The sequence below is a fragment of the Beta vulgaris genome, chromosome 4 (assembly GCF_026745355.1).
Source record: "Beta vulgaris subsp. vulgaris cultivar EL10 chromosome 4, EL10.2, whole genome shotgun sequence".
Lineage (NCBI taxonomy): Eukaryota > Viridiplantae > Streptophyta > Magnoliopsida > Caryophyllales > Amaranthaceae > Beta > Beta vulgaris.
In genome coordinates this window covers 52,309,776-52,369,027 of record NC_079205.1, presented here as the reverse complement: position 1 = coordinate 52,369,027, position 59,252 = coordinate 52,309,776, and the positions used below count along the sequence as shown (strand labels likewise).

General features: G+C 35.4%; 7 protein-coding genes and 1 long non-coding RNA gene across 13 annotated transcripts; 4 read left to right on the top strand and 4 right to left on the bottom strand.

Moving 5' to 3' along the window:
* The first annotated feature begins 3,529 nt into the window (after positions 1-3,529).
* Positions 3,530-5,347, top strand: LOC125496421 (uncharacterized). Its single transcript, XR_008968879.1, has 3 exons — positions 3,530-3,575; positions 4,466-4,530; positions 5,189-5,347. It is a non-coding gene; the product is annotated as an uncharacterized LOC125496421 (long non-coding RNA).
* An 880-nt stretch (positions 5,348-6,227) lies between these two features.
* On the top strand, positions 6,228-8,619 carry LOC104890852 (NADPH-dependent aldehyde reductase 1, chloroplastic). Its single transcript, XM_010676464.4, has 4 exons — positions 6,228-6,654; positions 7,231-7,607; positions 7,997-8,355; positions 8,451-8,619. Exons 1-4 carry the CDS (start codon positions 6,343-6,345, stop codon positions 8,471-8,473), a joined length of 1,071 nt encoding a protein of 356 aa, XP_010674766.1. The 5' UTR covers positions 6,228-6,342; the 3' UTR covers positions 8,474-8,619.
* Positions 8,620-11,659: 3,040 nt separating this feature from the next.
* LOC104890854 (glucose and ribitol dehydrogenase) lies at positions 11,660-13,876 on the top strand. Its single transcript, XM_010676467.4, has 4 exons — positions 11,660-11,909; positions 12,331-12,707; positions 13,216-13,574; positions 13,658-13,876. Exons 1-4 carry the CDS (start codon positions 11,787-11,789, stop codon positions 13,678-13,680), a joined length of 882 nt encoding a protein of 293 aa, XP_010674769.1. The 5' UTR covers positions 11,660-11,786; the 3' UTR covers positions 13,681-13,876.
* A 92-nt stretch (positions 13,877-13,968) lies between these two features.
* On the bottom strand, positions 13,969-19,228 carry LOC104890853 (mevalonate kinase). Of its 2 annotated transcripts, none has more exons than XM_010676465.4 (5): positions 18,943-19,228; positions 17,229-17,472; positions 16,557-16,810; positions 14,626-15,039; positions 13,969-14,236 (listed from the first exon to the last, which is right to left on the bottom strand). In XM_010676465.4, exons 1-5 carry the CDS (start codon positions 19,082-19,084, stop codon positions 14,112-14,114), a joined length of 1,179 nt encoding a protein of 392 aa, XP_010674767.1. In that variant the 5' UTR covers positions 19,085-19,228; the 3' UTR covers positions 13,969-14,111. The 2 variants fall into 2 exon arrangements, with proteins under 2 accessions (XP_010674767.1, XP_010674768.1); XM_010676466.4 differs by lacking the exon at positions 18,943-19,228 and adding an exon at positions 17,916-18,208.
* A 5,216-nt stretch (positions 19,229-24,444) lies between these two features.
* Positions 24,445-30,182, bottom strand: LOC104890855 (amidase 1). 4 transcript variants are annotated; one of them, XM_010676468.4, is made up of 9 exons: positions 29,963-30,177; positions 28,480-28,632; positions 27,628-27,752; positions 27,419-27,544; positions 26,915-27,097; positions 26,563-26,710; positions 25,964-26,132; positions 25,594-25,728; positions 24,445-25,487 (listed from the first exon to the last, which is right to left on the bottom strand). In XM_010676468.4, exons 1-9 carry the CDS (start codon positions 30,064-30,066, stop codon positions 25,335-25,337), a joined length of 1,296 nt encoding a protein of 431 aa, XP_010674770.1. In that variant the 5' UTR covers positions 30,067-30,177; the 3' UTR covers positions 24,445-25,334. The 4 variants fall into 4 exon arrangements, with proteins under 4 accessions (XP_010674770.1, XP_048499265.1, XP_057250338.1 ...); XM_048643308.2 differs by having other exon boundaries at positions 28,480-28,690; positions 29,963-30,114; XM_057394355.1 differs by lacking the exon at positions 25,594-25,728 and having other exon boundaries at positions 29,963-30,182.
* Positions 30,183-33,011: 2,829 nt separating this feature from the next.
* On the bottom strand, positions 33,012-36,427 carry LOC104890857 (uncharacterized). Of its 2 annotated transcripts, XM_010676469.4 has the most exons (6): positions 35,846-36,427; positions 35,546-35,646; positions 34,167-34,246; positions 33,891-34,065; positions 33,644-33,705; positions 33,012-33,515 (listed from the first exon to the last, which is right to left on the bottom strand). In XM_010676469.4, exons 1-6 carry the CDS (start codon positions 35,997-35,999, stop codon positions 33,218-33,220), a joined length of 870 nt encoding a protein of 289 aa, XP_010674771.1. In that variant the 5' UTR covers positions 36,000-36,427; the 3' UTR covers positions 33,012-33,217. The 2 variants fall into 2 exon arrangements, with proteins under 2 accessions (XP_010674771.1, XP_048499262.1); XM_048643305.2 differs by lacking the exon at positions 35,546-35,646 and having other exon boundaries at positions 35,846-35,987.
* A 7,037-nt stretch (positions 36,428-43,464) lies between these two features.
* On the top strand, positions 43,465-48,537 carry LOC104890858 (probable RNA helicase SDE3). The gene is made up of 5 exons (XM_010676470.4): positions 43,465-43,700; positions 44,401-45,176; positions 45,283-45,453; positions 46,017-47,468; positions 47,785-48,537. Exons 2-5 carry the CDS (start codon positions 44,418-44,420, stop codon positions 48,340-48,342), a joined length of 2,940 nt encoding a protein of 979 aa, XP_010674772.1. The 5' UTR covers positions 43,465-43,700; positions 44,401-44,417; the 3' UTR covers positions 48,343-48,537.
* Positions 48,538-52,956: 4,419 nt separating this feature from the next.
* LOC104890859 (root phototropism protein 3) lies at positions 52,957-57,750 on the bottom strand. Its single transcript, XM_010676472.4, has 4 exons — positions 56,764-57,750; positions 56,599-56,671; positions 53,661-54,791; positions 52,957-53,543 (listed from the first exon to the last, which is right to left on the bottom strand). Exons 1-4 carry the CDS (start codon positions 56,928-56,930, stop codon positions 53,193-53,195), a joined length of 1,722 nt encoding a protein of 573 aa, XP_010674774.1. The 5' UTR covers positions 56,931-57,750; the 3' UTR covers positions 52,957-53,192.
* Between the last annotated feature and the right edge of the window lie 1,502 nt (positions 57,751-59,252).

Genomic DNA, 59,252 nt, shown 5'->3' with positions numbered 1-59,252 from the left:
ACCATGGGGAGCACCAGTCTTATTCGTGAAGAAGAAAGATGGGACAATGAGATTGTGCATCGACTATCGAGAGTTAAATAAAATCACCATCAAGAATAGATACCCACTCCCTCGCATCGATGACCTATTTGACCAACTCCGAGGTGCAACTACCTTTTCAAAGATTGATTTGAGATCCGGATACCATCAACTCCGTATTAAGCCCGAAGATATCTCAAAGACCGCATTCAGGACTCGATATGGTCATTATGAGTTTTCGGTGATGCCATTTGGGTTGACAAATGCCCCCGCTGTTTTCATGGACCTAATGAACCGTGTCTTCAAGCCCTACCTCGACAAGTTCGTTGTCGTGTTCATCGATGACATCTTGGTGTTTTCAAGGAGCCTGAGTGAGCACGAAGAACATTTGAGAAAAGTTTTGGAGGTGTTAAGAGAAAACCAGTTGTATGCGAAGTTGAAGAAGTGTGAATTCTGGTTGAAAGAAGTAGCCTTCTTGGGGCACATCATTTCTGAAAATGGAGTCTCTGTTGATCCTGAAAAGATAAAAGCTATAATGGAGTGGCCTCGACCTACCAACGTCCCCGAGGTTCGGAGTTTTATGGGCTTAGCAGGATATTATCGAAGATTCGTCCAAGACTTCTCTAAGATAGCTCTGCCCATCACTCGATTGGTGAAGAAGTCTGTCAAGTTTGAATGGAATGATAAATGTGAATCAGCCTTCCAAGAATTAAAGAAACGTCTCACCTCTGCCCCTGTTCTTACACTTCCTTCCGAAACCGACGGATTTTAGTGTACAGTGATGCCTCTAAGCATGGATTGGGATGCGTTCTGATGCAAAACGAGAAAGTCATAGCTTATGCTTCCCGACAGCTCAAGCCTCATGAGCAAAATTATCCTACTCATGATCTCGAATTAGCAGCAGTGGTGTTTGCTCTCAAAATATGGCGACACTACCTTTACGGTGTTCCGTGCAAGGTTTTTACCGACCACAAAAGCCTTAAATACATCTTCACTCAAAAAGAGTTGAACTTGAGACAACGAAGATGGTTAGAGCTCCTGAAAGATTATGATCTCGACATTCAGTATCACCCTGGAAAGGCTAACGTTGTAGCCGATGCCTTAAGCCGAAAAGCCTACTTAAACACAACCTTAACCCTTCCCAAAGCCATCTGCGATGACTTAGAGAAGATGAAAGTGGAAATCATTCAGAGGAATCGAGGCGCATACCTGAATGCATTGGAGCTACGACCGATATGGTTGGAAGAAATAAAAGAGGCTCAGAATGGAGATTCGGAGATGGAGAAATAAAGAGTGATGTGAAGAAAGGAAATCACCGGATTTGTGATCCAGGAAGACGGGACACTGAGATTTCAAGGAAGATTATGTGTTCCTAATAACGAGGTGTTAAAGAAGAAGATACTAGATGAAGCTCACAACAGTCCTTTTTCCATTCATCCTGGAGGAAATAAGTTATACAAAGATCTGAAACAGAATTTTTGGTGGAGTAATATGAAGCAGGAAGTTGCTGAATATGTGACAAGGTGTCTGATGCCAGAGGATCAAGATAGAGCACCAGAGACCCGCGGGATTATTGCAGCCTTTGGATGTTCCAACATGGAAATGGGATTCGATTTCTATGGATTTTATTGTTGGGTTACCACCATCATCCCGAGGTATGAATAGCATTTGGGTGATAGTGGACAGGTTGACTAAATCGGCACATTTCTTGGCGATCAGAAATAATTGGAGCCTAGACAAGCTAGCAGAGTTATATGTGAGCACGATAGTCAGATTACATGGTGTTCCAAGTTCTATTGTATCGATCGAGACTCGAGGTTTCAAGCAAAATTTTGGAAGGAGCTACAGAAAGCTTTTGGCACCAAACTCAATTTCAGTACCGCCTTTCACCCGGCAAAACCGAGGTCAAACCGAGCGAACAATTCAGACCCTCGAAGATATGCTAAGACATGTGTGTTGGATTTCCATGGAAGTTGGGAGAAATACTTGCCATTGGTGGAGTTTTCCTATAACAACAGCTATCAGGCTAGCATCAAGATGGCACCATATGAAGCACTTTATGGGAGAAGGTGTAGAACACCTCTTTGTTGGAGTGACATCGACGAAGCACGAATGATTGGGCCTGACTTGATACAAGAAACGACAGAAAAAGTACGACTTATTCAATCTAGGATTAAGACTGCGCAAAGTAGACAAAAGAGTTATGCGGATCATCGAAGGAGGCCACTAGAATTTATGGTAGGTGATCATGTCTTTCTGAAAGTTTCACCTAGCAAAGGTGTCATGAGATTTGGACAGTCTGGTAAGCTGAGCCCGAGATATATTGGTCCGTACGAAATCCTGGAGCGAGTCAACGAAGTGGCTTATGATTAGCTTTACCCACGACTTGGATCGAGTGCATGACGTCTTCCATATATCGATGTTGAGGAAGTATATTTCTGATCCAAGCCACGTAATTAGGCACGAGCCTTGCAATTGAGGAACGATCTGTCGTATGAAGAGAAACCGATTGAAATTCTCGATCGTAGAGAAAAGCAGCTCAGGAATAAGGCAATCCATATGGTCAAATCTTATGGGCTAACCATTCATCGTCTGAGGCCACGTGGGAAGTAGAATCAAATGAAAGCAAGATACCCCCATCTATTTGCTTAGATGATTTTCTGTAAACTTTTGTTTTGATATGTGAATGAAATGCATGTTTTTGAAATATGTGATTGAGCAAGTTTGATGTTTGAATCTTTATATCACATGAGCAAGTTTCGAGGACGAAACTTATTCTAAGGGGGTGAGGATGTAATATCCCGAAAATTCAAACTTGATTAACATTAATAATTAGCTTAAATAAATTATTTAAAATTTATTTATTTACTTAATCACTTCTCTAATATATTTGAAAATAAAATAAAATCAAGTATTCAATAATAAGCTAAGTTAGATTGGTAATACATTAAAAAGGAAGTAGGAAAAATCACTATTTTAGTATTAGTAAAGGAATTAGAAAATTTCCAAAAAAGGAAATTCACCATCCACACAATCCATCTTCTTCCTCAAGCTCCATGACCTTGCTCCCCAAGGCTTCTAGAACTCCTTCCCCCAAGTATACTTCACCATTAATCCACCATTATTTTAATTAGCTTTGTTCCTAAAATTACTATAAATAGTATGCTGATTTTACTATTCATCTCCATCCAAAAATCAGAAAACTTTCAACACTACCACCCAACCTCCTTATTTTCCGGCCACTCTCCGACCACCACCACCTGTCGGCCTCCCTCACTGCGCGCCAGACTCGCACCACCAGCCAGCCACCCCGCCAGCACCGCCACCTCCTTCTCCCTCCCCACGCTGCACCCCTCCTCTTCCTCTTCCTCTCCTTCTCGCTGCACTCTTCCCCTCCCCCATCTCGCTGCAGCCTCCTTGCTGCCGCGCCGCACCTGCCGCCAGCCGCGCCGCACCGCCGTCCTGCCGTCCGTCCCGCCTGCTGCACCGCCACCTGCTCGCGGAGCTCCGACCCCACTGCACTGCCCGTCTTCTCCTTGTTACTTCACTTAGTGAAGGTATATTACATACCTTTCCCTCCTTTTATAAATTTGAAAAAAAAAAACTTGAGTTATGTTAGTTGGGCTTAGTGATTAATTAACATAACCCATATAGTAAGTTGGACTAATTAACTAAACTACCTTGAATTATTATCTTGTTTTGTTTATGCATAAGTGTACTTCTAACCTCTCAAGTTAAAATATAGAAACTTAGTATGGTTAATAAATCAAGTTGATTGGACTTAGTTAATTAATTTAATATTATAAATTCCATTTTATGAAATAATTATACAACCTAATTATAGTATAATATAGATTATGACATAATCACTAATATTACACCTTTACTATATATAATGGGTATCTTTGGTTAATTAAGTTATAGTTTCATGTTCACATAGATATAACTTAAGTTTATGTAGTATAAAGTAATACTAATTAAGTACACTTGGATTTTTAAGTATAATATTAATAACCTTAATCTACAATTATAATCCCACTTTTAGCTTGATTAAATGAGTATCACTTTTAAGTTGTAAATTAAATAGTCACTTATACATGGGTATCAATAGTATGAAATATCTCTAGTACAAGTTAGAGTGGAATAACTAGTTACTATTAAAAGTTTAAGTAAAGTATGAAAGTTCTATAATTTATAAGTCATTAAACATGAATTTTCATGAATCTTAGAAGTAATGATTATTACTAATTAAATAGTTTTACATAAGTTAGTAATCAAGTTACTAAATTCAAGAAGTATAGTTTTAGTAATAAATGTTGTAATAAGGTTCCATAACTATTAAGTTCATAAACACTCTAGTAATTCATAGACACATGATGGAAATGGATCGTAGAGTTTAAATCTAGAATAAAATATTAATAAGTCGTCTTTATTAATCCTTGAATAGATTAGAAAGGAAAAGGGATATTACAAGCCTCACCCGGCTATCAAGTATAATAATCGCGACTCGAGGTAACGTCTACTGCTAACACCCGCACACCCTTCCAACTACGTTTTATGACGCTTTTACATAATGTTTTGATGATATGTGTTTATGGATTGCGGGATATGAAATGTTTTGCTAATGATATTTATGATGATGAATTGGTTTTCATGATGCTTAAGCATTTTACACATAAATATAAAAATAACGAAACATGATAAATGAAAGTGAAAGACGGTTCTTGGCAGTACTTTATGGGCACCGCAAGTGTCACCTTTGTTGTGACCGCCTTTCGGATATGGGCACCGCAAGTGTCACCTTTGTTGTGACCGCCTTTCGGATATGTATATGTTATGGGCACCGCAAGTGTCACCTTTGTTGTGACCGCCTTTCGGATTAATGTTATGGGCACCGCAAGTGTCACCTTTGTTGTGACCGCCTTTCGGATTAATGATTATGATGTTATGATGTTGTACTTGCCAAGTTACCATTAAAAATGATGTAAGATTATAAAGGATAATATCTCAAAATGGTTGGATTTCTATTATCAAGATATATGTTTATGAAATGATGTTTGCGATATTCTCTTCTCCCTGTTTTCAAATAAAATGAGTTGAAATGAATTTACGTTGTTAGAGTAGTATGTTACTGAGCCTCGGCTCATGACGTTTTGTTTTTCTGTTTTAGGTACCGATGGGGATGACGCCATGGCTTAGCAGTGAGGAAATGTTATTAGAATAACTCAAACAATTAAAGCTTTTGTAACTTAAGTACTTACTTCGTTTAATTAACATCAACTCTGTTTTACTTTAATATAACCTAGTACGTTTAAGTTCCATGTTATTATACGTTTATGCAAGTATGTTGCCTTGTATTTTCCTAATGGAAAGTACGGCAGTAACGCACCGACCAAAAGCTAGGACTTCCGCTGCTAATAATCAAGATTTATTAACCTAATAAAGATGCTTAGAGGTCGGGGCGTTACAATAACGACCTAAACTCTTCTAAATCAAGTTTAATGTAATCTCATTACCATGATCATCCATCCCTTAAATAGGTCATTCGTGGACCATAAAGAAGAGAGATAGTTCACTTCATTTTTAAACGATACAGCTAAAAGGAAGTAGTCCTTTGTATTATAAAGTGAACTTAACTTTCTTCTTTTATCAATTTATGACACTAACATATGTAATGTGCTATACATCGTAGTTATAACATTGTCGATCAAGAATAATTGAAAGATATATTTCTCTATATTAACTTTTTTTTTGGTTGTATAGTCAATTTATTTTCATTACTAATACGTTATCAATGAAATTTCTTGTATTATATTCAAAAAAATTCTATGATCATTATTCATTACTAGCTAGTATGATCAAAACTCAAAAGATATACGTACGTACATACTCGTATATACCGTGTATCCAACCATTATAATCCAGAAGCATGAGTAGCGGAAGCTAGCTAAGCGGTGAAGAGATGAGAAGGAAAAGATGTAAATATGATTACCTCAATTTCCCATAAAAAGCACATACCAAAGAAAAATGGGTAGAAACTAGAAAGAGCTGTCTAATTTTGTAAAACAAATCCTCGTTTCAACAGACGTGTCCTTAGGGACCGATTTACATGACACGTACCTTTTCTTTCCAATGACACGTAAATCTCATTTGTAAAACTTGATCTCCTTAATTTTCTCTTTTCATTATATTAGTTTCTTCTACCATGCATGTAGGAATGGTATATAAATAGAAACTGAAAGAAGATGGGAGTTTTATATATGTAATGTAATACAAAGCTCAAAAGAAGTATAAGTTTATTGTATTGTTGGGTGTTTTTTTTGTATGTTTTTACGTGGAGTGGTACAATCCAGGGCAGTAGCAGTAGGAACAAGCACAAATAATATAAGTGTTGTTGGTAGAGCTTTCTCAAGAAGCTACTCCTACACCTTGTACCGGAATAGAATCGTTGGTGGTGGAAGAAGAAGGCGGCAGCAACAACAACAACAACAAGAACAGCTACAGACGATAAGAATGGCGTCGGGCGGCGACAAATTTCCGGCACAGAGGCAGCAAGCTCAGCCTGGGAAAGAGCATGCCATGGATCCTATTCCTCAAGCTCTTCGCCAAGACTATAGACCCGCCAACAAGCTCCAGGTGTGTTGTTTTTGCTCTTATATATCATATCAAGTTTTGTTACAGATAAAGTAGGATACTACAGATATATATTTTTGATGGTCAAAGTAATTGAGCATTATGATAGGCTCATGCATGTTCTTCCTAGCTAGCTTATTTTTAGTTAAGTGAAATATATTTTTACTCTTTTCTATTATTATTTATTTTAGTTTAGTTTTTTTTATGTCGAAGAAAATAGGTCACAATGAGGCTCATAAAGGTCCATTTACGCGCCAGGGACGTAAAAGCCTATATGAGATCCCAACAACGTCATGTCATGCTCAATTATCTCTGAACCTAGCTATGTTAGGTTCTTTAAAACCAATAAAAAGGAACAGAGGGGCTATGTTTTTGGTATTAAAAAACTTATTTCTAGCTAGTAGCTACTCTAGCTAGCATTAGATTTATAATAAATCATCCAAGTATAATAACTCATTTAGGTATTATATTATATGACTATCTAACAAAGATAAGATGGTCGATATTGTTGTAAAATGGGATCATTGATCAGATTAGCAAACTATCAGAAGTCTGAAAATCTTTACCTTGTAATGGCAGGGGAAAGTGGCTCTAGTGACAGGAGGAGACTCAGGGATAGGAAGAGCAGTGTGCCAGTGTTTTGCACTGGAAGGTGCAACTGTAGCTTTTACATATGTAAAGGGTCAAGAAGACAAAGATGCTCATGACACCCTTCAAATGATCAAGAGTAACAAAAGCTCCGATGCCAAGGATCCTATCGCGATTCCGGCTGATCTGGGGTACGACGAGAACTGTAAGAGGGTCATCGATGAAGTGGCCAATGCTTTTGGACGTATAGATATCTTGGTCAATAACTGTGCTGAGCAGTATGAGTGTACTACTGTGGAGGAGATTGATGAGCCCAGGCTTGATAGGGTGTTTAGGACTAACATCTACTCTTACTTCTTCATGACAAGGTAAATGTTAACTAGCTCTTTTTTTGTTTTGTGGTACAATATTTTACATACATAGAACTACCCATTTCAATTTTGGTTATATAGATTATGAAATGTCACTGATTATTCTCGAAGACAATATATATCGAAAACCAAAAATAGATGTCCTTAGAATCGAACTCATCACTTGATGTTTAGTATACTCATGCTCCAACCACCTGTTCCACCATACTTATTTGCATTACTATCTCAGATAGGTTACTTATAGATATTTTGGATCATGGGTGGGCCGAGGCTTGGGTAGGCCACCCCCTAGATCCGCCTTTTGAAGTTTGAATTGTGGGTGGTGGTTCAAATTTGTTGTCAAAAAATTGTACATGTTTATGACTAGGGTTACTCTCATGTTTAAGGCATGCACTGAAGCATATGAGGGAAGGGGCTAGCATCATCAACACTACATCAGTGAATGCATACAAGGGAAATGCCAAGTTGCTCGATTACACCTCCACCAAAGGTGCAATAGTGGCATTCACCAGAGGACTAGCTTTGCAGCTTGTGCAGAAGGGCATCCGTGTCAACGGAGTCGCCCCAGGACCCATTTGGACTCCACTAATTCCAGCCTCCTTCAAGGAGGATGAAGTCAAAAGTTTCGGTGGTCAAGTGCCTATGAACAGGGCTGGGCAACCTAGCGAGGTTGCGCCTTCGTTTGTTTTCCTTGCTTGTAATGCTGACTCGTCTTACATAACTGGGCAGGTCCTTCATCCCAATGGTGAGAAATCAACTCTAGTGTTATCTATTCCTGCTTGTTTAGGTGTTGGTTTGGGCTATAATGTGTGTGCTTGTGTTTATGTTTGTGGTGTGCAGGTGGGACTATAGTGAATGCTTAGAAGGGTCTGTAAGATGGTGGATGGTGTTTTTTGCTGCTTCTGAGCTGTTTTTTGGTTTTTGGGTTTCTGTAATACAGAAGGTTTATATCGTAGCAGTACTTATGAAGATGGTGGAAAGTCAGGAATGTAGTGAGTCCTTTTTGTTAGTGTATCTACTAAACTAAGTGACATGAAAGTACATAATAATGATAATAATGATAATAATAATAATATGGTTTTCTGGTGGTTGATGTGAAAAAAATTCTGTTTTTGGTTATATGAGTGCTGGAAATCAACTGTGAATGAAGCAACAAAAGCCAAAAAGTGACGTTTGCTTACTGAACGAAGTTTTACCTGTTCCTGAAGATACATAATCTGGAATCATGAAGTTTCAAAAATGTCCTTGTTCTGGGAGGGATGATCATTCCTATTAATCCTTATATCACGAATTTATTACTCGGACACGTTTAATTACAAACTCTTGTACATATTACTCGGACCGTCAACAACTAGTAACTAGTTCCATCATATTCTGAGTTGAGGACTACTTGCTCTTTTTCTAGACCAAACTGGTGCGGACAAAGGTAAGAACTTCCTCAACGGCTCTACCCTTTGAACCATTTAAGGCAAACAACATAGATTCGCTATGCAAAGAAATGAAGAATAACTTGTTACTCTACTAGTTTGGAGTTTGGAGTTTGGAGTTTGGAGTTTCGACGTATTAGGCAACAGCTCTACCAAATCGTCATATTCTTTCTCCATATTCAAAAATTTGGTCTTGTTTGGTAATTGGCGGTTAGCTGTGACGTTTGGCTGTTTTATTTGGTTGGTTTGACTGGCTGTTTTATTTGTCTGGTTGTGTTGATTGTTTGACTATTTTTATTTTATAAATATGTTTGATAAAATTGATTTTGACCATTGGTTATTACACATAGTATAGACATTGATTATTTTCATTCAGCTTATACTATAAGAGTACTAGAATTTTTTGCACGCGATGCGTGCTTGAATTTTTTCGAAACAGAAACTTGATTTTCTTCGGCATAAGAGTCAAAATGTGAACATTAGACATACAAAGTATAATTGTTTTTATTAGTTGCAAAATTTGATTGATTTAGTTTATGTCACTTAAGTCTCTCACTATTCTTTTTGTTTTTTTTTTTTTACTTTTCAAAGTTAAATTCTATAAACAAAATAGAAATTTTATTGAAATTATTTATGATTTTTAATATTATAATTTTTTAGTTGATTTTTGAATTAAGTACAGTACTTCATAAATTGTAAAGAAAGTGGACACTTTGATTTGAAGTCAATTTTTTCATAGGTTGTAGTTTGTAAGTGAATTTTTAAGTTTTTATAAAATTTTCTCATTTTAGTGATTTGCACAACGTAAATTATGCAATTTTATGATTTTAGTTGACTTGTGAGTGATTGTTATAATTATATTTTCGGTAATTTTGTTTGAAGCCCCCTTTGATTTGTAAGTGAAATTGTAATTTAGAATGGGAAGGGGGGCAAAATAGGCATTTCAAAAGAGGACACCATTGCTCCCCCCTTCCCTTATATAATAGAGATATTTGTAATCTTATTGTTAAAAAGCCAACCATCAAGGAGGAAAAGCTATTCCAAGTAGCTTTTGGCTTTTGGCTGAAATGTCAACTTAAAAGCCACTAAAAAAGCCACAACCAAACGTAATTTTTGACTGTTTGATCAAATTAAAAAGCCAAAAACCATTTGCCAAACATTCTCATTAGCAGAATTTGCAGTTTTACATTTATAAAAAGTTCTCTTAAGAAATAACCTAACCAAATTCCAGAATTATTACTACTGCTCTTTGACCATTGAAAAACCAAATATAATTATATTTAGTATTAGTTCTGAATATATGAAGCATATCCTTTATTACTTGAACTCTTCGTTTAATCTGAAATACTCGTGTCGGATTTTTAATACTTCGAGATGAACATTGTAGAATTCTTTTCATAAAAACATGGAAAAATTGCGAAATAGTACCTTTTGAGTTTTATAGCACTGATTTTGTGAATCAGTACGTTTTATGTTTTATTTTGCCAACTAGTATCTTTAAGTACTTTAATATTTTAATTTCAATCCCTTTCCTCAAATTTCCGAGCAAATTGGTCAAAATTTCGACATTAATTTCGTTTCCCCCTCCAATTATTGTGTTTTTTGTCTTTCAAATGCGGGTGATTTAACTCTCCTCTTTTAACTCTTCTTTACTTCCCTTTCACCAACCTCATCTTCTTTACTTCCCTTTCACCAACCTTATCTTACTAATAGTAAATTCTCTCACATTCTCTCCCCACCCTTCTCTCCGCTAAGCACTAGTTTCTACTACGCTTAGTCATCATCCTTATAGAAAGGTACTCATTTCGGATTTTTTGTACCACAAAGTAGCGAATCTAGCAAAAGGAATAGAGACAATACCTCTAAAATTGGAGAAGAATTAATTTGGAGTCCAACCCCATAGTTGAATTGTCTTTGACCAGTGAGAATTTTGAGGAAAATGGAACATTGGTGGGGAAGGGAGGGATTTAAATGGGGGTTTGAGTAAGGGTGGGTAGGAAAGAAGATGTAAAAGAAAGAATCTGCAACACACGTGAAAGAATTGGAGCAAAAACAAAATCAATGCCGAAATTTGACCAATTTGGCCGAAAATTTGAGAAAAGGTACTGAAATTAAATCATTAAAGTACAAGAAGGTATTAGTTGACAAAATAAAACGTAAAAGGTACTTGTTCACAAAATTAGTGTTATTAATTGTACTATTTCACAATGAGTCGAATACTTAGACAACCCAAATCAGAAACTAAACCCGAATTCAAGTTACACAAGGTATGTCCGACTGGGAACCACTCAGGAACCTGGTTACTACTGTATGACATTTATTTATAAACAGGTCCCAGAAACTGACTAATGTATCAGTCACAGTACAACTGTACTACAGGACGACTGACACTAAAATCTTACAGATAACTAGGATTCACTATTTCCCCAGAAGCGGTGAAAGGAGATGAGAATGACTTACTAGGAGAGAACTCAAGTAGAACCTTCAGGTCATAATAAATTTGGTCTTCAGACTTCAGCAGATCAGACGTGTCTAATGGCAGTAATCTGCAGGACATACAGACTCCGTGCACACTGCCACGTCCATCCCCCAACCTGAATATGCTCTTTATATAAACAAACATTCAAGAGCTTCAAACTACTACCACAACTCCATAACAAGAGCTTTAAACTTTGTGCTTTTTTTCACCATATTAGTGTTCATCTTCTTGTTTTCCTGCTGCTTTGATCGTTGCTAAGAAGTCTGTACTATGGCCACTAATGGAAGAAATTTCCCGGCACAGAGACAAGAGACTCAGCCTGGGAAACAGCATGTGATGGATCCTATCCCCGAAACGGCTCGCTCTCAATACAAGCCAGCCAACAAACTGCAGGTATATAGCTGATTGTTCTTCTCAACTATCTCATCTATTGAGTTTGAAATATGAAAAAGGCTACTCCCATTAACTCGAAATTTAATCAAGAGTCCTCCTTTAGATGTTAGACTCTTGATTGAAGGAAGAAGATTCAGCTCATAAATTTCTATAGAACAAGATCTTGGTTTAATGTCTTCTAGACATGGTCCAGATATACACAGTTCCATTCTTAATAGAAAGATAGCTGAGCTCAGGAGTTAGAGATCCATTAACAAGTACATTCAAGGTGGATACCTTGTATTGCATGCAAATTTCTATTCATTAACTTATGCCATCTTAAAGTGCAAGCTACTAAGGGAATCTTTCGAGCACTTTCAGCTTGTTAGAAACGTTACATACACACGTATTTAGATTTTTGTCTGAATTGGTCTGATGGCAGGGGAAAGTGGCTCTGGTGACTGGAGGAGACTCAGGAATAGGGAGGGCCGTATGCCACCACTTTGCTCTGGAGGGTGCAACTGTAGCTTTTACATATGTCAAGGGTCACGAGGACAAGGATGCTGTGGATACCCTTCAGCTTATCAAAAGTGCCAAGGGGACTGGTGCAAAAGACCCCATAGCAGTTGCAGCAGATTTGGGTTATGATGAGCACTGTAAAAGGGTGGTCGACGAGGTGGTTAATGCCTTTGGGCGCATAGATATCCTGGTCAATAATTGTGCCGAGCAGTACGAACGCTCGACTATAGAAGAGGTCAGTGAGCAGAAGCTTGAGAGGGTATTCAGGACAAACATCTTCTCCCATTTCTTAGTCACAAGGTGAGCACTAAATCACATGACTAATTATTTCATACTTCATAGAAAAGTCCAGCTACTACAAGAAGTCTGCAACACCCACTGAGGACAATGTTGCAGTTCACTTCTGAGAAGTGAGAACATTAACAAATTCCTTATGTTTTCTTTTGGTAACTGGGGTCCGTTTAAGAAGATCAATTTGAGAGTTAATTGCTCTAGTTCACTGTTTTCTCCACTTCTGCTGTTAGAGGCAAGTGAAATGGAATGTTACAATTCCCAATTTCATAGTATGAATACCTCTGCTTTCCATTGACTTTACTGCAACTTATGGAAAATATGAAGTGCAGTCCTGAAGGATTATGAATAAGTTAAGTAGAAGAGATAAACATCTAATGACCCCAAAGAACGCCTGATTTTTTCATATATTTCCAAATTAATACCATTTCGAAAATTTTATTTATTATTTTATCCCACACCATTTTGGAAGTTTGTAAATTATGTCGGTGGTGATTTTCTGTCTGCATTTGTATAGGCATGCCCTGAAGCATATGCGAGAAGGGTCCAGCATCATCAATACTACATCAATCGTCGCATTTAAAGGCAGTCCTTCATTACTGGACTACACTTCTACCAAAGGTGCTATTGTGGCCTTCACCAGGGGCTTGGCCCTCCAGCTTGTACAGAAGGGCATCCGAGTCAATGCGGTAGCCCCAGGTCCTATCTGGACTCCCCTGATTCCAGCCTCATTTAAGGAAGATGAGGTTGAGAGCTTTGGGTCAGAGGTGCCCATGAAAAGGGCGGGGCAGCCTAGTGAGGTCGCGCCTTCCTATGTGTTCCTTGCTTGCAATGCAGATTCCTCCTATATTACCGGCCAAACCATCCATCCTAATGGTACAGTCTTCAATATTTCTTCAGAATTTGAATGTTATTTGGTTTGTTTTCTATAGTTCATATGTTTCATGTTTTATGTGCAGGTGGAGCTATTGTGAATGGCTAGAAATTTTCTAAATGATGTTTTTCTATTTCCCGGGACTGCAGCAAAGTGAGCATAAACCTTAAGATGGCATCCATGGTTAAGTAGTCTTCCCGAGTTTCTTTCTTGTAACTGTGTGTGTGTGTGTGTGTGTGTGTTAATGTACCTTCTGAAACTCTGTACCAACAGTACATAATGGTAATAAAAGCTTTATGTTTTATCTGGTGTAAAGAACACAAGGAATACATTTAAGACCTATCTCCCACATCCAGGTTCTCATACATGAAGGTTTAAAGAAACTTTTACCCAAGGTAGAAGAATAAGCATGCAGGCTACAATAATGATATTAATGTACATACATATTGTACACTCGGAAAGAATGACTTAAACTAGTACAATCAACATAATTCAACAACCAAGTTAAAGACTCAAAATAGTACACGGATATTCATCGCTCAAGTTTGGGTAGAATCGTTGAAGCATACCTCCAAGCCATTGCCACCAATTCCAGCTATGAAGCATTCGAAGCCGCAGGATTCTAACTCAGCAACTACTTTATCAACCACAATGTTTGACAAAACTGAGTACATGGTCAAGGAAAAAGGACATTTGAACTATGGTAAAAAGAACTAAGAATTTAGACATTTAGTTAACAATGCCAAAGTAAGAATTAAACTTAAATTAGGGTGGTACTCTCTCCGTCCTATAATCTCCTTCCCATTTGGTTTTCAATAGATTTCCATGCACATTTTTGAACATTAATAACTTCAATGATATACTTATTAGAGGAGATTGTTATTTTGGAAATAGAACATCAAAACACATTTGACATATCTCGCAAAACTATATACCAATTAAGTGAACGGAAAGTAGAAAGATAATTATGGATGGAGGAAGTACTAACTTAAGAAATACCAGATGGTGCAAGTATGTAGGCAAATCAAGAAATTATAATGTTTGAAAGGATACGGGTTGGTAACAGTGTCAATACACAGCCTCCACCACCAGCTCCTGTCAGTTTGGAACGTAACTTGTATTTAAGAGTTGTTCGGAGAACAGTCTCTATTGAAACATGGCTCACTCCCATACACTGAAGCAAGCCCTGGTTCATTTCCATCAGTTCTTCCAACTTCTCTTCTTTTTCAGTCACCGCAATCTCATTAGGAGCTGGTGTCTGTATGATAGTAGACAACTCCTTGCTGATAGAATCAACAGCATCAAAAACAGAAGCCATCGCATTAGGATGGTGCAGTGTCCTCTCGGAGACACCAGCAACTAATGCTTTTGTGTTTCTCCCAACCTTGGTATTTGTTATGAGCATTTTTAGTGGCATACTCGTCTTCATTCGTGTGAGTTCTCCTGACCTGAACTGTATCATATTTCCTGTGCAATAAAATCATATATCATAAGTGGTGCTTCAAGGAGTAAGTTAGAATTTCTGACACCATACCAAGGCCTCAGTAAATCTGTGGAAGTTGTTTATAGACATTGTAAAGCGTGCATGTTTTAAAGAATTTCTGCTTAATGTTCGACTTCTTTTGCCTCCAATATACAATGTTGACATATTATGTTAGTTTTTGTGAATCAAAAGATGACATGACAATGTATACCTAAATGTTTGAGTTAGAACATGACACATTGACATCATGACATAGACAAATGACTTTAGTTAATTTAGATCACTAACACGAGTTCTACATACTACCGATTCCGGTAACACATAGTCTCATATAGAGGGAACTGAATTGAAAGTAGATCAGCGTGTCAATGTGAAACGCTTAGGCTAGGTCGCTAGGACATTCAACTGTACTATAGTCTATAGCCACATTATCATTTAACAAACCGAAAACAATGTCAAGCAATAGTGTGTACCAAGTCACCTTTAGTACCGACTATTAGTATGGGACTGCCCCATACCTTTGTCAAAAACCATGGGTATCTACATAGGTGGTTTCCAACTGATTCTTAATCAATACACAGTGACGGTCTGCTTTAATCATCCATTGCACTTAAGTCAATTATAATCTAAAATTACCACCTGATACCACATCTAAATTGGTAATGGATGGTATGAAAATTTGTAATGAAAAAAATGACAAGCATTACCAATCTACCATGGACATTAGCTTGAGATTTTCTTCACAAAATATCTATGAATTCGTCACCAACATTTATTACCGCCCACCAACCGCGCCATGAGATCAATAGATTTTGACTTCATTGAGATCAAAGAAAGTGGGATTTGAGAAGAAGACTCTAAATTTCTAGAGTCACACTAGACTACTTGAAAATAAATAATGAAATGGGATGCCCCAATCTTGTCATGTCATGATATCATGTCGTGTTTGTTTGCTTGATCTTCATTGCATCTTCAAAGCTTTAAATTGCTTCTTTTCCTGTGGTCATTGGCTCATTGCCACATACTCTAAATTTTGAAAGTGCTTCGTAACCGAGGGCTCTCCACAACAATTAAATAATATGTTAAAGCTTTCCAAGAACTTCAAATATATTCAGCATCTTTTATGCTTCGAATTAAGAACTGACATGATAGGCAATGCAGAAATTTCAGCTCAGAGACACAGAGTACACTTCCACCCATGTATGTTGAAGGTTTGCTATAAGTTCTCTACATATTCAGGAGGTAAATATGTTAACGATTGGATAAACAGACATATCTGTTAACCTTTCAGCACACGCACCATTTTTGTTATGATCAGTTTTATAAATCTTTACTAAAAAAAAATGATGACAGCAATTAACAATATTTTAGTGGATAAAGGAGGCAAGCAAATGCATGGAAACTTTAGATATGAAAATTATGTTATTTGATAAGCTTCTATCAAAAGTATACACGGCAGGAAATTTGGCAAACAAAATACGCCTTGAATAGAATGGCATACCATAGGTGCTTACTGTGTTGTCGATCCCAGATGGCTTTCCATGAATTATCTTTTCGCCTTCAAAAGCCCATTTATTTACAAGGTCGAGCTCACTATCCTTTAAAGCTACCCAACTCTGCTGGTTGTAGTCAAGCTCACAACACTTTGACAATGCAAGAAGGGCTCCAGAAAGTGACACACAAAATGCAGCAGATGAGCCTAAGCCAGCGCCTAGAGGAAGTTCAGATGTCAGAGTCACTATTGCAGGTTTGTACCTGATAAATCAAAGATAAGGAATACAAAATTATATGAGGAAGGAAACAACTTATAAATGCTATATATACTAAAGAAACACAATATAAGGGCATTGAGAATACGACACTTGATTCAAAAACATCAAGACAGGCCAACGACAAACATTGTAACTCCCTGTGTACCATACTTAAGGGCCGCTTAACAAAATTTTCTCATTCCATATCATATCATAGTCTGTTGTTTAAATTATCGATGCACTAAAATTGTCGTCTTTGAATTTGTATCAACTAATTTTCGGTAAAAAGTTGCATTAGCTTATATATTCTTAAAATTGTGCACAACTTTTAATGAAGTTAAAATAGGGAATGGATTGCATTCAGAAAACGAATTTCTCTAGCGAAAAATCGGAAGTAAGAAGACAAATTCACCAAGACATACCCATGGATGCAAGTGTATAGCCAGAGAAAGGCAGACACTCCAGAAGCCAATGTTATTTTAGCTTCTGGAATATTTTGCTCTTCTAGGAGTGATGCTATGGACTTAAGCGAATCTGTTGAACAAGATTTAGGTGCTGAAGGTGATGGACTGTCAAAATCTGGCAGTACTTGTTTAAGTCTCTCTATTGGCCAGGAAAACTCTAGTTCCATGTCCTTGAGCTCAAGCTTAAGCACATTCTCACTATCTGTACAAAAGCAAGACAATCACATGATATAATCCCTAAAAGTCTAATGTATTTGACAAAATTAAAACATGAGGGCATTAGCAACATGTCGTGAGTGGAAGAAGTTTGAGTGCACTATCGAAAACCATATATTTCGAAAGATGGTGAGAAAAATTCTAGAAAAAAAGGAAGTGTTAGAACCTTTGGACACATGTAAGACTCAACCAATATAGAACATCTCCAAGCATAGCAAAAGGAAGTATCAATATTCAACACGGCCTATAATACAGAAATGAATACAACTATGAACTACACCGCCAAGAGAGTTGAGACCTTCAATTCAGTAGAGTAATCTAGATTTTTCAAAAATACTTCGTAGCAGTCTATCCTTAATTGATAAATTGGACGTCTTTGAGAAAGCATACAAACATAGCTTTCAAAGCATCAAAAGAGACTAGACATACCCAACATTAAATTAAACCTTGACCAATCTCTGGGAACTGGATCATTAGATCCAACATTCACAAATAATTATCCTTGTATACCAACAATATGAAATCCCTTAATGTTCCACGGTGGAGCCTGGAGCGCGATTCTCAAAGCCTTCTAAAAAACTTAAATCAACCTTACCGTATCAGTAAAATCAGCTTATGTTCTTGACAAACTTATAAATCTCATAATGAAGAAAACAACTAGTCCCTCTACTTTTAAATAGATGCTCCACTCTGACTTTGTACTATTCACTAACACTAACTCTATTTGCTCATATTTTTCTACATTATGCTAATGTTAACATACATGATCTTGTTAAATTATCCAGGGGTGGGGCAAATATGAGCAAAAATAATGGAGACCCTGTACAATTTCCTTAAGTGGGCCCTTCATTTGTAGTTCAAAAAAAAATTTATAAGATTCGTATTTACAGCTGGTTAATGGCGACTACCTTCAAAAGGTTAAAAAAACATAACTTTGATGAATTTCATGTTCTCGTTATTCCTTCCCTTATACTTTTACTATTGATCCAAATGTTTTCTTTTGTCTAATCTTCAAACAATTAAATATAAATATATTTTGGGACCCTTATATTTTTGGGGCCTATTCCATCGCCGTAATTGCATGGACAACCAACCCTGGCAATTATCTATTTTTTTATATAACTTTGTACTTATAGATAATTAATGATCAATGTTGTTGGGGTAAGTGTGCAAGTTAAAAATTCTACAAAAAAAAAAAAGTGTGCAAGTTGAAATGAAGCACCTATAAAACGAATAAATCTTTGGTATTAGCAATTAAGCCTTATGTTAATGTGATTTCCCAAATGTGAATCAGCTCAACAATTAAGGCAGATATCATTACTAAGCAGCAATTTAAAGCAAAAGGAAGAGAAAACAACGATAAAATTGAGGAAAAACAAATGACGTTATGCTAAAAAAAAGGTAAAATGAAGATGAAGGAGAGAGAGAGAGAAAGAAAGAAGGAAAAAAAAGTTACCGGAAGAAAAGCGGAGTGAGACGGAAGTGTAGAGATTGATGGAGGAAGCGACGGCGGTGGATCCATGAACGACGGCGTGTTCGCCGGAAAGTATGATTTTTCCGGGAGCTCTTGCTGTTACCTCCGTTCTCGTTCTCCCCATTTTGGTTTCACTATGATTTTGACTTCAGAGTTTTAGAGTTTAGAGAGAGAATATGAAAATGGAAATCACAACTCACAAGGTTGTTTTTCCTGTTACGCACTTACGCTTCGTTTGTCTGATAAATATACTTCTTCAAATGCAAAATGCAAGTGCAACCCACGAGGTTTATTTTATTTGGTTATATAACCCACGAGGACTCCACGGCATAAGGTAGCGAAATCGTCTGAGAATCTTTATAGTAGACCTGGGTGTACCATGCTCATGGTAGCATGGTACACCCAAGGCTATTTTCAGCAAATGAGCAAAATGAGCAAATGAGTAAATGAGCAAATGAATAAAATGAACAAAATGAACAAATGAACAAGCATTTACTCATTTAAGAAAATGAGCACACTTTTACCCAAACGAGCAAACTTTGTCATTTGTTCATCATCTTTTTCCTCAATTTCAGATCTGGAATTTTTTTTTTTTTCGCGAATTTTAAATTTCCATTGTTGTGTTTGGAAGGAAGAAGGAGAGAGAGAACTATTGAAACAACAACAACAGAACAACAACAACAACAACAGATCAATTGAACAAATGAACAACAAATCGACGAATTTCAACTTGTTTATTTTTGTTTCGCGAATTTCAGATCTGTCGACTTTCAGATCATGGAATTTCAGTCGCCTCATCATCACCATCTCGCGAATTTCAGATCGTGGAAGTTTTGATTTCTATGTTTCCGGCGAGAAAGAAGAGCGAGAAAGAGAGAGAGAAAGAATTGAGAGAAATGAGTCCTGAAACAACAACGACGACAAAAATGACGAAGATTTGAACGGATCACCGCTGTCGTCACACATCCCGTCGGAAATGAGCAGCATTGCCGGAAAAATGGCAGTGAAAGCACGCGGAAGAGGAAGAGGAGAGAGTACGCAGAATTACAAACGTGCCCCTGAAGTTGTAATTTATTACAAAAATACCTGGGTGTACCATGCTCATGGTACACCCGGGTGTACCATGAGTGCTCTCAAATCGTCTTTTAGGATAGTGGTTTGTTTTATATAGAGACAAGCAATTCTTTTTAACAATATAATTTCTCCATTTTAAATTAAATGCAACAAAGAGGTATTATTTATGGGACATAATATATTTTTTTTTGCATTTAATTCGAAACGGATGGAGTATTTTTTGTATTTTTTAATAGATATATCATATTTTTTTTATTTTTTTGACAATGGTAAGATACATTATATTGATTAGGCATATTTGTCGATGTACATCTTTGACCATTAATATCTTCAACTATATGTTATTTAAAAAAAATATATATTATTTTAAAGATTTACATTGGGATTAACCCATTAAAAAAAATTAGAATTATGACATTTATTTTTATAGAATGTATTGTGTCAGACTCGTCCGACCATAATATTTGGTCGGACGACTTTTAGTTGGTTTCAATTTTTTTTAGTTGGTTTCAATTTTTTTTCCAGTTGGTTTCAATTTTTGTTCAGAAGACCAAATGAAAGAAAAACAACACAAGCTGAAAGAATTTACACACCAACTGAAAGAATTCAGAAGACCAAATAAAAGAAAAACAACACAAGCTAATAAGGGAGCGCCGTTAAGGCCGGTTGTCCAATCAACGGAAATGGGAGTCAGTGACCTAATGGAGGTACTGAGCCCAAAGCTGGATCTAATGTCTTCTGTTCCAGGATCAAATGCTTGGGAGGCAGCCTCTGCATCCGCATTTCCATTCCCAGGGAGCTCAAAGCAAGAAAGTGAATCCTTGCCATCAGGACCAATCCCTAGCGCCCAAGCAACGGCAGCTAAGAACCTTTATTCGATACCATTAGTAGGTAGCACGTCGAGGTTCCAAGCCGAACCAAAGCAAGATCTTTATCCGAACCAACTAGCGATCAAATACCAGCCAAGGATTCCACTCTCTCTCCACCTGAATCGACGGTTTCAATATCTTAGTAAGATAGATCGGTTCAGCCAGCTAGCTGCATGCCGTATCGGGAAGCGCTGATTCATTCCACCGATTCGACTTAGGGAGAATAGCTTTCTCCTATAGTTTAAGAGCTTCTTTCCGTTACTAGTTGACAGAGTGGCCCCGAGTGACAACTGCTTGCCCGAGAAGGGATGAGGAATGAAAGGGAGAAGAAGAGCCGTCAACACAGTTTAGGGAAAGAATTTACACACCAACTGAAAGTCAAGTAATCTCTCACCAAATTATTACTATCTTCTTCTCTACTCCTACCTCACACCAACTGCTATGTCTCACTCCCACTCTCTCTCCTCCAAACTCTCGAATCTATTGTGAAGATTAGCAAATGACGTGTCGTTACAGAATTCTTCTAGGTGGAATCCACTACAAGATGCGCTTTGTCGTCATAAATTGAAAGTTTCTAGAATACTTGTTCAACATCATCATTTATCTGCTTGGTCTAAATGGCGTCGTTGCTTCCTCGACTTCTTTCTGTTTTGAGAACAATGAGGGATTTTTATATGGAAATTCAGTTTCATTTTGAATCTTCTTTTGTTCCTTTTATTGGCAAAATTGCTCCTTCTGATACTTACCGGTAATTTTTCTACTGTTTTGAGAAGAAGAAAGTCCAAAGAGGGAGTCGTCCGACCAAAAGTATTGGGTCAGACGGTCTGACCCAATACTTTCACTTATTTTTATATATTAGTAAGTAAAGATGGTCAAAATTGATATTCAAATAGTGTAAAAAGTCGATATGATACATCTATTATTAAACAAAAGTATTTAATAAGAATAAATTATTGTTTTAATTGCAATGTAATATGTATATAAATGTACAAACTTCATAAAACCTCTTGCACAAATGACCCAAGTAAAGATAATCGAACTTAAGTATACAAAATGGATTTTGTGATCAAAAATCAAATCTCACATACTAATGTAACATTATAATGATAGAATATGTGGCGCATACGGAAGTTTTGATGGACCCGAATAGTATCGTAAAATTGAATTTTCATTTATAATTAATTGTACAAGTGTGTTTGTGAGAGCTCATGTCTCTCATTAACCTTGGTAAAATCCTTTGTTTCTACCTTTCCTAATATTTTGTGTGGAGCTCACTTTGTTTGGCTCTCCCTCATTTGAGCTCATGTACATATTACATATTTATAGTTGTTGTATCCTAACTTCTAGATTTTTCTTTCAAGTACAAATATCTTAGATTTTTCACAAGACAATTCTAGATACACATTAGATATTTTTCTGACATTTTTCATCTAAATTTTCTAGATTAATCTCTAACACTCCCCCTTAATCTTGAAAATTCTTGTACTTCATCATACTTTTTCCAAAGGTCTCTTCAAAGTCTTGTTGATGCACTTGTCATCAACTATCTCCAAGTTCACTTTCATTTTCTTCCCATATTGTTGATTTTCAACATTTTGTGTTGGTGCCCTTGTTACCAACTTGCTCCCCCAATTATCACTTTATCTCCTTTTCTTTGTTGGTACTCAGGTTACCAACAACTCCTTTTTTCATTGATTTTTGTTGATCATTATGTTGACACCCATGTTGTCAACCATTCAATCTTCAATCTTTTTTTTTCTTTCTTGTGGTGCTCATGTCACCACCCACCACTGCTAATGCTGATGTCATTAGCAAGTTCCAATATTCTTTTTCTCCTTTTTTTTCTTATCTTTTTTTTTTTTTTTTTACTTCTTCTTCCCAACTGTCGGTGCTCTTGTCACCAACCTACTCTGCTAATGCCTTTGTCATTAGCTTCCTCTTTGTTTTAGCCTTTTCCCTACCATTTTTAACTTCATTTTGTTGATGCTCATGTCATCAACCCTCCAACTTATCATTTTAATCCTTTTCCACTTTATTTTCAAATTTTCCCTTCACCATTTTTTTTTATCTTCACCTTTAATTTAAATTCTTCTACATACTTTAAATTTAACACTTACCTCAACTTCTTTTATCTTGCTTCAACCTTCAACTTGATAATTTGCATCTTCTATCTTCTTCTTGCTACTCGGATGTTGGCGTTATCACGTTCCGGCTCTGATACCATGATAGAATATGTGGCGCATACGGAAGTTTTGATGGACCCGAATAGTATCGTAAAATTGAATTTTCATTTATAATTAATTGTACAAGTGTGTTTGTGAGAGCTCATGTCTCTCATTAACCTTGGTAAAATCCTTTGTTTCTACCTTTCCTAATATTTTGTGTGGAGCTCACTTTGTTTGGCTCTCCCTCATTTGAGCTCATGTACATATTACATATTTATAATTGTTGTATCCTAACTTCTAGATTTTTCTTTCAAGTTCAAATATCTTAGATTTTTCACAAGACAATTCTAGATACACATTAGATATTTTTCTGACATTTTTCATCTAAATTTTCTAGATTAATCTCTAACATATAAGACAGATAAAAAGCAAAGTGGACTTGCATTATAATCATTGTAAAACGAACTTATATAAGACTCGCTATTTTACATTTGCAACTTCTCATATAAGATCATCCTCCAATAATTTATAGTAAGACGAGGTAACTTTTTGACCTAAAGAGATCATTTCTCTTGAAAGTGACGACATCTTTAACTTAGAAAAGGGCTCATATAAGTTAAAACTGTCTTTTTAGACAAAAAGTTTAAGTACACTACTATTATTATAAGATAGACTTACCTTACACTTTTTAACATTTAATTCACTCTACATTATTAACTTATGATTAATGTTCAATGAGAAAGTTAATATTTTTCTTAACTAAAAATTGGATTAATTTGATACTCGCCAAGCAGATGAGGCATCTTTATGAATTAGGATCATGGTGATTATTGATCAATGATCAGTGAGCCCCATGTTCACACATCACACTTCACCAAACACTATGCATGGCCTTTTCCTCGTGCACCACGAGTTAAAATATGTGGGACCACGTCTTACATAGTACATATTGTGAGAACCTTGAGTTGCAACTGTTGCTATTTTGTACAGGTTGTTGGAGTTTATAAAGGATTTTTTAAGAAACTCAAAAGTTTGCTTCAAAAGAATGTAAAGAGTCTCTTGTTCCACAGTGAAAGAATAAGAAAGAGTGTAAAGGTTTATAACCATTACTCTTCTTCTACCCTTTGAGTTGTGTAGCAAAGAGACTTTTAGTGGATATGTGGTGAGTGGAGTTACCACACGCTTGATATGTCTCATATTATTATGTAATTAGTTAGGTTTCATACAATTTCAGGTATGTTTTATGAACCTGAACTTGACAAGAAAACAATCAAGAAACCAATCCACCAATGGAATTGCCAACTCGAGTCTAAATACACTATATCATGCAAAGAATCAACTTAGCTTGGACATATTATAGTGCTAAAATGGAGAAATTAAGGGACGAAGATGAACTTTGATTGATTAATAACAGGAAAACGAACAAGTGTAAATGATAATCAAGATTTCGAGAGGCTTGGAACTGGTACCCACCAATGAGTTCAATAGCTGATATTTCAGTTAGCAATTGGCATAAACACAGAATACAGATCATATTATACATTAATTCTATGGTGAGATGAAAATGTAGAGAAAAGTGTTAGGAAATAGGTGTTGTAGTTTGATTAATGCGGAACAGAAAATCAATGAAATAATGAAGGTAAGAAAACTATAAAGATGAACAAACGAATAACACAAGGATTTACGTGGTTCAGTCAAATTTGACCTACATCCACAGGTGGGGGATTAAAGCTTCTTCACTATAATGGAGAAAATCAGAGAGAATAATACAAGAATCCTAAATCTAGAGGCTAAAAGTGTTTCATAAGTTGTGTTAATAATAATGAACACTAAGAGCCCTTTTATAATCATAAGGAACCCGTACAAACCCTAAAAGATAACTTAGAAACGAAAACATATCAAAACACGCGTTCAGCGCCCGACCCGCAGGGTGTACCCCGCGCCCGCGGCCAGTCATCCCCATTCTCACAGATGTTCTGCCCGCCCGCGGGATATAGCCCGCGCCCGCGGGTTTTCGAGCCCGGTACGAAACAGTTTCGTCAGTCATTCGTAAAACAGGCATAACTTTCTCGTTTCTTATCGGAATTTGACATATGACCTATCGTTGGAAAGCTCTTTGAACAAGCTATCACTTCCAATTTGAATCACATCAAAATCATTTATAGATTGGGATATATGTGCATTCAAAGTCAGCCTTATGTCATTCACAAGATTTCAAGTCATAATTAACAAAAAGGATACTGTACATCAAATATCAAATTAGGATTTACAGGCTAGATCTTGTAGCAGCATCAATATGTTCCTTGAGAGTTGGACAAAGATTCTCTACAAGACTCATTAGAAACATATCAGAACCATGTTTAGCCAACAGCGACACAGACACAGGAAGATCATCGTATAATCCTAGCGGTATGCTTACCTGCAAAGATAAAGGAAGATTCTAATCATGAAAAAAGGAGGACGAGACACATAGAATAGAAATGAAGCTTTTGATGCATTGTCTTTGCTTATGAGAAAGGAAAAACCTGACAAAATCCAGATACTCCGGCAATGGAGAGTAAGCTGAAAGCTCTAGCTCGAAAGGTTTCCAAAGTAGATGGCTCGGTTTGCAGTTTAGGTGGTGGACCAGGAACAGTCGGGATAGCAAGGATACCAACATCCTACAAAAAGAATTACTAATCTGAATAATGTAAATATGACAAAAAAAGGGTGTTAACAGTAAGGAAACGAAGAGGAGCTAAATCATTGCCAAAAGTTTCAAAAGTTTGTCATATTGAACTAAGAAGGGTTGAATGTGATAGAATTTTGTGGTATCAATACATAGGCATTTCTGAATGTTGAGGCAATGTTACCAAAGTAAAGGATGGAATTATCATAGCAAGTCATAGTAAATACCCCTAGGAGAGAAGCAAGAGCAGCCCGCAATTCAGTCCTGACAGAGTGGCAAATGTCGATCTTATCATCAGTAGCCCGCACAGCCTCCCAAACTCGTTCGTTTATTCCTGGTCCCAGAATAGGTTTTGTGGAAGAGACCCACTCACCATGGTTAATCTTAAACTCATATCTACACTTCGAATAATAATAGAGAAAAGAGTAAGCCACAGCAAAATATAAACTTATGGCAAGAAAAACAATAAGCCCAGTTACTTGGTTAAAAAAAAGCTTGACATAGATAATCTCAACTTTGACTCATCTTCCCAAAATAATCCCAGTTTTTTAATTGTCTTAGGATAATCCCAAGCTTCGTGGCAGCCTCTCAAAACTATCCAACTTATTTATTTTGTTCTATACCACACCCCTAAAATAATTAATGAAGACAAAAAAGATTAAAAAAAAAAAGAAGAATTTGGATTTTTAAGAAAGTCCCCCCTAAACTTGAAATTATTCTTGATGTAATCCAAAGTTGACATTATTTTAGGAAAATGGATGAAAGTTGAGATGTTTATGAATTTGATGGTCTAATTGTATTGGGTTAATTTACTAGTGAGCTGTACCTTTGTAGCAGCCGCATAGCACTTGAAAGGGCTACCAGCGATGGTATGCTGTATTCTTTTGCATCACCACCCTGGCTCATGAAATGCTTTAGACTTGAAACATTTTCCTCTACATAGTTCCCAATATCCATATACTTTAAAACCTGACCTGAAATAATGGTTAGAGAAATGACAAGACAGTTTGAGAAACAAATTGATGAGTAGGGAAGTTTCACTCATCAATATAGAAACAAATTCCTCCTAGAACTCATATCAGACTACTAGCTTATGAATTGTATGCAGTCTGTTTAAGAAAAACACCTACATTTCCCAAAACCAGAAACTACCATGCGCAGCAATTCAACGGACTTACCTCCAAACAATTTCTCCAAAGTGTTGACTAGAACTTGTTTTACTCTATCGATTGGAATGTTTAGAAGCTTGAAACAGTCTTCGGCAAAGATTATTGAACTAGGATTCGCTAGAGGTGCATCAACGGTTGGAAGTAGCACATCCCCTACTCTCTTCAAGATTGCCGGATCCCTAGCAAACCATCCTGAGAGATAGCTTAATTTTCAATATGTGTACTGTAATATTACACTCATGTCAATTTGAATTTCTGAAGATCACAGATGTAATCAAGCTTAGAAAAAGTACGCATATTGGACATCATAATAAAGTGTGAATCTACTGATGCAGTCCAAATGCAGGAGTTGATAGACTACTGAAACTTTGCATTTTAGAATATACTTAAATCTCGTCTAGTTCAAGACAAAATGCTGACAGAAAGTTACTCTATCATAGAATCAAATTGCACTTGGAGATAAAAGTGAAACTTTGAAATATGCTCAAGTTGTCATATTGTTGCATCTTTTACCGACTGTATCAAAGCTTTGAGCCATCGGAACAACACCATCGACAGACACAACCCCATGAGAAGGACGAATTCCATAAATTTTACAGAACGCTGCTGGGACTCTTACGCTTCCTCCAGTGTCAGTACCTAAAAAAATGAGAGAAATGACAGTTCCACCATTGCTGACGTATAATAAAAAGTACTTTTTCAAAAAGAGAAAAATAACACACCCAAAGAAAAATCTACAATGTTTGCACCAACTGCAACAGCAGATCCACTAGAAGATCCTCCGGGAACTCGATCTGCTGAGCAAGGGTTTCTAGGTGTACCATAATGTATGTTTTCGCCATTTATGCTGTCAAAGAAAATGGCAATGTATTTGTTTAGAATTACATCGTATAAACTTCTGGGTAATCATATAAAAATGAGTCAAGACCACTCGACCAGTAGGCTGTCCTAGACTCCTAGGACTCTTGACCAATTTAAAAAGTTCTGTTTTCATACCGTATATTTGAGAAAATCAATTGCCTCTAACTTCTCAAGTATACACAAGTATCATGCATAGTTTTCTTATATTGTGGTGACAGAGAAATACATTCTCCATGTTAAAGAATCTCGGAAAGTGAATGAATTACCACAAGAGAAGACACTTTAGCTATACCATCACACTTCATCAGAAATAACACAATCCAATGGAAAAGAAACTATAAACAGATTAGAAATCTGAATTCTACGGATTTCTAACATGTTCACAGGAAATATATTTAGCAAATACTCCCTCCGTTTGCAAGTAGATGTTCCTCTTCTTTTTGGCTTGCAATATAAAAGTAAATAAATTAGATGATGTTGATAACAAAAGGACCCATCTGATGAGGTTCAAAAGTAAGAGAGGGAGTATATGGATTTGCGGACATTATAAACTATCAGATTAGCAAGAAAGACGAGTAACATTCTCTTCGAATATATGCAGTTGAAATGATATCAAATACTACCTACTTTTTTAAGTCATTCTGTATACAACCTCACAAAAAAAAAAGGGCATAATCAGATAGATTATTAGAATCCCAACTGAAAAAACTAACCTGTAAGCCATTTCATCCATGACCGTTCTGCCAACACAAGTAGCACCTGCCCTTAAGAGGGCCAAAACAGCAGGGGCTGTGGAATTGGCTGTTGTATGTGTTCTTGCCCAATCAGGATTTCCAAACCCAGTTACAAACCCTTCCACATCAAATCTGCCCAACGACAAGTTCTTTAAAATTATGCTTGTGACTTCTGGATACTAACTTGCTTCTAATGGCAAAAGAAAAGTTGCAGATTACTTTAAGTGCTTGTTTGGTTGACACTAAAAAAAAATTTAAAAAATGCATGAAAAGTGGAAATTTCTAAGGGTGAAAAAACAGTCAAATTATTTGGTTGACGTAAACACACAAAAATTTCAATAAGTGGAGTAATTAACTTCCATAGCTCCCCTAAGTAAACAACTTTCTATATTTCCCATGAGAAAAAACTTCAACTTTCTATATTTCATTACTTTCTCCTCTTCCGTTCCTTACTGATGTTCCAACTTAGAAACATAGCACTATATAGATTTATATGGAATCTTCTAGATTTTTCTCATTATATAAGAAATAACATAATCACGTACTCCTTCCGTTTCTTCTTATGCTTCCTATTTAGAATCTTGACACTATTCACAACTGGAGAGAATCTTCTAACTTACTTTCAACATATGATAAAAAAAATATAGTCATGTGGAGTCTTGTTTGATTCGTCTCAATGAGTGAGTACCTTATTAATATTGAATCATCATAACTTTTCCTAATACACAATGAAATATATTTAAGGTTAAAGACGTATATTGGCAAACGGGAAAGTCAAAATAGGAAGAACAAAAAAAACACATGAAGTAGTATCTTATTTAATTCTTTTCATTGACTACTTTTAATAGTAATAAATTTTATTGCTTTTTACTAGTACGTAGTTACATATACTAAGGTCTCGTTTGGTTGCACTTGGGAAGTTGATCTTCCCTTGATTTTTCACTTCCCATGAAATTTCACTTCCTAGGAAGTAAGCAAAATTGTTTGGTAGGCTATGGGAAGATGGAATTCCCATGGGAAGTGGCACTTACCTAGGGGAACTAGGTAAGCAACTTCCCCTATTGTGTGGGAATTAGAACTTCCTAGGAAGTTCCACTCTCTATGCTCTAGTTAAACAAACATCTACTTATACTTGCACTTCCTAGGAACTTGCAATTCCTAGGTAATTGGATGTCAACCAAACAAGGCCTAATAGTCAAAGATGTACATTGGTAAATGTGCTGGTTAAACTGGGAACATCGATCAGGAACACAGGGAGTACAATTATATCTTGTGGTAAGTTTTCAGCAGGTAGTGTTCAACTACGATAAAAAAAAAAATAATAACACTTGCAGAAACAAGATTAATTGACAAAAAATCCTAACATCAAATGGAAGTAGTTAACAGCTAATGCAAATTGGGGTGAAAGAATTGCTAGAACAATTAATCAAGGCAAATGATAATTCCATGCAAAGTTACTCACATTTCTTTGACAGCAAAATTGAGACCAGTTAAGGAAAGTTCCCCAGAAGAAGATGATGGAGATAGTGTGAATTTCTCCATGAAAGCTCCATAGTCTGACTCCATATTTCTCTCTCTCAATCTTACTCACTTCTCTCACTCGTCTTTCAGAAGAAGGTAGTGGGAGAGACGAAAGGCTAACGTTGTACAGATGTCAGGTTTCTGTTCTCACTACAAATAGTACAACTGTACTTGTACTCCCTCTTTTTACTCATGAAGTCATGATTGTTGCGGTTTGATTTTCACTTTCGTCCATTTTTTGAGTTATCTACAGTTAGAGCATAACCAATGGTTAGACCAATTTTAGGGGTCACTAATTATTTTATTACTTTCTCTTTCCTCCACCTCATTTATGCCCAACTTATCCAGAAACTCTTTTTTTTTTTTACTCCCAATGGTTAGACTGATTTAAAGGATCATCAAACTCTCTCTCCTACTCCCTCCGTCTTTTTTTATTTGCTACAAGCACTTTTTCACAAAGACCAAGGAGGGAGTGGGGACCATTGACATAAATGGAATTAACAAAAAAGCAAATAGGTAAATTGTGGGACCTATGTATTATATATGGAAATATTTACAAAATCAAGAAGAGAGTGATGGCAAATTTGTAAATAAAGTGTGGGACCTATGTACTATATATGGAAATATTTGCAAATGTAGCAAATAAATTGAAACACCCCTAAATAGCAAAATGTAGCAAATAAAAAAAGACAGAGGGAGTACTATTTACCATACCCCAAAAAATTAAAACCAAATTAACTAACCCAATATACTCTTGCCACATGTCCACCTTTATATAACTTTGGCTGATAAGTTTTTGGGATGAACGGTCCACCCAATGCCCAGTTCATCTTCTTCTCTCTCCTCTTTGTACTCTCTCTCCTATTTTTTATTATTACTTTTTCCCTCTCTCTCCTCATGAACTCCCAAGAGTCCAACCACTAGGTATGCTCTTAGAGTACTCCTAGTGGTTGCCCTCCTTGTGGGTTATGAAAAGAGAGTGTAAAAGTATTATTAGTTTATTAGGAGAGAGAAAAAAATTGGGCAAAAAATTGATGTCAAACTCTTCATGATAGACCAAGAAAAAGAGGAGCAAAGAAGAATTGGAGGAAAGAGAAAATATGGTGGGGTGGGTGGAAGGGTGAGAAAGTAATAAAATAATCAATGACCCCAAATTATAGTGCAACCATTGGTTGTGCTCTTATGTCATTTTGACTTTTAAATTATTCACAATTATACTTTGATCATCTTACATTATTTATATACTAGCATTTTTTGCATGTTATGCATATATGTTTTGTTAATTTTTTTAATTTTCTCAATTATTAATTAATTCGTGTTACAAAAAATTTGATTTGAAAATATATTTATAATTATTATTAATTTTTTAACTTTATTTTTCTTAAATCAATGCTTCATTGGTTTTTTTAGTTATTTATTCATCGTTATTCAAATATATTATCAAGTGAAAGAAATATACAGTAGAAGAAAGTTTATGCTCAAATAAAGTGGAAAAATTATATGTATCAGGTTCAATCGTCGAAAAGAGTTTGATTTACATAATAGATATTATTGAAGAATAAGCAACATTTAGGTTTTGAATATTATGAGTATAATTATTAATATGAAATTCAAATTTTTATTTTTTCTTCTAATTGTGTCAATCAAGTTATATTGTCATTTTAAATCATTCTCCTTAATTTAATATTTAATTGAAATTTCAAATTCAATTCCATTATTAACTTGTTCAATATGGCAAGTAGGAGAGAAAAAAATTATTTAACATATATGACAATTTAAATTCATTAAGGGTATATTAGACTTTTTAAGAGGGTACACCGTCTTCCTCCCCCTTCACTTATATAATAGAGATACCAAACATATAATGAATTTTTTTCATGAATAATAGAGGAATATTAATTCCTCATATGCGCCAAAGTCCAAATTAATTCCATGGGTACCGTCCACGTATGATATGTGGGATTTTTTTTTCTGTTTTTGCCAAATTAAACCGCTACTCAAAGTAGCGGTTCAGTTTTATACAAACCGCTACTACAAATAGCGGTTAGCAATGATAAACCGCTACTTAGAGTAGCAGTTTATGAGCATGAACCGCCACTCGGAGTAGCGGTTAGTTGTGGGGAACCAGCTCCTGCCCAACTCTGGGCATTTGCAAACTGCTACTTCGACTAGCAGATAATATGCCGAGAGTTACTAGCCACTTCTGCTTTTCCATAATTGGACAAAATGTCAGAAACACCACAAAATCAGCTCTCCAACCTGCAATTCCAACACCAAATCCACTAATCTCTCATTTCATCCAACAACATCAAGATTATCCACACATCAATCACCAAACAACAAGTTTATCCACACATCAATCACCAAACAACAAGTTCATCCATCATAAAATTCATAAGAACTAATGATTAAGCCAATAATTACTTAATGATGAAGGAAGATTAAGAAAATGACATATAATGATAAATCAATCACAAACATAGTTTAAAATGTAACATAGTGTTAACTAACTAACAATACAAACAATAAATGAAAGTGCTAATCCCCCTTCTTCTTCTTCTTCTTTTGTTTAGGTCTAGATGAACTAGGTGTGGACTCATCAGACTCCGCAAATGGCATCAAGAGAAGACAGAGTGGTGGCCGAAAGTCGCCGGTAGGTCCTCTGACAGACTGGAGGTGAAAGCAAAGGTGTCATGGTAGATGTATGGGCAGCGGGCGTAGAAGATGCAAAAGTCGATGTACGGGTAGCAGAAGTTGGCACGCCTTGTAAGATGGTGGGAATAGTTAACATTTGATTAGATTAGATTTGTTTTAATAGAATAAATTAAGTGGGTTTTAATTTTCTAAATTGTAGTAAGGGTAAGTTAGTCATTTACAGGACAAAACTTACTAATTTAGGAAATAAAAAAAAGTGTAACATGTATTTTGCACCATTCCGTTTTAGGAAAGTGTAACTTTAAAAAAAACGGAGGAAGTATTAAAAGTCGATATCTTGAAATCTAAGAACATCCTGTATCATTAGGGTTTCCTTATATGATGGTGAAAATTTAGGTTAAAGTTCTTACAAATTTCACAACAACAAAGTGGATAGAACTAGTTTGTTGATACAAAAGGAGAAGGCATGAATTTTCCACATTACAGAAATGCTGATTGAGATGAAATGAACTGCTAACTTCTGTACATGTTCTTTTTCAGTTTAATCAACCTCATCAGTCTCATCATCAAAAACATATAGGTAAGAAGCTCTTGCCTCACGCTCTCGGCTTGTTTCTTCATTATCTTCTGAGGTTTCTTCAGGCTTCTTCCAAGCTAGCCACCTTCTATAAGCTCCATCATAGGCCTCGACAGTTAAACCTGAAGCAAGAAATAATTCCATTTCATCCACAAAACGCTTGGTTCTAGCAGTAAGAAATGGCATTGCAGCAGTAGTGACTAAAGACTTGAATTCTTCTCGTTTTAGCTTTGGTGAACCCGATTTTCCTTTTCGGTGATAGCTGAAATATATGCACGGGAATGATGAAAATAAAAAAGTCTGTTAATCAATCCACAGTATATTAGCACAAATGTGAAAACTAGAGAATCTGCATATAAGAAACTTATCAAAGGTTGCTAAAAGGTGTACCTTCTTGAGAATGACTCGACCACTCCAACTATGTGATGCATTATGATTTCAACGTCTTCTTCCTACAAGGCAGAGCCAATTGGAGGACCTTTACTTAATAGCTGCATGCAAGTTAAGCATGAAAATTTACAGCAATGAAGAATACAAAAAGGATACAAAACTAGAGATTATGAGTAAATGACCAGGTAAAAAGATTAGCATACAAATAGGAACTGGTACATAACAAAGACACAAGAAGTAGGAGCACCTGTATCAGAGCTTGTAGCTCCCTTCTTAACCATTTCTCAAGCCAGCTACTGCGTTGAAGGTACTTATGTGACTTCCAATAGTGCTCTACTTTGAATAAATTAGTTGAAGGATCTGATTGTGGTTCGGTGTAGTAGCACTGTAATCTATACCTGTGATCCTTTGAGAAGAAGTGACTGTAAATTCATAGAAGAGTTGGAATAAGTTCAGAGCACATCACTTCCTCCATATATCGTAAACATTAGCCATCCAAGAAAAGGGCATCCTTTCCTAATACCTATTACCATTGTTTTGGTCGATGAAATGCTTTTGAAATGTATATCCATCATATCCATACATGATTGTATAGTTTTCTGTCTGCAAAGTGCAAAGTTCAGAAAATTATCCATCAATTGTGAACGAAATGATCAGCAAAAGTGGATATGAAGGAAGTTTTCTAAAGTATGACCAAGCAAAATAATGCACTACCAAATAAACTACTACTAGAAGCAAGTCTAGACAAAAGAGTTTCATACTTTCTACATTAGTTCCAAAGTTTTCAGACATATAAAGTCTATACTCAAAACATAAGACCTTGAAACGACAGAGCTCATTGATAGGATAGCCTCTTCACAAGATGTAGGGTACCCTGAAACACTTAAAAGCTTACATAGAGTGAGAATCATAGAAAAGACTCAAGCCCGCAAAATCTATTACCAATCGCCCTTTACAAAAACATCTTCTCAGGGGTAAGGTATTGAAAAACAGTATCCTGGTACCCACGAACAGGTCCAAATTGGATACTCCTTCTATACAATTTACAAATGGACCTCCTTAGACCTTGTCAACAGTGGGATCCAGGATCCAATTTTACCATTGTTATATCAAAACCAAACTCTGTCATTGATATGTAAACAAACCCACCCAAACAGGCACTCACTATTACGGCTAGAATCCATCTTCATCATCTATACAAATTCAAACGAAAGAAGTGGGTTGCAAGTATGCACCAACCATGTACTAAGGTGACTATGAAGCCATGAGCAGTACACAACATGTGATCTAGGTAAGAAACAGAGAAAATTTACATCCCAGATAGTCACTGCAACACTATTTAGCAGCTACGAAGCACAGAAACCTCTGGGATATGAGGTTCCTTGTTTCCATTTTCAACCCCCTATCCAATTTCGAGGTAATGAAGCCCGAAAATGGCTGATATTATGACTTATGAGGTGTCCACGTTTCAGAAATGCACCGTTTCTGGACCCTGGTCGATTCTATGCTACATGGTTTAGCAATATTCAAGATTGAAAGTAAACATGTAACACACTAGACTGTGCTTTGCAATAAACAATATCAAGACCTAGAATATCACTCTGAATTATGAAATTTCAAGCTTTTACTAAAACATGCCTCCACCTAGCTCAAGCTTGCTAAATTAAGAAAAGAAAGAAAACTAGGCAAAGTAAACATAACGACAAAATCACAAAGTAGTACCCCAAATGATGTAACATCAGAATGTGATTAATAACATGCAATTCAAGATCAATAGTAGCATAAAAAATAACCAAACAATCCACAAAACTCAGGATCATATTGTAAAACATAAAGTTTTGGGTAATACAAAAATAATCTTCCATAATTCACAAAAACAAAAACAAAAACAAAAAAGTGAACCTTGCACAAAGGACATTTAAGTGAGGATGGCTGGCGCAAAGAAGATGAGCTGCTTAAAACCACTTGAGTCCAACGAATAATGCATTGGTAACAATATCTATCTGAATAAATCACAGCAATTTAACACCCATTAACACTTAGCTTAATAACCCAATATATATTTCAATTAATAAGCATGTTTAACGAACTACCCAACAAATACAAACATGGATTATTATCAATATAGTTATTACCCTAGAAAAAGATGATATTAAAATTAAGCAAAATTCAAGAATAGGAAAGAAGAAGAAGAGGGCGTACGATAGCAACGATCTAAAAAAGATTCTTGAGAAATGGGTCCCAAGCAGATGGGGCACGGGTTTAGGTTCGGGTTTTGATTTGGGTTCAGGGTAGGGTTGGAGATGTTGCCTTGTTTTTGGTTTTGTTTATTGGGTTGTTCTTGTTGATGCTTCATCTCTTTGCTCTTGAGTCTTGTCAAGGGTATGAAGAGATAATTGGATGGTGAAAGTCCAACTTCTATGGCGGACGAAGTGGGTGCCAATTTGATTGTTTGGACTTTGGAGTTGAGTTAAGTTTGGAGTCTGTCTTTTTTAGTTTTAAGTCTTGATTTTTTTTTTTTTTTTTTTTTTGAAGTAAACCCAACAAAGGGAGCATATCATGAGGATTGAGGAATGATAAAACACTCATTAGAACGACTAGCATGTCCATCCTCAATATTTTTTTCCATAAAGTTACTATAAAAAGTTTGGGCAAATTCCGATTCTAGAATGCAGAAATTGAACATGCACAATACAGGTATAAAATCAGAGGAGAGAGAAAATTATTGTTTGGGGTTTTATTTTGGTTTTGAGGTTTTTTCTAATTCTCAACCACTTGGGTAATTAAACTGAAATCTTGAAGAGAACAATTGATCTATGAAAAAATACACTTTAGTACTTGATTGAGAAGTTATGAAGAAGAGAGAGTGATGCTCTAGCATCTAGAGTAGATGTTCTAGCATCTAGAGTAGATGACATGAGTGAGGAGAGATAAATTGTGATTAAAAATGGGTTTCTCTTTATTTCAAAGCTTAAAATCCTTAACTCAATATCTCTATTATATAAAATCTATACTAACTTATGTGTGCTTGGAACTTACTTTAGACAATAAATAATAACTCTCAAAGTAATTTTTTTTTTACTAATATGAACATTTGACTAAAGCGTGTTTGAAAATATCAATTACTATACTTATCAAATCTCATTTATAAAGTCGTTATTAAACCTGATTAAAATATAGGCTATTACATGTGATCTCTGACATAAAGCAAAAAATTGCATCGATTTGTTTGTCTATTTAGTCTTTGTCCCAAAAAAGTACATTTGCTTATTTATAAAACCCTTTGTGTGTTCGAAATCGCGATTATTGATAAACCAATTCCTGTTTGTGTGTTTGAAACTCTTGTTTCTGTTAAACCAACCCTTGTTTGTGTATGTAAATATGTTAAAATGATCATATTGTTCCTATTAAGCATGCGATCTCTGCCAAAAAGCAAAAAATTGTATCAATTTGCGTGTCCCATTCAGCTTTTGTCTCCAAAAGTACAATTAATTATCTATAAGAACCCTTGTTTGTGTGTCTGAAACACCAGTTATTGATAAATTAACCCTTGTTTTTGCATTTGATACATTTGTTATTGTTAAATTAACCCTTGTTTTATTCTTATGAGTGGACATACTGCCTACTCACAATGAGCGTTTTATCACTACTCATCATCTTATATCTTTCGAAGCAATAGCAACTACATCAAGCGGAATATCCTCCTCTCAAATACGTTTGACAAGCTCCCAAGGTTAAAAGTGAGCTAACATATGAGCGATCTTATTCCCTAAACGTTTAACAAACAGCCAAACAACATTATTAAAAGAGCTAACTAAAGCTATTACATCATCAATAATTAAATTAAGTTAACTACCCCCCCCCCATCACTTTTCAAAGCTTCAATAGCCATTAGACTATCACTTTCAACTTCAATGGAGCTATAGCCTAACTCCAACGCCAACTTCATGCCATAGTAGATGGCTTTGGCCTCCGCGACTTTGCGCTCCCACTCCACTTGTTGCTGAAACGTACCTGGCAATCTAGTCTAAATAAGGTAATTTAGTTCTCCTAAATTTATATCAAATAAGGTAATTTGGTTTGGATTATTAAGTTCCAGGGTAATCCAGTCTAAATTTTTATTGTCTAATCTTTATGAGAACAAATTTTTTAGATAATTCGTAAAAGTAACTTTCACAGCTTGTTTGGTATAAATGATTTGAAAGGAAAGTTGGTAGTTTTCAATGTTTGGTTCAAAAAAAATTAAATGAAAGGATATGGAAGGAATGGAAAGGAAAGATTCCTTAATAAATTTTCACTTTTCTTTCATCCCAAAAGTGGAGGATTTTGGGAGAAAAGAGAAAATTAAACAAAACATGCATGAGAAGTTACGAGGTTTTTTTTTTTTCTCGCTTCCCTTCTTCTTTTTTTTCTTTTTCTTCTTTTCCTTTCCTTTACCAAAAATGAAAAAAACAAGCTGTCAAAAAAGGGAAACTTTCACGACAAAATTGCTAATTGAATTAGGTGGTTTTGCTCACATGGCATTTCGAGGTCGATATTGAAAAGGAATATATAAATAGTAATATAATACTTTTAAAAGAACATTAGATTGTCAAAAAGTTAAAGGTGAAACATTATGGGGAGAGCAATTTAGAAAATTAACCAAAACATATGAGAAGGTTAATATTAAGGTATTTTAATAAACAAATTAATATTATGGCGTTGTCCCAGATGATACTTTTTGCCGAACTTGATATGTATTTTTTCCATCCGCATTAAAAATATAATAAAGAAAACTCAACATATAAAAGGTACAGATATAATACTGTGGACATTTAAATCATGATTAAAAATTGGTTGAGATAGTAATTGTAGTATGTATTATAGCAAGATGTTCACAAGTTCAAATCTTATTGCAAGTCAAATTACTTTTGTTAGTTGACAAGACATATGTATACATTGGACAATTCTAGTTTAGTAAAAGAGGTGTTGTATGGCATCTATACATTGTTAGACACAGGTTCTAATATATTGGTATAGATGCTATTAGGGGTACTTTGGTTGAGAGGTGTTAGGAAATGGAAAGGGTTTCCAAACTTGTGTTTCCCTTACTTGATGTTTGGTTGATGGTTTTTTTCTTTTCTCTTTACCCATTTTTCAGTTTTGAATTCCCGCCACTTCTCCTTAGATTGCTTCCCTAGCCCCCCTAAGGTTTGGAATTCCTCTAAATCCCTCTACAACATAACCGTTGTTGACCACCACCCCACCATTACCACTACCACCATGTTGATAGCACCCTACTGCACCCTACTCCATACTAAGCCGTTGCCACCACCCTCCACCTGAGCCGCTCCCCTCTGCTCGAAGCCACCGTCTGACCCCACCTCCCACAACCCCAACCAACCACGAAACTTTGAAAGCATCCTCTTTACCCACCCAAACTCATCCCAACCCTCGGAACCACCACCATTCCCATCGAAACCCCACCCCAACCCACTGAAATCACCATCTTTACCCATGTAAACGTACACCCACCTTTGAAACAACCGTCCCTCGTCACTGAAAACACCAAACTCACTGGAGCTACAAGAGGAGAGAGAAAGAAAAATCAGCTAAAACCCCTCGACCGGTCGAGGGGTAGGGGGGAGAGAAAATAAGTTCGGTGGTCGTGTGGTGGACGTTGGTGTCGTCATCTATTACCTACAGTCGATGCTGGTGTCGATGTAAGTCCGAGAAAGAAATAGCAGGGAAAGGGAATGAGGAGAAGGGTTCAATTTTTGTATCCCTTTCTCTTGCATAACCAAACATATTGGTAAATTCCAGGATTTTTTGGACTCCTTTCCTTTTTGAACCCTTACTTGATTTCATTTTCTTTCCCCTCTTCCAACCAAACACCCCCTTAATTTTTCATAATAGACACAATTATGAAGGCATATTGTGAAAGCAATTGGTGTATAATTAAGATAATTAATGCAAATAAGTTTTAATTTACAAAACATGGGCCCGAATTATATTTGCCCCACTTTCATAAACTATATTTGACAAATTAGTGAACTTTATCTTCTCAAGATACCTAAAATGCTTGTTCTTGGTGTTTTAGCTTCGTAATTCGGTCCTTAATGAAAAACCAAATCCCTCTTTTGTTGAATGGTTGTAAATGCGAAATTGCCAAAATTTACAAAACATGGGCCCGAATTATATTTGCCCCACTTTCATAAACTATATTTGACAAATTAGTGAACTTTATCTTCTCAAGATACCTAAAATGCTTGTTCTTGGTGTTTTAGCTTCGTAATTCGGTCCTTAATGAAAAACCAAATCTCTCTTTTGTTGAATGGTTGTAAATGCGTAATTGCCAAAATTTTGAGTTGTGTTGTTCTTTCCTTTACCATGCATGGTTGAGGCTTGAAGAAGGACATATTGGCGGAAATTGGGAAAAAAAAATCAACTGCAAGCTACACAAACATATTAATTTACAAAATCAATTAGTTGGTCAGGTTTTTTTGGGATATAAAATACTCCTTCTGTTTATTGGAAAATTTCATGAAACTACCTTTTATAATCAAAAATTTTCAAAAAACTACATTTTAAAAATTTTCTTTCAAAAAACTACCTTATACGATAAATTTGTTTCAATATACTACCATTTATCATAAATGGGATTTAATCGCTAATAATTAAGTCTAAATTGCTTTTCTTTCTACCGCTCTCATTTCTCTCTTCTTTTCTTGCTACCCCATCGACAGCAACACATACGACTAGTGTCATTTATTGATTAGTATTTAAAATAAACGTAAAGTGGTAGTATATTGAAAGGAATTCGTTATATGAGGTAGTTTTTTGAAAGAAAAATTTTGAAAGGTAGCTTTTTGAAAAAAATTGATTATAAAAGGTAATTTTTTGAAATTTTCCCTTTTTAATTTACTAACTTCATTTTGGAAGAGAAACAAGGAGGAAGTACAAGAGTATGAGAGAGAGATTGAAAAATGAGAGAGAATCTATAAAGCAGGTTAGAATATTAAAAAGTAGATGACAAGGGTGGAAAAAGAGGAGAAAGTAGATATGATATGTTACCAAAAATAAATAAAAAACCAACAGTGTGTAAATAAAAAAGAAACAGATTAAAAAGGAAAATGTTTATATTAAAAAGAAACGGAGGGAGTAGTGTTTATCACTCATTTTATAAGTGAACTTTTGAGGAGTTTGCTGTGCATGTAAAAAGACTAAAATATCCTCAGTCGCATAATAAATAAATTAAATAATTGATGCAAATTATTATTTAATCAAATGAATTTCGCTATATATGCACGTGATTATTTAATGTTTGCTAAATAGAAACAATGTCAAATTTTTTTCCTTTAGAGGAACTTTGTGAACAATGTCTTTTTACCTATTATTTGAGGTTATTAGCTGTGATTATACAATTTGGTTTCTATTTACTTATGCGTATGTATTAGGTGCATATAAGAGTATATCCTTAAAAAGAAAGTTGCATATAAGAGTATAAGACTAGTAAAATATGGTTTTTTTTTTGTAACAAGGACATGCATTATAATATAAAAGCATTAAAGGATTACAAGTAAGCCCATTTTCCTAGCTTCTATGGATAGGTTATGGGCTTCGTATATTTGAGGATGCCTAATACATAGACTTACAAGGTCATCCTCAGAAGTACTACTCAACGACTTTGCACAAGGACTTGAGACACTACTAACATCTGATTTATTGTTAGCACTAGGAGCAATGCTACCTACAGAAGACCTGAAGCATGTCTTTTTACTTGGGTTTTGGGCAGGATATTCAGAAGAGAAATAGGAATTAGTCTTGCGACAAGTCTTTAGAGTTCTCTTGGAATTTCCTGATCTTGGTTAGGCTTTGCTGCTCATTGCTACATTTACGAGACATCCATACAAAATTATTAAAAGACGTGCGAAAGAAGCCTACGTGCCACGTGACACTCTCCTCAAATTTCTAACGCAAATACTTTATGTCTATGTGTACTCCTCACTTAAAAAAAATGTGTAAGGGCCTGTTCTTTTCGGCATAAAACAGCTGAAGTGAACTGAATTAAATTGAATGTAATAAATATATAAATAATATTTAAACAATAATAATATGAATATTAAATAATAATTATAATGATAAGTAATAATAATGAATAATTAATAATGAGTAATAGTATTTTGGATTATTTTAAATGATAGTTATAAATAAATATTATTATTATTAATAATAATAATTAATGATAATAGTGATAATTAATAATTATTATTTTATATTATTTGTATTGATATATTAATACTTGATGATGATTATATAATAACAATAATATCTAAGAAGTAGATTAATATTACTATTTTGATAATTAGATTTAATAATATAATAATATTTAGTAATAAAAATATTGGGTAGGACCGCGCAAAATTACATCATAAATCGTTTTGACGCGATTTGATTGGTTTATGGGCTAAAAAAATAGGTTTATTTGTGCTTTTGACCTAAACCATGTTCCTCCTAATAATAATAGTAATAATAATGAGTAAAGCTATAATAAACAAAATACTATATAATAATAATAATAATAATAATAATAATAATAATAATACTTAATAACAATGATATAAAAATAAATAATAATAACAATAATAAGAGTAATTAGTAAAATAATTAAGTTAGACCAACGTAATAATAATATTTAACAAAATGATTATAAAAGAACATAAGTGCTATATACAACAAAGAAAAAGGCTAAATACAACATCTAAAATTATGTCTAACTTAACGATGGTTAATTTTAATTTTTTTAATAAAAAAAATCTCCTACGCAGGGGTGCAGTAATGCAGCAAAATACGTTACCATAAGTACTTGTGCACACAGGCCAACGTGTCACATTTATTTATAAAATTGGATGCGTTAGGGTTGGAAAAAATTCTGAAATGGGTCTATCGCATCCCCCTAACATAACAACCGGCGCTTAAAGTTTTCATGTCAGGTTATTTATATGTTTGACGCGGTAAGGGTATGGCGGGAATGAGATTATTTATCATAGATGACCAGGGGGGTCATTTGTCATAAATGACCCCCGTATAAGGGGGTCATTTGTCGTAGATGCCCCCCCCCCCCCAAAAGGGGGGTCATTTGTCATAGATGACCCCCAAAGGATGGGTTAGTCTTTTAATATATTTTGCTGTATTTAGCCTTTTTTTTTGTTGTATATAGCACGCCCCTAAAAGAATGAAGCTGAACTGAACTGAACTGAGCTGGACTGAAAATAGTTTGGGGAGAACATACCCTAGGTGCAAGGTATCGAACACGTGATCTTTGAAATGAAAATTAAGAGTTTAACCATCAATATACTATGCCTTTCTTGTCTAATGTTACAAATAAAATATGATAAAGCCTTGTAATAATTATACATAACTCAAAAGTTTTAAACAAGTACATATATCTATAACACACTTATTGCGTAACTTACAAGAGAATATTGATGTCATATTCTCTTACCACAATTCCTTTTAAGGTTTGTTTTCAAACTCAAACCATTCAATTTTTTTGTACTTATCACATCGCGACGTGAATTTATAATTTTTTAACTGATAAAAAATACGAAAAATAGCAAAATAAATTGTAAAATTCAAAAATAATAACATATTTGTTCATTATGAGTGACCCGAGCCCGAGGTATCGGCCGGGTAAGATAACTAGTTACATGATACATCCATTATTTGGAAGAGTAGTAAAATACTTCAATGTTGATCTGAGATAATTATTTCACCTGTAAAAAAAAAAAAGTTTTTTTTAGAAAAAGTCGAGGTTATAAAGTTGTTAATGTGAAGAGAGAATCTAAAAAGTTATAGAAGTTGAAACATGTAGAAAAGGAACTAGTTTCTAATCCTAACCCTCGAATCTCGATTACAGTTTACATCCATCTCTACATTCATCCACTCCAACTTTCTTTCTAATATTTTTTCACAACTTACCACACTAAATTTCGGATTTCCAACATCAAATTACAATCTCTAAATTCGAAGACCAGAAATCTATTACCAGAAACTTCAATCTTCCAAAAATTCGAAGGTTTGTTTAGGATTTATTGCAATACAAGTTTTAACATTTAAATTTTTTAGTTTTACTCATATTTAGTGATAATTCCGAATTTATTTCTTCATTTATAATTTATTTTCATTAGCAAGCTAAAAATAATCAGATTTTGAGGGTTCAGTTAAACCCAATGAACCCTTTTTTTAGACGCCACCGAATTGTTGATCTTATGTTTTTCTCAACAATGTATTGAGTATTTTTAGTGTTCAATTTGGTGGGTATGTTTTTAATGTTCGATTTTCTTTTTGTAATGTTTACTCTTAGATTTTGCTTGTTTTTATTATTGTTAAATTTAGGTTGGAATTAAACACATTGAGGAATTTGAAATTTTGAATGCTTATTTGTTGAAAATATGAAACTTGGTTGATTACTTTCATGATGATGTAGTTTGCACATTGCACTGTATCCTGCATGAATCGTTGGGTTTAGCTGTTGGCTATGTGGGTATGAATTTCTGAGGTTGAATTCCTTTTCGAACTGGATTGTATCGACAACGAAAGGTTTATTTGTCTATCACTGGTATTTAGCAGATTGTATCGTCTTCGCCTTTATTCGATTTACTTGTGTAGTCTGACCCTTTTTTGTTTGATTATGTGAGGCAAGTTTGTTTGGAAGAGTGGAGTAGACATTGTGTTATAGTAGCTTCAATTTAAAGCTCTTAATTTGATCTTTGCAGCATTATAATTATTGGCAATGAGTGTCTGTGGTGACAAATCGGATGAGGAGTATTCTGTTATTGGAGACAAAGGGGAGATTGGATTTATTGATTTTGAGGATGACAAGTCTGTTTGTAGCTATGATCTAAGTGAAGAGGGTCCAGTTATTGTTTCTGTGCCTTTCCCGTCTATTGAACATAAGCCTCAATCAGTTCTTGTCAATGAATTTACAGCTGATTCAATTACCATTAAAAACACAACTAGAGAATCTGTGGAACTTTGGGGGATCCAAATATATGCTTCAAATCCTGATGATTCTTTTACACTGTCGTTGATGGAGCCTTCCAAGCCAGGGTTTGTGGGCTCCTCCTCTTTGGAAGACCGAGTCCTGCAGCCACTTAAAACATTGAAAGTTTGGTTATCTTGCAAACCTAAAGATATTGGCATGCACACATGCATTGTCCATTTTGATATTGGGGACGAAAGGATAGAGCGTATGGTCTTTCTCTTGGCAGAAGATAGTATCTCCAAAGCTTTGGCTTCGAATAAACCGTATCAAAGGGGGAGGAGAAAGACACAGTTTGTTTTAGATTCATATGTTCAAGGTGTACGTCCTGCTGCTAAGACAAGCTACCACAGTTTCCGTCGTAGGCTTCCTCCTTATGACATACCTAAAGAAATCCGAGAAGTTATAGAGAATAAGCAGGTTCCAGATGCTATCATAGAAGGCCTGACAAGGAAGAACTATGTACCTTACTTCAGAACGCTTCTTGTCATGGAAGAACTGCGCTTGGAGGTGATTATGAATCCATCTCCTTTTTGTGGCTGAATTCTGATTGTATTGGCGTTGACCATTCTCATTAACTTTCTTAATTTAAAAGAGATATGTATATTTTCTCTAGGAAGATATAAAGGCTTATGATATGGAGAATGTCACCATGAGGAGCAAGGGACGTCTATTCTTAGTGCTGGAGGTCTTGGGCTTGGCTGAGAGAAGACCTTCACTTGTGCATGGAGATTCTGTTTATGCCAGACTTGCTTCCATAGGAGCTGAGGACATCCCAGTTTATGAGGTAAATGCATTTGTAAGAAAGTGATTTATCATAAGTGCTTGGAGTATCCCTATCTAATTATTCTAACAGGCAAACGATTATATGCAACTCGACGGTTCGTGGGATGATAAGTTACTCTGTTGTGGTTTTAAGTAAATATTTCATTATCATGTCACTGAAATACGTACTAATTGTATCAGAAAACAAAAACCATTTGACAAGGAAAAGAAAATAAAGAAACTCGTGTACTATAAACACTGTTTTTTCTGGAGACGGCTTCCCAACTGCTAGCTTGTGTATGTAACTTTTATTTGGGTCAGCATTCAAAGATGCTGAGAGACCTTTGTAGATGATTTTTCTGCTAGCTTGTGTAGATAAGTACCTGTTATGTGCGCATTCAGTTTTGACAAAGCTTTCATTTTTAGAATGATAGATTGGTTATTAAAATTGCATGCAGCTGGATAGGTTGACTTCGGATTGGCTCTTTACATGTCTTGGTCTATTGAAATAATTACCACTCCCAAAATTTTCAGAATTGTACTTTTGTTACCAGGGTATTAATCTGAGAGTCTGCTACTGGCCAGGGTTTTATTCACCGAGTAGAGGCTGATCAAGTATATCTGAAATTTGCTGATGAATTCCACCAGCGACACAGTGATCATAATTCTTACAACATCCGATTCATGTACAATCGTGTCAACATGAGAAGGTTGTATCATGCCATTGAAGGTGCAGAAAAAGTACATAAAGCCTTCCTCTTTCCATCTGAATCTTTGACGAAGAGGCAGATTACACCAACCTTAATGGTTCCCATATCTGGTAATCTCAACGAGGAGCAATTGAATGCTGTTGAAATGGTTCTAGGATGCAAAGGGGGAGTGCCATATATGATTAATGGCCCCCCAGGTACTGGTAAAACAATGACCCTAGTAGAAGTGATCCTCCAACTTTACAGAGCCCGCGCAGATTCTCGGATTTTGATATGTGCTTCTTCAAACTGTGCTGCTGACCATATATTGGATAAGATTCTGAAAGAGAAGGGAATCAAAATCCAGGAAAATGCAATTTTCAGGCTGAATGCAAGTAGCCGTCCAGTTGAAGATATGGAACCCGAATATTTGAAATTCTGCTATATTGAGCAATCTATCTTCAGGTGTCCTCCGCTCCAGGCACTGTTACATTATAGAATCATTATAACAACATATATGAGTTCCGCCGTTATTTACGCAGAAGGTGTTAGGCAGGGCCATTTCTCTCACATAATTTTGGATGAAGCAGGCCAGGCCTCAGAACCAGAGACCCTTGTTTCCATTTCCAGCCTCTGTCATAAGGACACTGTCGTGGTTCTTGCTGGAGATCCGATGCAATTAGGTCCTGTTATTTTCTCCCAAGATGCAAAGAGACATGGATTAGGAAAATCATATCTGGAAAGGTTGTTTGAATGCGAGCTATATAGTGAAGGGGATGAAGGTTATGTGACAACACTTCGGCGGAACTACCGATCCCACCCTGAAATCCTGCATCTGCCTTCTGAATTGTTTTACAATGGGGAATTGGTTGCATGTCATGAAACAATGAAGTCTAAACTTTGGGAAGATATCCTTCCAAACAAGGAGTTCCCTGTTCTTTTTAAGGGTATCCAAGCATATGATGAGAGGGAAGGAGATAATCCATCATGGTTCAATCGTACCGAGGCTAGCGTGGTAGTTAAGCTTATCAAGAAGCTCCTAGATAAGGAGGAGGTCAGTGAAGCGGATATCGGAGTGATCACACCATACAGACAGCAAGTAGCCAAAATCAAGAAGGCTCTTGAAAATGACGAGATTCATGATATTAAGATTGGCAGTGTTGAGCAGTTTCAGGGACAAGAGAGGGAAGTAATTATTATATCTACTGTCCGGTCAACTGTTAAACATAATGACTTTGACAGGGTTTATCATTTGGGATTTCTAAGCAATCCAAAAAGGTTTAATGTTGCCATCACCCGGGCCAGATCTTTGCTTGTCATTGTTGGGAACCCACATATCATTAGTAAGGTATGGTCCAATCTCCAAACTAACTTTCACTTGTGTAATTTTTGTGGTATATGGTACTATCTGTCTCAAAGTCAAATATACACCTACTATGGGCCTTAAATCATCTTGTCTTCCCATCATGTGCAAAGCAAAACATTCTATACTTTCGACATTGAAACACAGTATTGGCAGTGTTATAATGGCAGTCAATCTTATTTCTAAGAAGCATGGCATTACTTTAAAATGGAAAGTTGACTTTTGAGATGGAGGATCTTGATGTAATTTGTCTTGGAAAGCTACTATTATTAATGTTGGAGTTGTTGCTTGTGTTTGATAGGATCGTAACTGGGCAAAGCTTCTGTGGCGTTGCGTAGATAACAATTCTTATGAAGGTTGTTCACTTCCAGATAGAGAATGGTGCAATGATGAGATTCCAGAGCAGGACGGATGGTCTCATGCTGCAGAGCAAGAAAATCTTGCCAATGGCTCTTATGAGGGTTGGTCTGCTCAAACACAGTGCAACAATGACAGCTCTCCGGCAGTTGATGGATGGTCTCTTGATGCTGTGGTGCAAGAGAATTTTAAGGTTGCTGATGAGGCTGCAGCAGAGGATGGATGGTCTCTTGATGCTGTGGTGCAAGAGAATTTTAAGGTTATTGATGAGGCTGCAGTAGAGGATGGCTGGACTCTTAATGCTGTGGTGCAAGAGAATTCTAAGTTTGCTGATGAGGCTGCAGTAGAGGATGGTTGGACACTTAATACCGTGGTGCGAGAGAGTTCTAACGTTGCTGAGACTGCAGCAGAGCATTTGCATGATCAAAAGTTATCTTGGGAAAATGATATTCCTAAACCTGTCAAAGATGAAGATGAATGGTCTGATGGCTGGAAGATTTAATCTGCTTATACGCCCTCAGTATCTGTTTAATTTTAATCATATATGTTAATATTGATGATTATGCCTTTGTTTGATTTCATATTATATATCTAGTGATTGGTCTCATCTGAGAGGAGCAAGCAGGGTAGACTACTAATTGCTTTGGGGCTGTTAATGTAGCCCAAACGCTGATGCTTGACTAATGATTGTTTTTAAGGAAGTCATTAGAGCATAATTAGATTATCAGGAATGTACTAATCCCTGCATGTTTAAGATTTGAAGCTGAACTATCGCCTGAGTCCTGGCTCTTACAGTGGCGAATCTAGAAAATATATTTAGTGGGGTCAAAATAAAATTGATGAAATTTATAAGGAAATACACCAAAATCTCAAAAAATTTAAGAGAAATTCCATACTTTTCAGGTTTGAGTGGGGTCAATGGACCCCACACTTGCTATGTGGCTCCGCCACTGGTCTCTTATACACTTGACTACTCGAGTTTACCTAGATTTATATATTGTGTACATCCGAGGTTAATATTGGCTCACTTGCTTATTTGCGCCTCTGCCGCCATTTTTTGTTTTGCTCATTCGGAAAATTTTAATCGTAGAATACAAATACCAAAACATTATCATATGTTAATATATCTCAATGTGTAATTTTAAAATATCAATTTTAATTAATTTAAATAATTTTTAGGTATGTGTAATTTTAAAATATTACTAGTCAACCATCGTGGAAACTTGTAAGTAAAAGTCTCAAAGTAGGTAAACAAGTGTAAGATTTTAAATTTGCGTACGTTCATAAATTTTACGTTGTCTATGATATACAAACAATTTTTTTTTTTATGTTAAACAATTTTTGTACCTCGCGTCCTCGACATATATTTTTAAAATAACAACTTTTTAATATCTTACTCCTAAATAATTGAAGATATGTTAATAGTCAAATATGTGATTTCCTATAATAAAAAAGTCAAATATGTGTATTAAGAAAAGTGATAACTTGTTAATTAAAGTGGTACCAGTTAAAAAAGAGTGTCCTTGTAAAAGTAAATTTCCTTTTTTTTCCTTATCCAAGTTTGTGGAAGGACCTACAAAATATGTTATTGGCTTAAATTATCAAGTTTAGCTTTAGCGGTTCCATGCATAACTTACAAGAAATCAAAATCTAATCCGAGTTGTTGTCATAAAAAAAGAGTCTAATCCGAATAGCATTAGGAAGTTATATCATGACTTTCCTATATAGTATATATATATAACCTTCACGAGATAACAAGAAATCATAACCCCAAAATAATCAACGTTCTCATAGAAAAAATTTAGTCTCTTTAATTCTTCCATATTCAACAACAAGAAGTTTTTACGCTAAATCATGGACGTATCAAAATCAAAGGTGATATATGGAGTACAACTCTACTTTGACAAAACCCTACAAGCCAAACTCATGGAAGCTCGTAAAAGATTAACCTCCGCTATGAATTACTACAAATCTGTTGATGATTCATCAGACAACTATTTAACCATGACACTCCCTGAAATACACAAACTACCATGCATGACACTCTTCACTACGTCAAGCCCTAGCGGTTGTCACGACTACAACTTTGCTACTCAAGTTTCCGCCACCGTCGACGAGTTTTTCGACGACAAAACATCGCCACGAGGAATTCTTCCGGTGGCGTTCGACTTAGAGACGGTTTTAGACCTGGGAGATGAACACCACATGTTTCTATCGCCACTCGACCGACTTGGGGACGTAAGGGAATTTAGGGAAAGACTTTGCATGGAGATGGAACCAAGAGGTGTTAGTGTTAAGGGTAATTATTTTGATAAAAGGTGGGTCCCAGTGGTACCATTGATGAAGCAAACATGGAAGCAGTATAATCAACATAAGGTGGATGATGAAAAGTGTTGGAAGGAGTTTTGTAAGGAAAATAATTATGTGTTAACTGGATTTGTTGATAGGATTGCTATGTTACAACTTTCTCCTAGACGATTAGTGTGGAAGGTTTTTCCATTGCGAGATGATAATCAACACCCTGACTTCTTTAAGGATTTAATGTAATTATTAAAATTACTAGAATAGGGTTATTAACTCCCTTTTTTCCCCTTTAAGTTGTGTTTTTGATGATTATCTGTCTTTTTTATTCGGACGATAGAAGAAGGAAAATGTATATGGACTTGTTTTTGGCTACATGTTTTTTTGTTGATTTGACTTTGTCATGTAAATAAGCTAGTTAAAGGATTCTTTTTCTTGTTTTTTTTAAAAGTTGGCTAGAGTTTGATGTAATGATGCAACTAGGAAATTTTTCACTATAAATCCTAACTTTGAGTGTCTTCCCCATAATAATCACTATATTGATTTATCAATGAGTAATTCTAGTTTGGTATTCGTAGAATGTTCCGGAACGTGATACACAAACGGAAACGCGGAACACAACCTCTAGAGTAAATCAGATGGACTCTTAGACCACGTTCCACGTTCCGAGACACGTCCCCTGGAACGTGGCCATGTATCACGAACCGGTATCAAGTAACCCCTCAATATTGCAAAAAAGTAACCCTTAGTATTTGAAAAAGTAACCCCTAGTTTCAATAAAATTAACCCCTAATTACTGTAAAAGTAACCCTTTATAATTACAAAATGTAACCCATACTTTCAGTAAAAGTAACTCCTTAGCATTACAAAAAGTATTCCTTAGTTTCAGTATAGTATCCCTTAGTATTCAAAAAAGTAACTCCTAGTTTCACTAAAAGTAACGCCTAAAAATTAGAAGAAAAAAAACCTAGATTTAACAAAAGTAACCCCTATTACAAAAAGTAGCCCATCTGAAATCGAATTCAAAAGTAACCCTTCTGAAAATAAATTCGCACTTAGGCTTTTTTAGCAGAAAACCATTTGTTCAAGGTATGACCTGCCTTATACAAAAGTGTAAGAATTTTTAAATGTTTTCTGCTACATCTTTGGAAAACAAACCCTATATAAAGCAAAGGTTTATTGAAGATAAACTCTAGAAAGAAAACGAGAATCTTTATAGTAAACCTGGGTGTACCATGCTCATGGTACACCCAAGGCTATTTTCGCCAAATGAGCAAAATGGGCAAATGAGCAAAATGAGCAAATGAGCAAATTAAGCAAATGATCAAATGAGCAAATGAGTAAATTAGCAGATGAGCAAGTATTTCTACTCATTTAAGAAAATGAGCAAACTTGGTGCAAGTGAGCAGTTACGAAAACGAACTAATTACAGGTGAGCAAAAAAGAAAATGAAGAAAGAGATGAAATGAATAGAAAAAAAAAAAAGACTAAAGCAAGTATAAGAGTTGACTAAACAACAATAATCATCCAACACAAATTATGCAAATGAGCACATAATCTTCAATCATTCTAAATAAGCATAGATGCTTGGCTCATTTGAACATTAGAATTCAAAATTATTGCAGAATACATTTGCTCATTTCTACAATGATAATTCAAAATCAGCACCCATAATTTTGTTCATTAACTGATCATGTAAAACAACCAAAAACATCTGGTTTATGCAATACGAATAACTAGGGGAAATGAGAAAAACAAGAACAACAAAAGAAATGAGCAAAAACATAATCAGATCTGGGTCGTGGGTCTTCATCATCGTCGTGGATGGGTTGTGGGTCTCTTCAGTCGCCTCATCATCATCATCTCGAGTCCGCGTCATCATCATCTCATCGTTCATCTCGCGAATTTCAGATCTCCATTGTTGTGTTTGGAAGGAGGAGAGAGAGAAGAATTGAAAATCAGATTTTCTGGTGAGCAAGAATTGAGAGAAATGAGCAAGAAAGAAGAATTGGATTCAGATTTTTGCTTTTTGCTTTTTGTCTTTTATTGCCCCGAAATTACCAGCGTACCCCTTAACTTGCAATTAATAACAGAAATGCCCCTGGGTGTACCATGAGTGGACTCAAAGAAAACTATTGTTCTTTCCAACTTCAATTAAAATCAGAGTATTAGTTATGGAGATTTTGTTTTATTGTACTAAAAGATTATTTTCTTGTTTATTGTCATAATTCCGTTAATGCGTGCAAAAATCTGGCTAGTTATTACCATATTCTTAAAAATAGTATCGTTTTCTTGATTAGAAAATAAAGAGCCATATCATGAGCCAATTTTAAATATTTCCTCCGTTTCATATTATTCGCTATACTTTTCAATTTACGGATTCCTAGACAATTTTCGGAGAAGAGAGATGTAGATAGTAAAAAGAAAAGGGACCCATGTGGGAGGAAAGAGATAGAGAGAGTTTATTGCCCCAAAAAAAGTATAACAAGTAATGTGAAACTTCTTATAATGAAAAATGTAGCGAGTATTTTGAAATGGAGGAAGTAGGATGTAGTTTTCTGCATCTTGACTTCATAGTCACACATTAGACATCAAAGTCAAAATTTTAAGTGGTGATAATCTAAAAACTATGTTGACTGTTGACCAAAAAATAATGTCTAGCATAAGCATATAATTAATGTTATCAGATCTAGATGCACTATCAAACAAGTTAAAACCTAAAGTTCCAACAACAGTCCGTAACATTCAACAATATCCCTCCATCCGTGGCCCTTTTTGGTATATGCCATACAATGACAAAAATAAAGAAAGAGTAAAATAACCACCATAAATTATTTCCGATAGAAAACTTTGTCTATTCAGAGTAATCCATCCAATTAGAAATAGACATTAATATTTCGTGGAGTACAACTCAACAGGATTTTTGACTCTGGTTTAATTAGACGAACTTTCTTATACAAAAAAAGAAAAGATGGGAGGTTCACATCACAATATAGATTCAAGCCTTATAAATCAAGTATCTTAACAGAAGTTTGGCCCAAAAATTTCAACTTACAACTTTCTTGCTAGCTTTTTGATATCTACTCTGCAATGTTGCAACTTATTCATCTCAATCTTCAAGCTTTCAACTTCTTGTCTCATAACATTCATCTGCTTTTGAACCTTAAAGCATTCATTTTGCTTCTTTATAATCGTCTGTGCTTTTGTTCTTCGATAAATTGAACCTTCATTTACCATGGATTTTACCATATTTACTTGCTTCAGAAGGATAAATTGTGTTGTCATGCTCAATGGCAGTCTATCATTCTTCATCGCGTGCTCGCGTGCTTCTTGTGATAGCTTATGGTATTCCATGGCTCTGCATACCTCCTTTCTCTCTTCTTCTGTCAAGTTTGGGTGTGCCTGCATTTACAGATAATCAACTTAAACAGACAAACACCAGCATACCAACATACTAGTCTTAACAGGAAAGATGTGTCCAAAATATGAACTTTAGATAAATAACAACTGAGAGAATACCTTCAGATATCTATCAATGGCTCTGTAGAGATTGTCGTCAGAGTAACGGGCATTTTTTGGCAACGATTCTGCAAGCATTCTAAAATCATCAACAGAAAGATTTTTGTCTCGCGCTATTAGTGCAAGAAATCCATCCACCAGCCTCCCAACTACGAACATTTTCGACGAAGAACTTCTAGAAGAAAGTGAAACATAAACATCCACAATCCTTGCAACAATGCTAACATCATACAAAATCTCACTTTCTCCATAATTCTTAACTAAGAGGTCTGTTGGGTGACATTTCTCCAAGTTCGAGGCAAGTCTTTTCTCCAGATTATACAATAATCCGGAATCAATCTTCATCATCAAACCAAGCTTTAAAATATGAAGTAAGAAATTGCATGAAACCGAGTTTTCCTCCACAGGAATTACCCTGATTAAGCTCTCAACAATGACCCTTCTTACTTGATGCTTTATGCTTTTGTGAGATGGTATCTTAAGCCCGAAAGAGATTCGCGAAAGCCATTTAGCAGTCCAGTAGGCTATGCAGGATCCCAACACCTCTGGTTTAACTCCTTTCTTCTTAATAAAGGCCAGCACTTCAATGAAATGATCAATGCGAAGTGATGAAACATCTTCAAACCACCAACTATCTGCTACTTTTTTCTCATAAGAATAATCAGTGTCATTTTCCACCCAAAAATTGAAGCATTGTGATTCATCATTGCCAAGAGATATTGCTGTGGGATCTGTACAAACTTTCCAAGCAATTGCCTCAGAACACCTTGTTTGGATTTGTAAATCTCTGGCGTATGAAGAGATTGTTTCACAGGTTTTCAGAACATTAAATGTATCTTTCCAGGAAGAAAATTTGATGAAGCTTAAGAAAGTTTCTGTTCTAGAAATGAGGTTTCCAAACTCCAAATCATCAACCATTTCTAAGAAGTTTGCAGCACAGTATAAGGGTGCAACATTATGGGCTGTTAGATCAATCTTCCAACCATAACAGAACTTTACTATCAACTCGAATATCTCTGCTCCACCAGGAAGGTTGTTTAGTTCGATTTTTAAGTTGTTCATCTTCATGCCAGCGTTTTTCTTCTCAAATACAATTCTATTCAAATAAGCACTTCTTGATATCATAGGGAGCTAAAAGAAGGACAAACAGAAAGAAACAAGATGTTAGGATGGCGTAGCAAAAGATACGCCTAATGCAAGAATAATTCGCAGGAGTCTAAATTGACAAAAATAATCCCAACTATGAACGGTCCGCTCAAAATAATTACAACTTTGGGTTATTCTGAAATAATCCAAACTATTTGGGGTACCTTTCCAAAATAATCCAAACTTTTATTTTTCTTGCCTTCACTGATCCTTTTTGGGTCTATTATATACAGGATAATATCATGTTGACACCACGCCCGTGCATCATACCGACAGTGATATTAATTAAGCGCCTGAACCTATTAATTATACTAACCTTAAATTACTTTTAGATGAATTAGTTAAGCGTTGAATTATATTAGTTAAGCGCTTGGATCTATTAGTTATGCTATTAAAATCATCTCATTTCCCCCTTAATTTATATTTTCTCTCTCCTCTGTAATCTCTAATTTCTATCTCATATGTCCGTCTCTTCTAGCAACTCGCGTTTCTATCTCCTCTACCCCTTTCTCCATTTCCCTCTCCTCCACCCAACTAACATTTCTTTCTGAAGCCTACGCCCCTTTCTTTTTCTTTCTTTGCTTTTTTGAACATATGAAACTTTCAATTATATAATGTCCTTTTTCCAAACCTTCAGTTATAAAAATAAAAGGAAAAAACTCATTCCAAGATAAATCCAAACACATGGAATCAAGTATCAAGTTCCAACCCCATACCGCCCCAACTTCATTCCTTATTCCAAACCTATACCAATTCATGAACCAAACGCCCCCTTATAGTTATGGTTCTGGATTAATGGTTATATTTGTAAGGTTAATAGTTATGGTTTTTAGTTATTAGTAAAATGCGTTATAATTTGGTTTCTATGATATAACTAATATATACTTCAACGCTTAACTAATATATATTTCACTGCTTAACTAATATATTTCACCGCTTAACTAATTCATGCAGAAGCAATTTAAGGTTAGCATAACTAATAGGTCCAACCGCTTAACTAATTCCGCTGCTGATTTGATGAACGCACGTAATGCTAGCCTGAAATCAGTTGGTCGCACGTTAACATTAACGTGAGACCGTCTCTTCAAAAAACGGACTCTAAAGGAATATGGGGAGGAAAGATAAATTTTAAACCAGTCTAACATTTTCTCTTTTCCGTTCCCTTTCTTACTTTATTAGAGTTAAACAAATGTTGGTTAGATACCATGTGAATCGGGCCCGGCGTTTGGCAGGACGAAGTGATCGACCGCGCAGGGCCGGGCCCCAAAAGGTCTGTACTTATAATGTTTGTAACAATAATAAATCAAATAAAAGTGTATGGAGCAGTGGCGCGTTTTCGGCCTTAGTTATATGAGGTGAAGGGATCGAATCCTTGTAACTACGATTTAAATTTTGCACTTTGGTACTCTTTCGGTGAGTCTTTCCATGCGGATTTTAAGGCCTCTTTTTAAGAATCCGCACAGGGCCCCTAAAATCCTAGCCCCGACCCTGATGTGGATCCTTCTATCAAACCAAACAATGGAAAGTACAATTACTTTCTTTTACCTTCTCTTTCTATGTTTTCCCTTCCCTACTTTTCCTTTTCTTTCCTTTACTAAAAGAAATACTTCATGTTGGTTCTTTGTTGATATCCTACGTTGAATATAGTTTTTCTTTTTAGACAATTACTTCATATTGCAAGAATTGGAATATAGCTTCATGAGGGCTGAGACTACTAGACATTATTCTTTTAAGGCACAATTTAGAAAAATCAAGGAGAATGAGAGTAAGAGATCATAAAAACTTAACATACAATGTGCAAGTGAAAGCTGCTCTTCTTGTCGACTTGTATGATTAGATCACTTGGGACTTTTGTCCGAACAAACCTGCAAACATAAGGAATTCAGCACTAGAGCAGATAACCCAAAAAATGAGAAAAATAAGCAAAAGATGGAGAAGTTTAAGGGGGATATCATACCATTTATTGTCTTTTCTTTCTATAGCTTCTGCAATCATATCAGTTGTAGATGGAACAATCACACAACGGTTATGCTTTTCCCCTGAATTTGAACTTTTTTTGTCATAACTTTGCCGCCCTACCATAGTGGCTTTCTCTTGCCCAAAAACCTGAAATTTATTCTTCATTGAAACTTGATCAATCGCGTTCCAAATTCTTTATTTTGTGTAGTAATTTGATGAGCATAACATACACATTATATACAATGGCTAAGAAAGGCAATGGAGCAAGACGTTACATGTAAGTAATAATTGATCAACTAACTTCATTAAGTGGACCAACAAAGTGGTCCTTAGAGCTAGAATAATGACGATTTCACATTAAACAGTACCTAATCTGTGATAGTTCAGCACAAGTGATCCAACAAGAAGATATGTGTAAATTTATGATCTTATATTATATACTTGTGGGTTGTGATTTGTGACTTGGAGTGATTAATACGACGAAAGAAACAAAAGATGACTTTAGCGAAAAAATTAATAAGGAAAGGTGGAAATGGGTGGTATACATCAAGAATGGATAATACTTCCTCCGTTTCATATACTCGCTACACTTTTCAATTCACGGATTCTTAGGCAATTTTTGGAGAAGAGAAAGGTAGAGAGTAAAAAGAAAAGGGCCCCATGTGAAGGAAGAGAGTTTATTGCCCAAAAAGGAAATGTAGCAAGTAATGTGAAACTTCCCACAATGGAAAGTGTAGCGAGTATTATGAAACTTAGGAAATACTCATAATACTAAGCATGGTTTTGGTTCAAATTGCAAATATCCAGGCTGATGATAGCAATAGGAAACAAACAACTTTAATGGCTTAACTACTTCATTGGCATAATAAGTGAAGAACACAAGTCAAACTCTTATTAAATATTATGGATATCAATAGAGCTTTAAATAATCTTCTGAGTCTAATTACTATAGTGTAATCTGATTATTACGCGATCATTTGGAAAAATCCTTTAGTCATCAACCACAAGTGTCTAGTGTCTACATCTGCATGACTGCACCAACTGTATACTGTAAGATAAACCATCATTCTAAAATTGTTGGGGTGCATGATTGCATTGCTAAAAAAAATTAATGTTTGAACTAAATCTATATTGATCTACATTCTACATATAAAATGGTGAAAGGCCTATGAGTCCATTTGTGAATAAACTAGCTATATTGTTGTCTCATGAGTCCAGTGGAGACATTTATAATTGCAGTCTCGCACATTTTCTATCTCATGTTTTACTAGCTAAAATTTAGTTAAATGCGAAAATATACATCATACCATAATCAACTATTTGTGGAACTTTAGCTAACCACTATTGACTATAACAAACTAGCATTTTTTGCACGCGATGTGTGCTTGGATTTTTTTTCAAAACAGAAACTCGATTTTTTTCGACGTATGTAAAAGTCAAAATTTGAACATTAGACATACAAAGTATAATTGTTTTTATTTACAAAATTTAATTGGTTTAGTCTCTGTCACTTAAGTCTCTCACCAGTCTTTTTTTTTTACTTTTCAAGGTCAAAATTCTATGAACAAAATAGAAATTTTATTGAATTTATTCTTGATTTCTAATATTATAATTTTTAGTTGATTTTTGAAATTGTACACTACTTCATATATTGTGAAGAAAGTGACACTTGGATTTCAAGTCAAATTTTTGTGAGTATGTACTGACGTTGTAGTGTATTGGTTGTAGTTTGCAAGTTAATCTTTTGGTTTTTGTAAAGTATCATCGTTTGAGTGATTTGTATAATGTAAATTATGCAATTCTATGATTTTAGTTGACTTGTGAGTGATTGTTATAATTTTATTTCCAGTATTTTTATTTGAATCTCCCTTTGGTTTGTAAGTGGATTTGTAATTTAGAAAGGAAAAGGGATAAAATAGTCTCTTCATTCGGGGACACCATAGCTCCCCTTCCCTTATATAATAGAGATATGTTGTACTTTAATTCTTGAATGATATTTTACATAAACCTTTTTACCTTGATAATTAATCGCTATAATATAATAGAAAGAGATAGGTCCAAATATATGTAAAAGTTTTATTATATATAGGAAACACTATGAAAAAGTAAATAATTTTTTTTCCTCTCTAACTTCTAAATTAAATTTCACTACAAATACACCTCAGTGTTTTTTCGTTGTCTAACTTCTAAATTTTGTTTGCACACATTGATATTTAAAAATTTCCATCATTTCAAATTTTGTCCTTTTCTAAATTTTAACATTGTGAGCTGCAATTATATTTGAAATGAAATTTTGATTTTTTCATACACAATTTGATATTGGAATTTTTTTTTAGAAAAACAAAAATCGTTACTTTTTGCAAATTAATTTAGTTTTTTTTCTGAAAATGGATTTTTGCAAAAAATTGTTCGCAAAAAGTTTGATATTGTTTTGTTTTTCGAAATCTATTTCTGAACATGGATTTTTTGCAAAAGTTTTAGGCAAAA

Bases quoted from the DNA above. Each gene is read 5' to 3' on its own strand.
- LOC104890852 (XM_010676464.4), top strand. From the start codon at position 6,343: ATGTTTTTACGTGGAGTGGTACAATCCAGGGCAGTAGCAGTAGGAACA. The intron at 6,655-7,230 runs GTGTGTTGTTTT...TTGTAATGGCAG, and splicing joins GACCCGCCAACAAGCTCCAG to GGGAAAGTGGCTCTAGTGAC. The intron at 8,356-8,450 runs GTGAGAAATCAA...TGTGGTGTGCAG, and splicing joins GCAGGTCCTTCATCCCAATG to GTGGGACTATAGTGAATGCT.
- LOC104890854 (XM_010676467.4), top strand. From the start codon at position 11,787: ATGGCCACTAATGGAAGAAATTTCCCGGCACAGAGACAAGAGACTCAG. The intron at 11,910-12,330 runs GTATATAGCTGA...GTCTGATGGCAG, and splicing joins AGCCAGCCAACAAACTGCAG to GGGAAAGTGGCTCTGGTGAC. The intron at 12,708-13,215 runs GTGAGCACTAAA...GCATTTGTATAG, and splicing joins TCCCATTTCTTAGTCACAAG to GCATGCCCTGAAGCATATGC.
- LOC104890853 (XM_010676465.4), bottom strand. From the start codon at position 19,084: ATGGGGAGAACGAGAACGGAGGTAACAGCAAGAGCTCCCGGAAAAATC. The intron at 17,473-18,942 runs GTAACTTTTTTT...GCTTTTGTACAG, and splicing joins CTCACTCCGCTTTTCTTCCG to ATAGTGAGAATGTGCTTAAG. The intron at 15,040-16,556 runs GTATGCCATTCT...TTTATTGCACAG, and splicing joins CAACACAGTAAGCACCTATG to GAAATATGATACAGTTCAGG.
- LOC104890855 (XM_010676468.4), bottom strand. From the start codon at position 30,066: ATGGAGTCAGACTATGGAGCTTTCATGGAGAAATTCACACTATCTCCA. The intron at 27,545-27,627 runs GTGTGTTATTTT...TCATTTTTTTAG, and splicing joins CATTGTAGATTTTTCTTTGG to GTACTGACACTGGAGGAAGC. The intron at 26,711-26,914 runs GTAAGTCCGTTG...CCATTATTTCAG, and splicing joins TTTGGAGAAATTGTTTGGAG to GTCAGGTTTTAAAGTATATG.
- LOC104890857 (XM_010676469.4), bottom strand. From the start codon at position 35,999: ATGAAGCATCAACAAGAACAACCCAATAAACAAAACCAAAAACAAGGC. The intron at 34,247-35,545 runs GTTCACTTTTTT...TGCACTTTGCAG, and splicing joins TTAAATGTCCTTTGTGCAAG to ACAGAAAACTATACAATCAT. The intron at 33,706-33,890 runs GTGCTCCTACTT...TCTGCCTTGTAG, and splicing joins AGCTACAAGCTCTGATACAG to GAAGAAGACGTTGAAATCAT.
- LOC104890858 (XM_010676470.4), top strand. From the start codon at position 44,418: ATGAGTGTCTGTGGTGACAAATCGGATGAGGAGTATTCTGTTATTGGA. The intron at 45,177-45,282 runs GTGATTATGAAT...TATTTTCTCTAG, and splicing joins TGGAAGAACTGCGCTTGGAG to GAAGATATAAAGGCTTATGA. The intron at 47,469-47,784 runs GTATGGTCCAAT...TGTGTTTGATAG, and splicing joins ACCCACATATCATTAGTAAG to GATCGTAACTGGGCAAAGCT.
- LOC104890859 (XM_010676472.4), bottom strand. From the start codon at position 56,930: ATGAAGAATAAATTTCAGGTTTTTGGGCAAGAGAAAGCCACTATGGTA. The intron at 54,792-56,598 runs GTATGTTAAGTT...TCCTTCTTTTAG, and splicing joins GCAGCTTTCACTTGCACATT to CTCCCTATGATATCAAGAAG. The intron at 53,544-53,660 runs GTATTCTCTCAG...CTGTAAATGCAG, and splicing joins CCATTGATAGATATCTGAAG to GCACACCCAAACTTGACAGA.